The sequence below is a fragment of the Zingiber officinale genome, chromosome 5A (genome assembly GCF_018446385.1).
Source record: "Zingiber officinale cultivar Zhangliang chromosome 5A, Zo_v1.1, whole genome shotgun sequence".
Classification (NCBI taxonomy): domain Eukaryota; kingdom Viridiplantae; phylum Streptophyta; class Magnoliopsida; order Zingiberales; family Zingiberaceae; genus Zingiber; species Zingiber officinale.
In genome coordinates, this window is record NC_055994.1 from 151,124,955 (window position 1) to 151,185,902 (window position 60,948).

Here is a 60,948-nt window from a genome sequence, read left to right on the forward strand (position 1 = left end):
CCAATCCGGTTTCAATTCTGTGACCTGCACGAAAATGTTGACATTATATGTACCATATCCATCAAGTATCTAGTGGAAAAAGTGGTACCTGTCGCATATACTCTTTCGTTGTAAGTACAAGTTCATGGTAAATGACCCAGCGTGGTAGCACCTAAAAAATAAGTGAAAATAAAATATCAGATTATCCAACATAAAAGGTAGCCTTTTATTACCAAGGAACATCTTTAAATTTATTTGGCTGTGGTGAGTTTAATGAGTTAAAATATTAGGATGAACCCAAAATATCTCACAGATATAGCAAGGGAATTCAAAATTTCTTGCAAGTCATATATTTAAAAACTTCTTTAACAATCTAAACTCAGTTGTAGTTACATCATTTCAAGAGTTAACTTGCCTCTGCGAGACCAGAGCTTGGATGAATATGCACCGTTTGAGGATTTTTGACTGTTTTGTACGCACCAGTTTTTTGCAGTTTTGCTGAATGGTGGAAGAATCCTGCAAGAACAATAAATTAGGTCACATAATAGAATAAGAAGAATAATGGAAATACAACAATATGCCATACCTGAAGTTATGGCCTTCTTCACTGCATCTAGGTCGCTCAGGTTTGAAGTTGGTTCAATCTCAACCCTTTCTAAGAGACCTTCCAATTGATCTCTGATATCCCTTGCCCGCTTCATACTACGGACCTGATGGGGGGGAAAATGACAATAAGAAAGAAAACTGACACGAATATTAAAAATTTCAAGGATTGAAGATCCTGGATAACTTTGGTCAAGTAAGAACTAGTGGAAGGTTGTTTAGTACAGAAATTGTGCAAGAACAGTGGATAATTTATATTTCACTGAGACAATAGATCCAATTAAGCAATCAAAACAGAAAAGCAAATAATAAATTTTGCTCCAAGAAAACACCACCAATTGCCAGTTTTAATCTCAGTTAATAACTTCTCAAGAGAAAATTTTCAGAAACTGCAAACCATTGTGTATTTTGTTCATTGTGATTTGTCATATTCCAAAGATGAGTTTTCAATAATCTACACATTAAGACAATTTCCAGAAACTGCAGATCATCATGGACTTTGTTCACCGTGGTGTCATATTCCAAAGATAATTTTACATGAAGTGCTGCCGGTGGTATTATGGTTGTGAAAAAAGCCGGCAACTAAGTGTTTGCTTGAGTGATGGGAACAAGGTAGGAAGAGTTGGTCAGGATGAGTACTAGAGAAATCAGGCTAGTGGCTCAAGATCTCAAATAAATGATTGATTTGATTTACCATCTAAATAAATGATAAATGACATGTGACAATAATATTGGCATCATAGTGCAAACTAATAGAATCCTGACATGGAGGTCAACATTTATTATAGAAACAAATTCAATATTTGAGCTTAACACATCCAAGTGCAATCCAAAAGACAAATAGGAAATGTTCAAGACAAGGAAAAAAAAATTAAAAACAACTTTTATACCTGAATATAGTTCTCATAGCACCACTGGGTTGAGTAGTTAGTTTCCTTCCAAGAATTGTAAACCTAAAACAAGAAAATTGAATTTTTTTTAAACATAGAAATAAATTAACCAAAATATTTAAGACAGAACATGTGGTTGTATAGTACATTAAGCAAGGCAATATGATCCCCAACATTCCCAGTATGAAAATTCATCCTAGCATTATCTGCATGCACTTGTTTGTCCTTCGGACGATAAAATATTGAATTACCAATAGAAAGCATTGAGGCAATAGTTATAGCCTCTTCAGAGCACTTGTACTTCTCTGAAGCAACAATCGTTTTCGACAGCATGGGATCTAGTGGAAACTCTGCCATCCTCCTTCCAGTCTTAGTCAATTCACCAAGGCTGTTTAATGCATTGAGAGCATAAAGTTGTTCCAGGGCCTTTAGCAATGCCTCTGAGGGTGGAGGATCCATGAAGTCAAAATTTACCAAATCATTGATCCCCAGACTTTTCAGTGTCAGTACGACATTAGCAAGGTTTGTTCTTTGAATTTCTGGTACAGTATTATCATCCAGATCATGCTGAAAATTATATGCAGTGTAAAGACGGAAACACATTCCAGGGCCAGTACGTCCAGATCTTCCAGCCCTTTGCATCGCTGATGCTTTTGAGATTGGATTTATTAACAATGATTCCATACCAGTTCGTGGATTGTATGATTTTATTTTACAAAATCCAGGATCCACGACATACTTTATGCCATCAATTGTAAGGGACGTTTCTGCAATGTTAGTAGCCAACACAACTTTACGAGCACCATCTGGAGTAGGTTCAAATATTTTTGCCTGGAGCTCAGTAGGAAGGTTTGCATAAATGGGGCATATTATTAGTTCTGCTATCTTTGTACCTAAGCCCCTTGTCCTGTGCTTAAGTATTTCATCAATCGTTTCAATTTCCTCCTGACCTGTAAGAAATACAAGAATATCCCCAGGGGGTTGAGTTACATGTATCTGAAGTACTGTGACAATGGCAGCATCTATATAATCAGCTTCCGGTGCTTTTGTGAAATTTATTGTTACAGGAAATCGTCTCCCTGGTATCTTGAAAATTGGGGCAGAATCAAAGTAATCACTGAATTTTTCAGCATCCAGTGTTGCACTTGATATAAGGAGCTTAAGATCTTTGCGGAAACGAGTTATATCCTGTAAGATAACATATTACTTATGCTTAAGACAGCTTATAAAGAAAAACAAAGAACACATAACGTCCCACAGACTACTTACCTTTACCAATCCAAACAAGATGTCTGTTGACAGAGTTCGCTCATGCGCCTCATCAACCATTATAACACTGTGTTTGACACACAAAAAATAAAGGACAATCACAACCCTGAATGAACAACAAAAAGAAAGAACTTATCTGAATTAAATTTTCTATAACATACCTGTAGCTAGCCAAGTCAGGTTCACTAAGGAATTCCCTGAGCAACATTCCATCAGTCATATATTTGAGAATAGTCTTTTCTGATGTACAATCTTCAAATCGAATTGAATATCCAACCTATACATTCAGATCAAAGGAAAAAAAGAATCAACTATGGGGACCCTAAAAAGCACTGCAGCATTTAGGTCAACCTAAAAATACACATGCAAGTTGTAAAGAATATGGGGAAATGGAAAAGTAAACAGACCTCATGCCCAAGTTTGACCCCCATCTCCTGAGAAACCCTTGCAGCCACACTCATGGCTGCAACACGCCGTGGCTGAGTACAACCAACCTAAATCAAGTGAAAGGGAAGTAGAATATCATTAGGATGGAAGAAGTATTAACTACAATAACCAAGACTACAAAAACTATACTAGTGACATCCAACCTAGAATAGAAAGATCCAAGTATTATGACATGCCAACAATTATCACATGCAAGTATGCCAACAACATTATTAGGGAAAAATGGGCTAAACTTCATCATCAGCAACCGAGATTCCAACTTCCAGCATTCACCTCCAGGAATAGCAAAGATAATAATATGACATACAAAGTCAGTGGTCACATGCAAGTGTGCTAACAACGTAATTAGGTTAAACAGGGAAAAGAGTCAAAGTCCATCAATAACCAACATTGAATTTCCAATTTCCAGCATCCTCTCCTTGCATGCCTCTCCATGGAATAGTACAAGTTCACATGCTCATGCAGAAAAGGAAGAAATACTAAACCGCACAGCTCAAAAGGCCCGTTTGCTAAAAGATTTTAAAAACCAATTACAAAGATAATGCTATCAGTTTCATATCTAATTCTGAAACAGAATTAAGGAAGTTCATTTTTCCGGCAAGGAAATCTAGTTGTCATTATAGAACCACTGCTTTCATAATAGAGTTTCTGACCTAGAGGCAGTTCAACACACTTCAGCACAAGTCAATATTAATGTAACTTAACTGGTAATGATTTTGGATTACATTAATTATTATTATTATTATTATTATTAATCCAACTATGTAGGTCTTACGATCCAACTAGTCCTAGAGGTGACCGGTCCAGCCCGGCTCCATGGAAGTTTCCCACGGACCACTAGGATAAATCCGGAAGCGCAAGTGGAAGTCGTGACCGGTCCAGCCCGGCTCCACGGAAGTTTCCCACGGGCCACTAGGATAAATCCAGAAGCGCAAGTGGAAGTCCACACAATGGTCCAACGGTCCCAATGGTTCAAATGCGGGAGGCGAATTTCTTACGCTTCCTGAGTTTTAAACCCTGGGCACATGGGGAACCCCAAGATGTGCTTATCACTATACCATAGCATCATTATTAATATAACTATATGTTACATTAATATTAAAATTAATTAATTAATTAATTAATATAATTTTTAAATTTTTAACTCAACACTTCTATTGTTCCCAATGAAGCCTTGTCCAAGCCAATAACCCATTGAGACGGGGTTAGTATCAATTGGTACCGCTAGGGTTTGGCTGATACCGACAATCCCTTTGTGCCAAGGCAGTGACAGTTTCAATTGTAGATGAAGCGGTAACTTTCACTCATGTCGACTGAAACAAACAAATTTTAATATGTGAAATAACCTAAGTCAAAATAGACAATGAGATGCAAAATAGGAAACTAAATAAGAAATATTAAAAAACATCGGCAAATGAAACGAAAAAGACACAAATTGCATGTGTATTTTAAATGTATATAGAGCTAATACAATATAACAAGAGTAACTTGGCAATAAAGAAGGTTTATCCATTTACCAATCCGTGTTTTGTATATCCCGCCTCATGTAAATACTGTGGTATTTGAGTTGTTTTACCGGAACCTGTTTCTCCAACAATGACCATGACCTATTAAATAGAAATCAAAATGATGTCACAACAGGAGGCAATGATGGTGAATCCGCTACTTTACAAAAATACAATGTAATAGGCATAGAAGAAACTAGTTGCAAACAAATAACAAATGCATCTCGCCAAAAAAAGTTGTTTTCATTAGACAAAAAGAGAGAGATGAAACATGTAGCAAGAGTAAAATAAAAGAAGATGGATGAATATTTAAAATAAATTTCTTGTGACTGAAGAACTAACACATGAAATTATATAATTAACAAGTCTGCAGCCTCAAATATAACAAATCATTTAACATCATTGCAAGACATGAAAATCAGACAGATTTGAGAGCATACATTTGTGACTCTCCAGATAAATAGCTTCCCATGTTCTAGTTTTTCTATGACCAGAAGAAAAATAAAGCAGATAAATGAATTAATAAATTCCTTGCACCATAACTTCCAAATTGGATAAGAAAAGGACACATGGTCAAGAAGTCTCCAAACTATAACACAAAAGATAACCAGAATTGTTTAACAAAAACCATCATATACTTGTCTTTACAGTTTTTTTTAAATTAAAAAAGCATAATGGTACTTCAAGTTTGAAACCTCAATGGACATCTTCTGTCTAAAAAACAAAAAAGCCAGCCGAAAACAGAATTAATATATTTAAATAGACTTAAAAACCTGATGGTCATGAATAGCTTGGAGCAATTCATCCCTATAAGGGTAAATTGGCAGAGTCTGTCTCTCTTCCTGGCAAAAAAAGCATGAAGAAACAAGCAGTTTAAACAATGAAATAAAGATAATTAGTTAAGGATTTAGGAAAAAATAAAAGATCTTCATTCAACAAATAGGAAAAATGAAGTATATAAATGCCAAATACATCCTCAAAAGATAACATACTTGAAGTTTTTGCAATGCATTCTTTGCAGTTGAATCATCAGGTTTCTCAGAAGACATTTCATCTTCAAACTGTCAATATATTTATATTAAATTATCAAATAAAGGAATATCTAGAACCAGACAGATATCTCACAATAATTGTATAAGAAGAATGTTTGTTCTGTCACATACATTGACTCCATCCATAATGGACTCCTTGATGAAGTCAATACCATCTTCTAAGACAAACCTGAACAAGAAGTAGAAGTAACTTGACTGTGTCTAACAATCATCAAATGAAAGATGATAATAGTATCTGGCTACAAGTACATGGCAATCAGCATTGACGTACCAAGCATTGGCGGGAAAGCAAATTAGAATTTCACAGTTGTAGAAACAAATACAAAAAATAAAGAAATGACTTACTCATAGTCAGCAGGAGCTTGCTTGTTCCTCGAACCATATTTTAAAGTTCCCTTCCCTGCATAACCAACATTGGAACTTGACATTAGTACTACAACTAAAGGATAAACATAACAAGTTGGTTCAAACAAAAAAATATCTCCGTACCACTTTGATAGTTTTCCCATGCTTCCTGTTCAGCAAAAGGGTCCATCTTATCTCCAGCACCAGGATCTCTAGCCAACAAAAAAATAAAAAATGCACATATGAATAGAGTATTACAGCAATGAAATAAAAATGGTGAGAAGGTTAAAGATGAGTTCAACTAAGAAAGTCCAAATGAAAAATGATATCTGTGCACAAACTATCATACCTGTATCTATGGATAGCTGCAGCAAATCTTTTCTCTTGATTTACACCTCCTTCTTGGTCATATGCCTCAGGCATCCTATACTGCATTATGATTGGCAAGAAACAATGAAACATGCTGCAAAGACAATCAACTAGTCTTCAAATTTTATCAATGTGATAGCCTCTAGGGCCTTTAAAACAGGTCAGCATATTTGTAAAGTATAGAGGCAAGACAGCATATCGTGTTCGGTCATATTTGTAAAGTACAGAGGCAAGATGTAGTTTACTATGGTGTTTAATTTTGTGGCTAAGACAACTGAATTTAGAAACAAAAAAAGAAATTAAAACTTATCACTATATATAAAAATACCTCTTGAACTCTGCAATAGGAACTAACTTTGGCCTTTAAATACGCAACCATAAATGACTTTTCGGATAACAATGAAGTCTCATAATGAATGTACCAAAATTTAATTTATGCAGTAAAATCCATGCCCTAAAGAATCAGAATGAATTATTGCTCAAAATGGCTAGAAACACATCTAAGAAGTAGCATGTTGCTCCAATGCTATGCTTCTCGTGCTGCTGAATTGTACGAGCTCAAATCTTAGTAAGGTAATGCAATCCTAGTTATGTTAAAATTAAATGATTGCACTAGCACAAAACATTACTACAGAATGAATGTAAACCATAGTGGAAAAACATAACATTCTAGATTTGAATATCAAGAAAGGGTCGTGGACATGGAACTAGTGAAAAACAATTAAAGTGAATAAAAAAAGTAAATTTTAAGGGACAAGGACAGGCATAAAAAACAGTCAGTAGTTGTTGCTTCATTACCTCATTGATGTCATCCACATCCTCTATGTGCTCTGATGCGAGTTCATAAATTTTTTTTTTGAACCTTAAAAGGCAAATAGGATGTAACAGAAAATTAAATTTCGAAATAAATTTAAGCACGTAATTAAATGAATAAGAAATGATTGATAAAATAATATATTTGAGAAGCCTAGATAAGTCTCTAGGTAGAAGGTAGATTGCAAAAACTAACTGGAAGGATTAATTAAGTAAAATTTCATAGAGTCAAAAGCAGGTATATTGATATATTACCATTAGCATAGATTGTTGGGTCGTATTCAGATAGAATCCCAAAAAATCTTCAATCATTAGAAGATAAACCTGCCTTTTTTTATATATACTGAAAGTTTATTTTAGCTATTCCAACAGTGAAATAGAGTGTCCTTTCCTCTGTGCTTAAGAGTTCAAGGCCTTTACAATAATCATCACATGTGCTTGAAACACAAGTTTTCTTAACAGGACAGACAGCATAAAGTGTAAACTTATACTGCTAATCAGTTACTTCTCTTGAGATGTTAAATAAAAATTGAGAAAGGAATTCCCAAAGCAGAGAGATATTAACTGGAGCATACAAATCAAACTTTACTAGGTAAGAATTTCTCATGAGGTTTATATCATGGTGCCTTGGGTATAGTGGATTGTCTTCTGTGGCAATTCATCATATTCCTTATGAGGCGCATCATAACTGATCTCTCTCTTTCATCAAATGCATAAATTCAGTCTGGAGTTAAAAAAATATCATATCCATCTATATCGATTGATGTATATGTTTCCATCTATCACAAGAACATTTCATATTGAGAGATTGCTATGCAGAATATCATGTACACTGATCAAATAAGTAGCACACTTCGTGGCATTATATAATGTTCATTTATACTTATCCCAAAAAATGACGAATTACATGATGAGAACAAACTGTAGTCTACACTAAAATGAAAATTTGCAATGCATAATTATGGAAATCTAAAATTCATAATTCTGATGGTATATTATGATGAACATCACATTTGATTTCTCCCCCAACTAAAAGATGCAATGGTGTTCCTCATTTGTTATACATGTGCCAATACAATGGAATCCAGGAAGGGTTTGAAAGGCCATATTTTATTTGTCCTTGAAACTGAAAGGTTCAATGTTGTTCCTCATTTGTTATACAAGCGCATAAAAACAAATTGGAATCCAGGAAGTGTTTGAAATGTCCAGTCAAGCTAAGAACTATGTTAGTCAAAGTCAGACACAAATATCAGGCACTCATATAGTTCAAGTTGTCTGACATGCATAGAAGATGAAGAAACCAAGTATCAAGGGCCAAGAAGCAACAGATGATGCAGTAAAGTTATTGGAAATTGGCAATTAAGAAGCTACAACAACAACCAAGTCTTATCCTACTAAGGCAATAAAGAAGCTAACAATAGAAAAATAATAATCAGCAATTCCAAGAATTGGTAATTCTTGTGAACACTGCAAAGTGACAGACACACATGGTACTCTTCATAGCTACATTTTGCACAAGGACAAAAAAGTTAACTATAGTAAATGAAATTAATGGAGAATGTACAGTTTTCAACTCTGGAAAAAGAGAAAAAGTTAATCATAATTACCTGTGTTGGCTTTCTTCTGCTTCAGTCAGTTTAACACCCTCAAATATATATTCATGATCAACAATCTCATCCCTAGGATTGCAATCAAATCAAATAGATTCAGAATCCTCTTATCACATCAAATGTCATATAGACATAAATAAGCAAAGTGCACCCGTGGTCAGAATGAAGAGAAAATGAAGTTTAAGAAAGACAAAGGCAAGTAAGATGCATCTTCTCTAGCATACTTGAGTTCCAAGAGCTTCTGGTCCCTCCTTTTCTGTAAATATACTTGCCTCGAAACTTTCCTGTTATGAGAAGCAAAATTACAGTATAATGTGAAGATCAATCAGCACCAGCAAGTGCTAAAGCTTATATAATCTGACACTGGAAATTACTGCAACTAATTATTTCCCTCTTGCCTTTTCCAAAGTTTTGCAGGTACATAACCACTTTGATAAACTCACATGGTTGTCGTTATTAGGAATCCTACCTTCTCTTTTCATGTTACCTTCACATTCACAAGTCAACTAAGATAAATTTTTGTAAGCTATGTATAGTTCGTTTAGTGGAAAGGAAGGACAAATATTTTCAACTAATTCTAAAGATTGAAAAATTAAAAATTCTTGCATCAACCAGACCCACCATATTATTAATAGTAAAATGATAAAATGTAATGATGTAAAAACTTTGCTGGATGCATTTTAAGTGCAAGTATAAGAACCTTAATTCCAAAGTATCATTATCCTCAAGAGCCTTTGACCTCCGAATTTGTTCCTCTGTAATGAAATGGTAATAGTTAAGTAAGAATCATTTAAAGAAAAACTGAACTAATGAAGGGCAAATGATCATACCTTTCTCCTCCTTTGTCAATTTTGGCTCCATTAACTATTTTAAAAGGAAATACAAAGAGACCGTTAAAGAGAAATTAAAATGAAAAATGTAATTTGCAGATTTTGGAGGAAGATAAAAGGTGCTAGCTCTGAGAAATAAATTAATGAACTAGAATTTATCTGAATGATTAAGTAAATTAATTCTACTAATACAAACGGATAACCACAAGACACATAAGGATAGATAATTGAAGGAGAAATTATGTGTTTATGGAATAATAAAATAAGTTTACTAAACTATAGATGTAGATTCGAAGAAGATACAAAATAGAATTTACAAATCAGATTAGTCAGTTCTTTTCTCCAGGAACTCAAACAAATTAAGTTACTGAACACAAGCACACTTTCCAGTATCTGGCCAATTTAAGTATATGCCACATATAATATATTGAGACTATAAAATTATATAATTTGATAAAAGAATGAGGGGAAGTCAACCATTCAACTATTTCCAGTTCCATTGTAAAAAAAAGGCACGGGGAATGCATATATGTTGATATTCATATTGGCTTGCTGCAAATAAAAGCTGCATTTCTTATTGAAACAAGATTCATCCAATACATTCAAACTGATGAGAACACAATATATTTTTCCAATACAAAAATTTATCAAACCAATTAAACAGGTCCAGACAAACAAAATAAGTAAAAGAAAATTCTAAGTGGACCTTCGTGCCAAGGGGGACTTGTTAGAACTAAAAAAGGTATAGACTTCATCAATTCATTCGATTGAGCCTTATTATGGAAACCTACTATAGGGTTACTTCGAAATTCAGATAAATTCTAGGACAAAAATTGGGCAATTTTGAGCCAAATCCTTAGTTTGACAAACAAAACCCATGAGAAGCAACAGGAGAAAATGTATGTGCCAATTGTCAGTTATCTAATAAACTCGTAGATATTGAAGTTCAACAAGACTTACTTTTTTATAAGCAACTGAAAAAGTTCTTACTAATGGTAAAAAAGGGTTTAGATGTAAGGGGTGTTCTCATTTTACCCTCCAGATTCAAGTCAGCCTCTTTGATCGTAATTTTCCCCAAGTTGAAAGCAAAGATAGGAAATTTGTCTTTCAAAGCATTAGAAGCTTGTAGTACAAAAATGTTTGATTAGCAACAAAGAAAATCAGGAGATGCCATTGATTTTATTGGCAAAGTAAAGACCCAGAATAATGAATTATAACTTCATAAGAGTGCACAGAAAGGAGTAGCTTAAAAAATCATTCAATTCCAATCTGCAAACTTAGGGGAATACAAAGATGGCATAAGTTTCCTTACCTTTCGTGTCCCAGCTGCATCTCGCTCTCTGATATTCCTCTCTAATTGTGCTCTTTCTTCTTGATCTCGCCTCCTCTCTTCTTCTGACTGCACAGTTAGAGTGTTGAATTTAAGAAAGAAAAACAATTGAATCTTGCTATCACACTGATTACATAATCAACAAAGGACACATTGTAGGAAAAATTATAAAGGTGAGAGAAAACCACACATCATTGTTAGCACTTTGGACATAAATACCCATCTTGTATAAAAATTAGAAAGAACCAATAGAAGATTGCATGCAAGTGAAGCTAAACAGATAAATAATTTCAGAATAAAATTTATAATATTAGACTAAGCATTCTCAGCCAAATTGATCTGAAAAATATACATTGATGACAAGGGAAAAAACTAATCCAACAACAATCAATGTTCAAAAATACCAAAGTGACTGCAACAGAAATAGCACAAGAAAAAAAGGAACCAACCAATTCAAAATAAAATTATCAAGGAGAAAATGAGGATAGATGTACAAAACCAAAGTCATGCGACAAACTCTCGAAATTATTATCAAGATAACAGGCAGACCAAAAGTATTAAATAATGGTTTCATATCTCGTTCCAGTTTGGTCAGCACAGATGAAACAGACTTCAAAAATACTAATAATTCTTTTCTAGACCAAAATGAAAACAAGATAAGAATAACAAGAAAGAAAGACCAAGAAAATATACAGAAGCAACTAGATTCAAGCCAACTCAAAATAATGCTATCAAGAACATAAGACTGGGTTATATAAAAAATGAATCCGAATTGATTAAAGGAAATGCATCCCAAAAGACCTAAATAGGAAATGGATCCCAGTCTAATTTCATGATATCTAATGTATGGATAGGCCTTTTAAATTTGATCACAATCCTAACTCCCTGTAGTAAATACCAGTCTACAGAGTCAAAAGGGCAAAAATCAAAAGGACGTCCCTAATTATCTTTTTTCATAAAAAAGGCATCCCTTTTTCAAAAAAATCAAAACAACGCCCCAACATATTTCTCATTCCGAAAATACTCTTATTCCATCGATATCTACAGTCAAGCAGTTAAACGTGTTAAAGTAAATCATTTTTCTTTTCAGTCCAATTTGGTCAAAAATACTATACATAGAGCACTTCTATACATGATTTGAAATCTCGGACTATGCCAAATGAAATGGTCAAAATCGATTCGGTAAATCATCAAAACTCAATACCACTTGGCATCAAGGGTCAAAATTTCGAGTTGTGCTGTAGTTTTGGTTTTTGACCGGAAAGATGTTATTCCAATATCATGACAACGCTTCAATACATGATAATGATATCAATGGCAGATTGGAGGTTAAAGAAGATGAAACAAAGGAATGAGACATTATGTGTGCTGAGTGGTATAGAGTTTAAGTAATTTCCCGAAATGATATGTTTCGATTGTTTTACTGATATGGTATAAGATTTAAAACCATGCTCAAGAAGGACAAGGTTCTCTTCTTATGTTTCATCTCCTTCCTTTTTCAATTTCAATCCATTATTGACACCATGCGTCGAAACATCGACACGATTCTAAAACAGTATTGTTCCAATCAAAGACCAAAATTTTGTCACCGTTCGAGATTTTAAACCTTACTTCTATGTAAAAAGCATTTTACCAATTTGGTTAAAATTGCTTAAATTTGATCAAAATCACTTCAACATGGACAAAATCACATAAAACTGTTGTTAGATCAGTTTATTTTAACATGTAGTAGCAAGTACTCCGTAGTTGCTACAACAACGCTGGAATAAGTGTATTTTCGGAAGAGAAATATCGCAGAGCATTATTTTGACTTTTATTATAAAAGGGGCACCCTTTTGAACATTGTGATAATCTAGGGCGCCCTTTTGATTTTTGCCCGAGACAACCAACCGATATCTACTTTGCACTAAAACTGAATCCGTCTAACAATTTCAGTTTGTAGTGTAAATAATCAACCACTATCGTGTTAGTTTTTGCCAGAATTCATTTCAGACCTTTGAGTATTAAATAATAATACAAGTACCATACCAAAATGAAAGCATGACTTGAAAAGGATGCACTAGCACTTTTGGTGATTCTTAATTAAGTTCCAAAGTGTCCCAAAACTTTACATCAAAATAAGATTTTCAGAGAAAGGGAAGAAAATAGAAAGAAATTAGAAAGATAAGATAGGTTAAAATAATAGGAAGACTATAAATACATGTCTTTACAAAAATTGTAGGACTCAAATTGGCATCATAACACAATCCTGATAATAATTTGTTGAATGTAGGAGGCTCTATGTGTTAATCCCTATGGTTGTTTTGATGTGATCAACCAAGTTAGGTTAGGTCCTGTTTGTTATTGATCCCTATGTCTAAGTGTGCAGGAGTTTAGGAGCACAGGAAGTCGAGCGGAAGACACAACTAGCGAGAAGGACGGCAAGGGATGGGAGCTGACGGGCTCGGTGCATTCGAAGGACGAAAGAGCTGCGGAAGAGTACACTGGTGGACGAGAAGAACGTGCGCGACGTTCGAGGGACAAGAAGCGAGGCGGAATCTTGCTCGAGGAGAAGGCCGGAAATTGGGTTCAGGTGAGCCCTATTTCGGTTGGCCGCAATCACCCAAGCAATCGGGACTTCGAAAGCTAAAGTGAAGATGAAGAAATACTGGAAAAGCAATTGGAGGCGCCCCTCAATAGTCGTTAGAGGCGCCTCTGCCCTCATCAGATTGAGAGTGCCCTCAACAGCATTGAGAGCGCCCTCAAAAACATTGAAGGCGCCCTTAATGCCCTTGAGGGCGCCCTCGACCTAGCCAAATTGGTCGTTGGCAAGGGGATAAAACTTTATCCGCTTATCCCCTTAGAGGCGCCCTCAATCCCTTTGAAGGCGCCCTCAACACTCGAGATAAAATTTCCAAGAGCTATATAATGGCCCCTGGAGCTAAGAAATAATCAATCAACTCTAGTATTCAATTCCTAACAACGTTTGAGCTTTCTTATTGTGTAAAAGGCTTCTCCGCCTTCAGAGAAGGAGATTGTTTCTGAGTTTTTCAACCGCCTTGGATTAACAACCACCTAGGTTATAACCAAGTCAATCTCTTGAGTCTTTTCTCTATTTTTTGTCATTTTATTATTTTACTGTTGCATTTTTAGAGTTGAAAGAACGAGGAGGGTATTTCTTATTTTTCAGGCAATTCACCCCTCCCCTCTTGCAAGCCGGTGTGCCAACTAATATCAGAGCCCAACAGCCTCAGAAGGACTAACCGCCGTCTGAAGCAGCAAAGATCAAGACGATGGCCGGTGCAAGTATTCACCCCCCGAAATTCAACTGAGACTTCGCTACAAACGTCGAATGGAGATTTTTTAAAACGAATTTCGACATTTTATTAACAATGAAATACGATTTTGTAGTTCCAAAAGATAAAGAAGAGTACTAATGGATGAAGAAGGAGCGAACCGACTTCGTGGCGAACGGCAAAGCAGAATTCCATCTGCTCAGCATTCTTCCACCCCAAGAGGTCAATCGAATCGGCAGCTACGACTCCGCCAAAGATCTCTGGGAGAAGTTCCTGGAGCTCCACGAAGGTACTTCAGAAGCGAAGTTAGCAAGGCGGGACATCCTCCGGACTCAGCTTACAAATCTTCGGATGAACAATGGAGAGAAAGTAGCGCAACTCCAAGCGAAAATCAAAGAACTAAGAACTCAACTGAACAACCTCGGAGAATCGGTAACAAACCGAGATTTGATCTGGTATGCGCTCAACGCCTTCCCGAGAACGTCAGAATGGGCATCCTTAGTAGATGCATACTACATCTCTAAGAACTTTGAGGTAAATACGCTAGAAAACTTATTTTCTATTTTCGAACTTCACGAATCTCGAATTGCAGAACCTAAACAAATAGAGAAGTCAAATCTCAATGTTGCCCTACAAGTTGCAATGGCCAATCCTGACTTCGAAGCGTCGATCGATAAAACTAAAGCGGCGCTATTAGTAAGAAAGTTCAATAAGTTTATTAAGACTAATAAATTTAAATCGCAGTCGAGAAAGCATCAACGCAACAAAAGGACGGTCTGTTGCTATAATTGCAATGAAGAAGGGCACATCAAAGATGAAAATAAAGAAAAAGAACAACGAAAAGGAGAAAGGAAAGTACAAGCCAACATCCTCCAAGTACAATACCCTGAAGGTCATGTGGTCAGATTCGTCGTCCTCCGAATCTGAAGTCGAAGCCTTCTCGGGATTAGTACTGATGGTCAACCATCAAATTGAAGAAGAAACCAGCTCAGAGATGAGCATAGATGAAGGGGGAGAATCATCATAAGAAAGCTACGATGAAGGGGGAGTATCAAAAATAGAGGTAAGTGAAGAACGTACTCTAAACCCGAAACAGTCTTTTCATTTTATCAAAGTTCTTACAAAAGACTTAGTAAAATCAAAAAAAAAAAAATTGCTGATTTAAAAATACTGTTAGATAATTTACAAACAGAAAATGATAATTTGAAAATGCAAAATCAAAATCTGAAAACTGATGCATGCTTAAAACCTAACAACTTTCAAAAATCAAAACTTAGAGTTTATGGAAAGTTAAGTTGGTATATTAGACAACATCAGGGACAACTTAGAAAGATTTTCAAAAATTATGTACCCCTAAATGTTTATATTCCTTAAAAGGTTTTGTCTAAAAGTGGTTAATAATCCAATAACCAAGAAGGCCTAGTGCCTCACCACGGCCTGGAAGCCGATTATCGAATTGAATATTTAATTGACAAACTGATAAAACATTAAAATAAATTTAATATTTTAAATTCTTGTCAATTATTAGAAAGTTTCATTTTTTTAAATTGTTTTAAAAATGTTCAATTAAACTGAAAAATGTTTTTAAAACTTGGGGGAGTTAATTTTTTTTACTGAGAGATTTTTTTCAATTTTAATGTTGTAATTACTTATATTGCAAATTTATGCTTAAATGTTTTATTTGCATTTATTACTTGTCTGTTTTTACCATAACTTGAACTTAGGTTGATGCACATCAAAAAGGGGGAGATTGTTAATCTCTGTGGTTGTTTTGATGTGATCAACCAAGTTAGGTTAGGTCATGTTTGTTATTGACCCTGTGTCTAAGTGTGCAGGAGCTTAGGAGCGCAGGAAGTCGAACGGAAGACGCGGCTAGTGAGAAGGACGGCACGGTATGGGCATCGATAGGCTCGGTGCGTCCGAAGGACGAAAGAGCTGCGGAAGAGTACACCGGTGGACAAGAAGAGCATGCGCAACGTTCGAGGGACGAGAAGCTGGGGCAGAAGCCTACTCGAGGAGAAGACCGAAATTGGGTTCGGGTGAGCCCTATTTCAGTTGGCCGCAATTACGCAAGCAATCGGGACTTCGGAAGCTAAAGTGAAAATGAAGAAATGCTAGAAAAGCAGCTGGAGGCGCCCTCAACAGTCGTTAAAGGCGCCTCCGCCCTCATCAGATTGAGGGCGCCCTCAACAGCATTGAGGGCGCCCTCAACAACATTGAAGGCGCCCTCAATGCCCTTAAGGGCGCCCTCGACCTGGCCAAATTGGTCGTTGGCAAGCGGAAAAAACTTTATCCGCTTATCCCTTAGAGGCGCCCTCAACCCCTTTGAAGGCACCCTCAACACTCGAGATAGAATTTCCAGAAGCTATATAATGGCCCCTGGAGCTGGCAAATAATCAATCAACTCTAGTATTCAATTCTTAGCAATGTTTAAACTTTCTTAGTATGTAAAAGGCTTCTCCGCCTTCAGAGAAGGAGATTGTTTCTGAGCTTTTCAACCGCCTTGGATTAACAACCACCTAGGTTGTAACCAAGTCAATCTCTTGAGTCTTTTCTCTATTTTTTGCATTTTATTATTTTATTATTGCATTTTTAGATTTGAAAGAACGAGGAGAGTATTTCTTATTTTTCAGACAATTCACCCCTCCCCTCTTGCCGGCCCGCTGCGCCAACACCATGCTCATTGGTTCAGATGGACAAGTGTGGCAGTCCATTACATAAATATATTGATCTCTTTTCTACCAACTTGACCAGATGAGATGTAAAACAATCAATTTCAACATGTTATCAAAATATGATATCAAAACTGGAGGTCTAAATGTACAGTAGGAGGTCTAAGGTTCAAATCCTATCGATCTCAAATTTAAAAAACAGACCCATAGCCAACTCACAACGAGCGTGAAGGGACATGTTGAACGTAGGAGGCTCCATGCTCATTCATCCCACATGGACAAGTGTGATGGTGCATTATATAAACATAATGATCACTTTCCTAAGGGTTCAAGCCATAAAACAAGTGATTAGCCAATCAATTTCAATATAATAAAGCTATAATGAAACTATTGAACCTAAACAATCTGGCAAAACAACACAAGAAAAACCTAAAAATTTCTATCTAATACATGTGTCAGATTGATAGCCACTTACTAAATAAAAGAATACCCCTGTCAGATATGAAGTCATAAAAAGTTTCTAGAACAAATTACTATTAACTACTTTCTCAAAAGAAAACTTACATCATCATCATCTTCGTCGATTTTTGATGTCTGGTTTTGAACATGTTGGACGTGTCCCTCATGTCTATCCTGCACTCCAACATTAAGTCCAATGTAAAGTAAGAAGCCATTGGACGAGGCAAGAACCTTGAAGTTTACAACATGAACAGAAATCGATAAAAGAAAACAAGAAGGTTATACCTCATTATCTTCATCATCATCAATCTTCCTCTTCTTTCTAAAATGCTTTTGACGAGAATCCAACTTTCCCTCAGAAGATACAGTAGCTGGTGTTATCATCCCTGTGTCACCATCATCATCATCATCCAGAAGTTTGTAAGCCCTTTGCTTCTTTGCATATTGAGATGCTTCTTTCTCAGCCCTCTGATAGTTCTGGAACAAACATATATAAGCAATCAAATTAATGAGCAGTTGTATATTTTTAAGAATATATTCATATGGATCTACAAAAACTTTACTAGTCAGTTAAAAACAAATAATGAGATAGTTCTAACGATTCCATTTTTTTAATTTAGAAATATTATTATTTCAACTTGGAGATTTAGTTACTTGGACCACCGGATCTTAATTTAAAAAGTCATGATTGATTGGTTGATAGTATCATTAACCATTTTTTCTTTTTTGTTTTGTGTGAGGAACTGACCATGAATCCACTAATTTCACACAAGAACAACCACGTTTTTATCCCACTAAGTGGAGTCGGCTAAGTAATATTATTCATGGTACCCAATGATAATGAATCCCACCCATAATGATCAAAACCAGTTCATAGAATAAGAGTAAGCACAATCATCTTTTGATTAGTATTTTCTTTCCAGAATTTTTAAAAGAAACAAATAGAATATATATATATATATATATATATATATATATATATATATATATATATAGTTCAAAAAAACAAAAGCAAAGTCAGTCTTGTGTTCAACCTTACATTGTTTCTTTAGAAGCACAAGTTCAGTTCATCAAAAGGCTGGCATTTCTCATGTTATCTCAACTCATTGCAAATGTAATCTCAACTCCCAAGAATTATGTTGTTGATCACCCGAGGTTCACAAAACATAATCATCTAAATTAATCTAGCAACTTCAACATACGAGAAAATTCACAATGAAACTACATGATAATATCATGAAGCGGTGTCGCTGCAAAACTCAAGGTTTCTCCATTTGCCACTCACTTTGAAGCATAGACTCCCTATGAGTTCATTTAGTTTCAATCAAATTAAATAGGATCAAGTATTGGTGGCATTTCAGCCACACCAATGTTGGTCCCAAGCCCAAATGAAAAAGGGCGGGGGTTGCGCGTTAGGTTGCCAGCCAGTGTGGCATTGTATACACCAATGAGTCTGGAATTGATTGAATATCACTGTTAAATGCTGGCTAACATTTATAACCTATCGATCCAAGTAAAATCAATTTCTGATGTGCACTAAAGATTGGATGCCATAAATAAATTGAGAGGAGATTGTGGAGAATGGAAAAAGAAAAAAAAATCAAACAAACAAACAAACAAATGAAAATATAGCATCAAAGAAATATACATCAACTTGCTTGGAAAATTTTCTGAGAACTTACACTAGGACCAGCTTGCTTATGTGGAACCTTGGCATACATATCCTCGGCAAAAGAACGGGTTTCTGTTGATGAAGAAAAACCAAACTCCACAAGCTTACGCACAAGATCAGCAGGAGAAGATGACTCCTTGGCTACCAACGCATGAAAGAAGAAACATAATGCCTTTCTGACGAAATAGGAACGGAGGTTTGAACGGACGTTTCATACTTACATAATCTAATAACATATTGTACAGCAACACTTTTGGAGTAACCTATCAGAGAAATTAGCTTGTCTGAGACCCAGGTCTTCAAATAGCTTTCATCTGCCATCTTCCTCTGCTTCTCCAGACGCAAATTCTAAGTCAATCAATGTTAACTCTATGGTTCTGTTAGCAATTTAAAGCACTTGTATGCTTGTATAAATTTAAAAAAAAAAAAATGCATATCCGTAATGACCCTACATAAGTAAAAGAACAGAAAAATTAAAGCGCCATAACGATGAAAAATGCAATACCTAACTGAGCAATCAACAATGGGTTCCTGTTAAGGATCGGGAGAACGTGGATCTACGTTTGCAACTGGGAGTGGAGTTAGGGCGACGGGCAGCAGGTAGTGATCGCGAAGGTGCGTCGACGACGGAAGCCCTACGGCTTTACAGGACCGGAGAGGAAAGGTGAACGAAGTGATGCAGGCAGATGGAAGAGGAGTTAGCCTGGTGGCGAGTGTGGTAAGAAAGGGACGAAGTCCCGCTCTTTCACCGGAGCAACGAAAATGAAAGGGTAGTGGATCAGTAGGGTTGTCCAAATTAAGGGTTGGGAGAGAGGATGCCAGGAGAGAGTTCGGGGAACGCCGGTGCGAGCCGAGGATGAGCAGGTGCCGGAAGGAACTCGGTTGGGATCGGAGACGAAGATCCCGGCGGCGGGGAGAGGCCGTTCGGAAGAAGCGCAGCAGAGAGCAAACCTCTGCATCCAGCTTGACGGACGCCCTTTTTATTGCGATGTTTTCCTTTTTCGTCCTTTTTTTTATCAAATTTGCCCAAAGCTCTACTTAAGAAATCTTTAAAAAAAAAAAGGATATTGAAAAAAATAAACTCTATTATAGTTTATAAACAAAAAATTTTAATTTTAGAAAATAAAAAATCACAAAACCTAAAATTAAAACATAATATATATATATATATATATATATAATTTTTTTACTTAAATATTTTTATTTCGTGTTTGAGAATTAGGAATTTGGCTTAAATTTATTAAATTTAGTGAAAATAATCATTGAAGTATTGCTATATTAAAATATTTTAAAATTCTTAATTAAAATTATTCTAATTTATTTAAAATCACTCCCATTAAACTATATTTTATCAAAATTATTAAACATAACATGGGATGGTTTGATTAAAATTACTAATGCGAATTTTGATCAAAATTTTTAACACCTTGCAATAAAAAAATTATTATTATATTTTCATCAAAAGATTATTTCCTTTTAAAAAAAATAAAACAACATTCTAATATACTTTTCATCTAAAAAACAACTTTTTTTCAATATTATTTTATTAGCTACTAGTTACTATAACATAAAACCGACTTAAATTAATTAAAATTATTACACATACATTATGATATTAAAATATGTTTTATCAATTTAATTAAAATTACATGGGGATGGCATATCTTTTATTATGTTATGGCATATTCATTTGATAATAATTAAAACAGAATAAAATATTTGTTAATGTAACGTACCCTTACTCCTTTTGACAATAATTAAATTGATTTTATTGTTTTCAAATTTTTTGTGACAGTTAAATAAACATATTTTTTCAATGAATTATTTGATTAAATGGATTTTAAAACTAGAGAATGAAAACTATAAAAAAAATCTAAATTTAACACGGAAAAAAATAATCTGTCGAAGTGACGGAACTAGTGACACTAAACACTTTATCGATCGTTAAATGTATTTAGTGATTTATTAACAATGAAATAGTCGAACATTAATCATGGTATTTATCATCCAGATATTCACGATTTGAATAGCTACGGTGAATTTATATGAATTTTTCCTCTAAATGGGGGGCATAATCAAATGATGCTGGGCTTTTGGATAGGCCGCCGCATGCACTTCCCAATTTACTCTGATGACCAATAAAAATTTCCGTGAGACTGAACCGATCTTTCAAAAAATGGACAATAAATCTAACTAGGATTATCATTAATCATATTTATTGCACTGAGAGAAACCATTAAAGTTTGGCTATTAGTGGCGGAGGCAAGGGGCACTCCGCCAGGGGCAGGGGGTACGCAGAAGCACTCCTTGCTCCTACTCCGCCGACGGTACTTCCGCAAGATCTCCGTCCTCACCGTCCTACAAACTTCTTCAATTAACAAACGAGCATATAGCAATCAACGTCAATGAGTTAATTAAGAATTACTTGTTGTAGCAGCGGTCGTTGACGTTCTTGGGGTGAACTTTCATCTTGAACTCAGGTATCCCGTCATTAATCGCTACATCTTATTGTAAATTTTGCACCGTCATTGATTGATAAGTTGCTTGACATATATCGACCACACTACAAGATTTCTGACTTTTAGTGATGCATAGCACGATCAATGTCGCACAATACGATCTTTTGGTGACGTGGAGTGTTTCACGTCGCTAACAGATAAAATATTAGGAGGAATTTTTTCCACGTTTATTTTGTATCATTTATATTCAGGTTGTCACTTAGACACCCGTGGTTCAATCCCAATCTTTGACATATTTGTAAGAATTTTAATGTTGGATTTCTGGATTGATCGTCGCGTGCACTTCTCGATTTATCCTAGTGACATGTGGAAAATTTCTGTGGGATCAAGCTGGTTACCCAAGACATAGTCAATAAAGCTAACTGGAATTATCATTTTAAAAAAATATAAATCAAAATAAATACCATTTGAAAATAAATTAGAAAGAAATTTATTTCTTATTATATTTTAGTTTAATAAATTAAAATTCTATTCTCTTGAAATCTGCTGGTTTTAATTTGTTCGTTCGTGTATTCTCATCGTCGCCAATTTCTTCTCTCTTATGCATCTTTGCTCGCCGAGCTCTCGTGCTCTCTCTCTTAACATGTAATCCTTAATTTATTCTTCTCCCTTACACTGTCATGTTGTGCGTCCTTATTGTAATCCTTAATTTAATTTGTCAGCGGCTTCTTTGGCGGTGAGCGACTAGCGACCTCTTTGGTAGCGTGCGACCAAATCACAATGACCTACTGTCGCCTCCTTGGTAGGATGTCTATGTCGAAAAACAACTCATCTTTGACCATAAGGTTAAAAAATTACATTATGTTCTTTAATATATTTTGTTCTTATTATAATAAGTTATGAATTTTTAAATTTTTTTTTTACCAAACAAATTTAAATACGAACAGACGAACTTGGTGATGGCAGAGGTAGAGCAGTTTCCCATGAGAGCTATTCGAGAAGGAAGGTGTAAGATGAGGAAGTACTGGAAGCAACTCGGAGATTAAAAAATAAAGATGCACCAAAGAGAAAATCATACAAGGGAGTAAGCTAAGATGATTGAGATTTTCTTTGTAATTATTTTGGCAAAAAAAATGGTTAGTAATAATTAAATTTATTGATAAATATTTTTTTATTGTTACTTTACTAATATTATCTCTTTTTATAGGAAATATATGAAAAGAATACTAATAATCAGTTTAATAGGTCATTTAGCGCCGCCCATGGATCCATGACTTTGTTTCAATATTATCATAAAGCTATAAGTTTTATTTAAAAATAAAATTTCTTATCACAATTTATATGATAATAAATTATTTCATTTTATAAGGATGATCCTATGACGGGAGAGGTTCTGAGTGTGATCGACATCTTCGATAAATTTTTTCATGAAGGAGGATAATCGAAAAATGATTGAGCTAAAAAAAAACATGTAAGTATCTTTTACTGTGTTATCAAGGTGAGCATTGAAAACATATAAATATCTTTTCTACCCTTTTATTTTTTATAATGCATTTTAAAATATTACTGTTCACTAAAAAAAACAATAATTTAGGGACGAAAGTTTGGGATGAAAAATTTTTGTCCCAAAATCGCAACAATTTTGGCGACAAACACAAAATTTGATCCAAATTAGAAACGAAATCTGCAACAAAATATTTTCGTCGCAAATTCCCAACGAACATTATTTTCGTTGCAAAATTCGTCCCAGATTCTGGGACAAATCCAGGATTCGTCCCAAATTCTGGAACGAATCTAGAATTCGTCCCAGATTCTGGGACGAATCCAAGGTTCGTTCCAGAATCGAAATATATTCAGAAAAAAATGAAAAAAATGGGTCAAAATCTGGGACGAATCCTGGATTCGTCCCGGATTTTGGGACGAATCCTGGATTCGTCCCAGATTTTGGGACAAATCCAGGATTCGTCCCAGATTTAAAAAAATTAAAAAATAATAGAAAAATCATTCGGAAGGCATAAATATGGACCTAATGATCTCGGAATTTCATGAAACAAGTTTCTATGGATTCCTAATTTTCTCATGATCATAAAATATCCTAAATTTGAAATTTAATCTAATAAATTAAGTGTGGTGATTTTTTAACATGAATATGACCTAATTTGTAATAAAAAATTCACCGCACTCAATATAATATGTTAAAATTATAGATGAAGATATTTTTAAGATTATAAGAAAATTAGGAACCTATAGAAACTTATTTCATGAAATTCCGAGATCGTTAGGTCCATATTTAGTGAAACATAGATAGTTTAGTATTAATTAAGTATGTTAGCGTTTAACACATGCTTGAATATGTGTTTAAAACTAAAAATATAGATCTACAAATGTCAAAATTTCATGAAACAAGAGTCTATAAGTTTCTTATTTTCCCTTATTCATAAATATATCCTCTTCCATAATTTTAAAATAATATATTGTGTTTCGTGTTTTTTTACCTGAATTAGGTCAAATTCGAGTTAAAAAATCACCACGCTAAATATATGAGATTAAAAGTACGGATGAGGGTATTTTTAAGATCATGAGAAAATTAGGAACCCAAAGAAACTTGTTTCATGAAATTCCGAGATCGTTAGGTCCATATATAGGCCTTCCGAATGAATTTTCTTTTAATTTTTATTTTTCTTAAATTTGGGGCGAATCCTGGATTCGTCCCAAAATTTGGGATGAATCCAGGAATTCGTCCCAAAATTTGGGACGAATTTCTGGATTCGTCCCAGATTTTGGGACGAATCTGGAATTCGTCCCAAATTTAAAAAAATAAAAAAATAAAAGAAAATTTATTTGGAAGGCCTATATATGGACCTAACGATCTCGGAATTTCATGAAACAAGTTTCTTTGGGTTCCTAATTTTCTCATGATCTTAAAAATATCCTCATCCAAAATTTTAACCTCATATATTTAGTATGGTGATTTTTTAACCCGAATTTGACCAAATTCATAATAAAAAATTCACCGCATTTAATATAATATGTTAAAATTATGGATAAAGATATTTTTAAGATCACGAGAAAATTAGAAATCCATAGAAACTTATTTCATGAAATTTCGAGATCGTTAGGTCCATATTTAGGCCTTCCAAATAAATTTTCTTTTATATTTTATTTTTCTTAAATTTGGGACGAATCCTGGATTCGTCCCAAAATCTGGGATGAATCCAGAAATTCGTCCCAAAATCTGGGACAAATTTCTGGATTCGTCCCAGATTTTTGGGACGAATCCAGGATTCGTCCCAAATTTAAAAAAAATAAAAAATAATAGAAAAATCATTCTGAAGCCTAAATATGTACCTAATGATCTCGGAATTTCATGAAACAAGTTTCTATGGATTCCTAATTTTCTCATGATTATAAAAATATCCTAAATCTGAATTTTAACCTAATAAATTAAGTGTGGTGATTTTTTAACATGAATATGACCTAATTTGTAATAAAAAATTCACCGCACTCAATATAATATGTTAAAATTATGGATGAATATATTTTTAAGATTATAAGAAAATTAGGAACCTATAGAAACTTATTTCATGAAATTCCGAGATCGTTAGGTCCATATTTAGTGAAACATAGATAGTTTAGTATTAATTAAGTATGTTAGCGTATAACGCATGTTTGAATATGTGTTTAAAACTAAAAATATAGATCTACAAATGTCAGAATTTCATGAAACAAGAGTCTATAAGTTTTTTATTTTCCCTTATTCATAAATATATCCTCTTCCTTAATTTTAAAATTATATATTGTGTTTCGTGTTTTTTTACCTAAATTAGGTCAAATTCGGGTTAAAAAATCATCACACTAAATATATGAGATTAAAATTACGGATGAGGGTATTTTTAAGATCATAAGAAAATTAGGAACCCAAAGAAACTTGTTTCATGAAATTCCGAGATCGTTAGGTCCATATTTAGGCCTTCCGAATGATTTTTCTTTTAATTTTTATTTTTCTTAAATTTGGGACGAATCCTGGATTCGTCCCAAAATTTGGGACAAATCCAGGAATTCGTCCCAAATTTAAAAAAAATAAAAAAAAAAAAAAAATATTTGGAAGGCCTAAATATGGACCTAACGATATCAGAATTTCATGAAACAAGTTTCTATGGGTTCCTAATTTTCTCATTATCTTAAAAATATCCTCATCCATAATTTTAACCTCATATATTTAGTATGGTGATTTTTTAACCTGAATTTGACCTAATTCATAATAAAAAAAATTTGCCGCATTTAATATAGTATGTTAAAATTATGGATGAAGATATTTTTAAGATCACGAGAAAATTAGAAATCCATAGAAACTTATTTCACGGAAATCCGATATCTCTAAGTTCATATTTAGTGTTTCCAAATCATTTTTTTATTTTTTTTTAAATTTTTTATATTTTGGGACGAATTTTGGAATTCGTCCCAGATTTAGGGTCGAATTCTGGAATTCGTCCCAGATTTGGGGACGAATTCCTAGATTCGTCCCAAAATCTATTTTTTAATTTATAAGTTAACCCTAAATCTCCTCCCACCCATCTGCCCCTTCCTCATCTGATTCCTTCCCGATCGGCTGCGGCACAGGTAACCCTCTCCCTTCTCCCTTCTCCCCTCTTCCCTCTCCTTTCTCCCACATCTGCCCACTTCTTCTCGCGAGGCCGCGGCTGGCCTCGCCGCGGCTGTTAGCGCCTGGTCGCGCCTGGCCGTGGCTGGCGGCAGTTGGCCGCGAGTCGCCGCTGCTAGCACTGATGTCGCAAGATTTGGAATGGTAGAGTACTGATCTGTGAAATTTAGGGCTTCATTCTTGTTTGTTAACAAAGAAAAGCACTGCAACTCTTGATCACTTAGATGTCAATGACCAATGATCTGTGAAATAGGGTTTAGGGCTGTTTTTGGATAAAGATTTGTAGTTCTTCTTGTATATAGATGTACAGTTTAGGGGTGTGGAAGTAATAAAATCTCAACTACACTAGGGCAAAATTTTGATACTAGGGTTTCGAATCCTAAATGTATGGGGAGCTCCAGTATACCATAGGTATAAATTTACCTTTGATTTTCTGTGTACTGATCCTCTTTATCATTACAAATACTTGTAGGATAGTTTTTAGATTGGAATTAATTAATGGAGGGACAAATTACAATAGAGTTGACATGTTTTTTTTCTTTGATACAAAATTCAAAGGGTGCTCATTATTATTATTATTGTTAAAAAGATTTTCTTTTAAAGAAAAAAACAGAAGCGACCCTATTCTATTTTTTATCTCAAAAATATCCTTATCAAAATATTTTATTTTTCATCTAAAAAATGTCAATTCTGATCCACAATTGCTCTAATATAGAGAGTAATTTTGTTTTTTTCCAAATTTTGTTCCATTAAAATATTATTATTTCAATTTAATTACAATTGCTTCAACTCTATTAAAATTGTTAGAATAATACTATAATAATTGATAATGTTGCTTGTGCAGGTTTCAATTTGGCATGATCTCAGTGTAGTTGAAGACAACTGTATTTGTTCACGTCTTTTCGGTATTTCTAAGTTCATTAATATGCATTTAATGATCTGTATATAAAGTTAGCTTTAAATAATTATTTTATAGTTGATTAATTGTATTTCTTCTTTTTGATAAGCTTTTCTTTGTTGTTTTGTCTTCAATGATAAGATTTATTTCTGTTAATAATGTTTAACTAAATAGCTGAATTCAGGTAAAATGCAGAATGAGCGAAGTTGGATGTATAACAAGAATTCAAGTATAATGCAGAATGAGGAAGAGGAGGAGGAGGAGGAGGAGGAGGAGGATAATCATAATGATGACTTTAATTTTTGACGATGGGTAAGTTTTGTTAGCTTATTTAAAGAAATTTCCCATAATTATGTATGATGATTATTTGTCTCATGTTTACTGTTTTACACATTAATCAATGGCTTGTTAACTTTTCTAATTTTTATTTTAATTAATATTGTCAATTTGTTTTTAACAGGGTTGGTGAGGCGAACTAAAGGTCCGAGAAAAAAAGTAAGTATTAAGTAACATGTTAAACTTTTAATTTTATTTATTTATTTATTTATTTTCTAATTGCTTTTAATTTATTGAAATTTATTACTACTGCTTTATTAGTTCAAATTACAAATTATGATTAGAGTTTACCTAACAACCAAGTAAACATGATTACTAAAACACTTGTATCACAAAAAAATTAAGTTTAATTAGTTTGTGTTTTCTTCATTTGAGCTATATTCATATGTTAGGAAATTTTAAGAATATCTTTCATGCTCTCCATGTGATCACATGGACATAGAATATTTGTAGCTATTGATTGATATGGTGAAATAGGTATTATTATAACAATTTGATGTGCCATTTATATTAGGTTGTATCATATTTACGATGTTTTTACTTAGCTTCAAGATACTTCTTATAATTTTATGACATGGATGGTTCATATCGTTGGTAAATAGGACATTTATTTGAATGTTTAAGGAATTTCACAGTTATGTCTTGTTTCCAATCTTTCTTGTTACATGGGCATTTCGTATTATATTTATAATCTTTCTTGTTACACATGATCTGGTTTATTTGTTTGTTGTTATGTAGGCAAAGGAGATTTGAAGGGGTGCAAAGCTTTTGGGCAGACGAAGATGACTTGATGTATTTTTAGTTTATTTACCTCCTTGGATGGATGATGGACTTATATAACATTTGATTGTTGAACTTTATAATATTTTCTAGAAGCTTGAACAAGATAGATCTTGTAAAATTTGTTGAGATCTTTATATTTGTTGAATTATGAGTTGATCGAGTTCAATTATTACTCTTGTATGTGAAATTAAGATGTGTTGAATGTATATAAATGTTATTTGAATTTGGTGTTTATGTATCTATGGATTGAATTGCAAAAAGAAATTTAATCTGGAAAAAAAATTTAGTATTAGGGACGAATTTGGCGACGAAAACGATTTGTTCCCACTCTATCGTAATTGTATCGAATCTAGAATTTGGGACGAATCAGATTCGTCCCAGAATTTGGGACGAATTCTGGGACGAATCCACAAATTCGTCCCAAAATTCGTCCCAGATTCTGGGACGAATTTTGGGACGAAAATTTATTTATTAATTAAATTAGTATTTTTGTCCCCAAATTTGTTGCAAATGCTTAAAATTTTGCAACAAATTTATTATTCATTGCAAAATTAGGGACAAATTTGGCAACAAAAAAAAATTGTCACCGAATTCGTCCCCAAATTCGTTGCAATATTAGGGACAAACTTAGCAACAAAAAATAATTTGCCACTGAATTCATCCCCAATTTTGTTGCAAAAATAGGGACAAATTTGGCAACAAAAAATTATTTCCTCCGAACTGAATTCATCCCCAAATTCGTTGCTAAGTTTGCAACAACAAAATTATTCGTTCCTTTATTGCGACAAATTTGGGGACGAAAATTTTATTCGTTGCCAATTTTGTCCCCAAATTCGTTGCTGAATTTGCAACAAATCATAATTCGTTCCAAAAGTTGGCATCAAACATTTTGGGACGAAAAAATTTTCGTCCCTGATTTCGTCCCAAAAAATTTTGCAACGAATTTTTTTGTAAAATTCGTCCCAAAATTCGTCCCAAAATGCCTTATTTTTTGTAGTGGTTGTGTTAGCTATTAGCATATGCCAATATACGTTATTTATTTGTATATTTGGTAATTAATTTGTTTTTTTTTTTGCATATTGTTGATGTATTTATTTATAAAAAATAAATTCATTAATCTATTGTTTTGTATACTAATATATATATATATATATATTTTTGCTCAAATGGTAGATTTTCGATTTACTCAGCCAGAAAATGAAGTATTCAATTCTACTATTGATAATGTGCGCCAACCAGAGGATACCGATATCATGACGCAAGTCTTAGGCTCACGGTCTCGTTATGTGAAGGATTATTTAAGTCCATTACCTAAACTATTTGTAGTGGGTGATTCTAGAGCCACAAACATCAGTTCAAAGTATCACGATGATAATTGAAAAATTGCAACTATACAAAAACCGATAGATGAACAAAATCAGACTATATGTGAGCAACATCAAAAATTTAAAGCATTATTGCACTAGCTTCAACATATCATTCATGACTTTTCATTCCAGCCTCCACCAACATGCTCTTCAATTTGATATCCTCCACCACCTCCCTCGCCTTCATTATCGACTATGTAGTTTTTTTTGTTTATAACATTATATAATGCATATTTCACTACTTATACTCTTTTGGACAATATTTGACTAGTTGTATTCATGTTTTAAAAATATTTAACTAATTAATAGTAAATTGCACTTTTGTGATGCATTTTAAATGATAAACCTAGTTAGTTTCATTAATTAATTAGCCCTGGGGTGACTGGCCTGATCCCACAGAATTTTTCCACCGGCTTCTAGGGTAAATCGAGAAGCACTCGCAGCGAGTGGCCAAGAATCCTAACATCCTTTGATTGCGCACCCAATTTAAAGGAAAAATTTATGTAAATTCATCATAGACTTTTGTGATTCATTTTAGACACATTATAAAGTCATTACTAAATGAACAATATATTTTGTAATGTATAGAATGCATCACAAATAATTAAAGAAAAAATATAGCAAAATACAATTCGTGACGCATTTCATGTGTCACGACATGTTAGAACCTTTTGGTGACACGTAAAAGAAGGCATTGCCAATATTAGTATTGCGAAATGATAGAACCTTTGGCGACGTCTTTTGGCGGCGCATAAAAGAAGGTGTCGCCAATACTTAAGTTGCAAAATATTGTAACTTATGGTGACATATACCTTAATGCGTCGTCAAAGATCATATAGACATTTGCATATGAAATAGTTGCGACACACGCCAGCGACGCATCTTTGCATCACAAAATGTTTCGTGATTCGTAGATATGGTGACGCTAAAATGCATCGCTAAAAGCCCAAATTCGTGTAGTGCCAAAAGGGACAAAACTAGGAAAGTCATACAAAAAACAGGAATTTTGGAAAACAAGCGCAGATCTACCTTCAAATTTTGCTAATTTCTTCAATGTTACAGGACACGTATACAAGGAGGAAGAAGAATTCCGCCTCCTCCGGGGAGTACTACAGTAGTGCCTCATGGATCGCCACCTCCACCACAAACAAGTGGGCACGACACCGCTCGTTAGTGAGCTCATCGGTGTTGAACCGAGAGGGAAGCTCATAGACGTAGATCGTTGGCAATGAAGAGTGGGAAGGAGAACAAAAAAGTGAACAAAGAGAGGGGAAAAGAGAAATATATACCTAGCCAGAAGCCGACGTGGAACCGATGATGGCCGAACCATATAGTATAGTTGACGTCATGAGGAGCCCAACGTTGTTCGTCGTCGACATTGAACTTCTCACCAACAGCAAGGAAGAAGAGGAGGAGTGTGAGCATATAATTTGGACATGATAAGTAGTGGTCACGTTTTTTTTCTCCTTGCATTAGTAGTCTTAATCTTTCCTAGTTTTAAGGGATTAACTAGTGGAATTAGTCTCTTCTATTTTCATAGTTTAGTGACGTTAATCTTTCCTATTAATGAGTTGAATTAGTCTTTTCTTTCATATATTTAAAGAGTCTCATTTAAGGTTTCTCAACAGAAGGAAAAAAATCTCTCTTTGCTCTAATCCTCTTGCATATTAGTGTGTGCCTTGGGTGTGCTATTCATCGATTCTAAGCCAACATCTGGTATCAGACCCTTGGTAGTATAGAACACCCAAGAATCCATGATTCCACAAAATGTCGGGCATCCCACCAGTTGCTATGAAGGAGAACGACAGAGTGTCATTTCTCTATCCGATGTTAAGTCCTCACAATTATACTATGTATGCAATAAAGACAGAGGCAATTCTTGATGCCCAGGGAGTCTGGGAGGCAGTTGAGCCAGTGGAAGGAGCCCAGGTGGATGCAAAGAAGGATAAAAAGACACGTGCATACATCTTGCAGTGTATCCCTGAAGACATACTTCTCCATATCGCAAAAAAGAAGACGACGAAGGAAGTCTGGGACAACCTCAAGACGAGATACCTTGGTAGTGATCGAATGAAGAAGGCACGCATACAAACGTTGAAGAGCGAGTTTGACGCCCTCCTGATGAAGGAGACTGATACGATTGATGACTTTACTGGCAAACTCAGCGCTATGAGGAGCAAGTTCTCCGCTCTTGGTGCCGCGCTTGAAGATTCATCTTTGGTAAAGAAGTTGCTTGATTCTGTCCCTGATAAGTTCTTCCCTATTGTTGCCGGTATTGAGTAGGTTCACGATTTTGAGACGATACCATTTGAGGACACTATTGGGCGACTGAAGGCGTACGAGGAACGAACACTACGATTACGCGGCAACACCAACGACACTGAAGGTGAGCTCCTACTTACTCATGTCGCATGGCAAATGCGACAAAAGGGGAGCAATGTGGACACTTCGTCAGGAGGCAAGGGGAGTGGGTCCAGCAGCCCTAGTCATGGCAAATGGCGTGGGCGAGGGCGCGGTCGTGGCCTTAGTACACAACGCCAAGACAGTGCAGGAGGGACTAGCGGCAACAACAGTGGCACTCAAGACAAGAGCCATATAAAGTGTTTCAATTGCGAGAAAATGGGGCATTATGCGTCTGAATGCTACAACAAGCGTCGTGATGAAGCTCACCTCACTTGCGCCACCGATGAAGAGTCAGCACTGATGATGACCGTGTCCCACGAGGAGTCTCACACTAGGCGTGAGCGGTAGGATATCATTCTACTCAGTGAAGACAGGTTTCTACCGGAGATGTATCGCAACGAGGTATACTACATGACTGGTCATCATGAGAAGTTTCAAGAATTAGATGAAACGAGGTTTGGCGATGGATCAACCATTGAGATCATGGGCAAGAGGGCGGTTGTGTTCGAATGCAAGAACGACGATCGGAAGGCTCTCCACGAGGTATACTACATTCTGAAACTTTGTAGTAATATCATAAGTCTCGGTCAATTGACAGAAACTGGGAATGAGGTGCACATGGAAGGAGATACCATGAAGGTGATTGATAGGAGCAGGAAGTTCTTTATGCTGGTAAAGCGAACACAGAATTGCTTGTATAAGATAATCTTGAAGATATTCAAGCAAGTCTGTCTCCTAACAAGACTAGAAGACCCAACCTAGTTATGACATGCAAGGCTCGGACATGTCAATTTTCATAACTTGAAGCTGTTGGGTGAGAAGAAATTGGCGGTTGATGTGACACTATTGCTCCAGCCGAACAAGCTTTGCGAGGTGTGTGTGATCGCTAAGCTTGCAAGGTCACCATTCCCGTGCCAAGCAAACTTAAGAGTGGAGAAGCCATTGGGACTTCTCCATGCTGATATTTGCGGGTCAATCTCACCATGTACACTAGCCGGTAACAAGTATTTTTTCTGATTGTTGATGATTTCACAAGGTGGATGTGGGTGTTTATATTGACAACAAAGAATGATGCATTTCGAGCATTCAAGAAGTTCAAATTCTTGATGGAGAACAAGACTGAATACAAAATCAGAACACTCCGGACAGACCGAGGCGGCGAGTTGCTATCCACGGAGTTCACCCAGTTCTGTGAAAATGAAGGAATCGAGTGGCATCTCACGGCTCCCTCACACACCCCAACAAAATGGTGTTGTGGAGCACCGGAACCACACCGTGATGGCTATGGCAAGATCTCTCCTCGAGGGTACACACATGTCGGCAAGGTTCTAGGGAGAGGCGGTTAGGCATGCTGTCTATCTGTTAAACCGTCTCCCAACTAAGGCGCTAAGAGAGTGTACGCCATTTGAAGCTTGGATGGGGAGAAAGTCACATCTCGCCCACTTAAGAGTGTTCAGTTGTGTTACATATGTGAAAAATACAGGCTCTCACCTCAAAAAACTTGACGATAGAAGCTCACCCATGGTATACTTGGGTGTCGAGGAAGGCTGCAAAGCTCATCGTCTATTTGATCCAAGGCATGACAAGCTACAAGCGAGTAGAGATGTGATATTTATGTGAATGAACATGGAATGCAGGTGCCAACAATAAAGAAAAGGTACCAGAGTTTATGGTGGTGGATGCATTCGACACCGACGAGGTGATTGTTGCAGCAGACATTGCGGCAGGGGCGGAAGATGTCACAACACCGACAATAGGTGTGGAACCCATGACAGGAGCGTCAAGTCCATCTACACCATCATCGAACACCCATGCAACTTCCTTGCCTTTGATAACAAACTCACCCGAGTCTTATGAAGGGTCAGTCTGTTTTAGATCCATTGCTGATATTTATGCCAACACTAAGGAAGTGGTTGGTATTGATGAAGAAGAGGGTGAGGTGATGATGGTGATATCTGAAGAGCCGACATGTTATCAAGAAGCTGCAACCGAGGCTTGCTGGTATGAAGCAATGGAGAAAGAGCTGAAATCTATTGTGATGAACAATACCTGAAACCTAACTGAACTCCCATTAGGCCACAAACCTATCGGCTTAAAGTGAGTGTTCAAATTTAAGAAAGATTTAGATGGGAAAGTCGTTAAACACAAAGCAAGATTAGTGGCTAAAGGCTATGTACAAAGACAAGGCATCGACTTTGAAGAAGTATTTGCGTCTGTCGCTAGACTTGACACTATCCGAGTCATTCTTGCACTTGTTGCAAACCAAAGCTAGGAGGTACACCATCTAGATGTGAAGTCAACATTTCTTAACGGAGAGTTAGAAGAAGAAATATATGTCACTCAACCGAAAGGGTTTGAGGTACAAAATCAAAAACATAAGGTGTATAGGTTGTCCAAGGCCCTCTATGGACTGCGACAAGCTCCACGAGCTTGGAACATGCGACTGAATAGGAGTCTGGAAGAGCTTGGCTTCAAAAAATGTGCTCAAGAACATGCAGTATATACAAGATGTGAAGGAGAAGCAAGGATACTTGTTGGAGTGTATGTCAACGATCTTATCGTGACAGAAAGTAACACAGAAAAAATTAACAAGTTCAAACAACATAATGATAGAATTTGAGATGAGTGATTTGAGTCTTCTCTCCTACTACTTAGGGATTGAAGTGGAGCAATAGAAGAGCCGAATTTTACATAGGCAATCAGCTTATGCCAAGAAAATTCTATCTCAGTTCAAGATGATAGACTGCAATGCCACAAAGCATCCAATGGAGCCCAAGCATAGCTGCATAAAGACTTGGAAGGGACTCCAGTTGACGCTACAGAGTATAGGCACATCATTGGTTGTTTGAGATATTTGTTACACACACGGCTGGACCTGTCATATTCTGTCGGAATGACGAGTAGATACATGGAGAGGCTTATAATCATGCATCACAAGGTGATCAAACAGACTCTCAGGTATTTGAAAGGTACACTCCATTTTGGACTTGCTTATATAAAGGGACCCTAGGAAATTGGTGTATTCGGCTACTGATTTGGCCGGCGATCTGGATGGAAGGAAAAACACAAGTGGAATGACTTTCTATTTTAATGAAAGTTTGGTATCCTAGAACTCACAGAAGCAGAAGACAGTGACACTTTCATCTTGTGAGGCAAAGTTCATGGCAGCCACAACTGTGGCTTGCCATGCTTTGTGGTTGAGGAGCCTTGCCAACGAATTAACAGGTGTAAAGCCAAAGCCGGTAACTTTCTTTGTTGACAACAAATCTGCCATAGCTCTCATGAAGAATCCGGTATTCCATGGTCGAAGCAAGCATATAGATATAAGGTTTCATTTTATCAGAGAATGCGTTGAAAAGGGGCAGATTGTGGTTGAGTTCGTTAATACCGGAGAACAACTAGTCGATGTATTAACTAAAGCATTGCCAGGAGTGAAGTTAGCTATCATGCGACAACTACTCAGCGTCCATGACTTAGAACCATGTCAGGATTAGGAGGGGTAATGTGAGCATATAATCCGGGCATGATAAATAGTGGTCACTTTTTTTTTCTACTTGCATTAGTAGTATTAATCTTTCCTAGTTTTAAGGGTTTAACTAGTGGAATTAATCATCTTTCCTATTTTTAAGGGATTAAGTAGTGGAATTAGTCTCTCCTATTTTCATGATTTAATGATGTTAATCTTTCCTATTAATTAATTGAATTATTCTTTTCTTTCATGTATTTAAAGTGTCTCATTTTAAGATTTCTCAAGAGAAAAAAAAAAATCTCTTTTTTTCTATTCCTCTTGCATATTAGTGTGTATCTTGGATGTGTTATTCATCGATTCTAAGCCAATATGGAGGGGGAGGATGGGGAGGAGGAGGGTCGATGGGTTTAGTTTATCCATTGACGAAGATGACGTAGATTTAAGGGAGTAGCGAATTTATATATTACATTTTTATAAATATTAAATGGTGTGTATTGTTTTTGCTTTTCATAATTGATTAATTAAGTTAAAAAATTTAAATTTATTTACGTAATAATTAGTAAATTATTTTAGGAACAAAATTAAAATCCATTTTCGTTATTGTGAAAAGGACAGTATTTGTCTAAAATTATCTTTTCTATTCGTCAAATTAATATCATTATAATAATTTTGAGCAAAATTAATATAAGATAAAGTAATTTTAATTAAAATTGTTATAAGATTTGTTTTTCTTATAGTCCAAAGTTTTTGGAATAGTTTAAATTAATATTGGAAATATTTTTTTAATTACTATAATAGTTTTTTTATCAATATAATAAAATAAATATTTTTAGAAGGATTTTTTTTTAAAAAATAATATAATCTTTCTTATTTTTTTACGTAATTATTTTTATTATCATTTTAAATTATAAATGAATGCATATTTTACTTATTTAATAGAAATTTCTGATGAAAAAGGGGCTTTTGGAGCTCTCTCCTCAAACTCCGGGGAGTGCTCCAAAAGCGCGACCTTGATCGATCGAGAGCAGCTGAATGGCCGTTTTCCGCTCTTGTTCAATCAATTTTCAAACTGCTAAATCGATCTGTCATCGTTCGTCCTTTCCTGCACCGGCAACAATGCAATCGGTAGGGAAATTGTCTCTCTGCTTCTCTTCGAGTTTCTCCGGCGAACAAGTCTATTTCTTAGCCGACCACAATCAGAGTAGATCGCTGTCTCAATATTTACTTTATTTTTCCTCTCCAGCCATTTCTTTCGTAATTTTTTTTTCTATTTCTCTATCAAAATTGCAGGCGAGGAAGAGATTGAGTGTCGACCTTAATCTGTTCGTGGAAATTCAATATTTGTCGATCGTCGAGTGTTCATATTCCGTTTCTAAGGTAATTCCTAGTTCTTCGACCTTCCATTTTAATTCATTTTTTGAATGGCAAAATGCAGATTATTTGCAACATAAATTACAATGCAAGAATGAGATAGAAATAGTAGGTGAAATTTAGTTAATGTAATAGTAGTTGATTGAGTTGATATGAATATTAATTACTAGTGTTATTGCATTGAGGAGAGCTGAATGGACGAATGAGATCCGAGTAGTTGACTCCAAGTATTTTACAAACATGGTTTGATGATGATGATTGTGATGATTTGCCACCATCATAGGTTTTTTACGTCCCTTGGAGTAGAAAAATATATCCTAACTTTTATTTCCTCATAATTTTGAATTTGAAACTGTTGGAATTCTTATTGGGAAAATCTGGTGGAGAGGAAACAATGTGTATTACATTTTTTAGTTTTCTTATTATTTTTGTTTGTTGCATTTCATGTTTGGCTATCAATTTTCTACCTCTTTGCTACTTTTAGGGAATAATAGTAGAACAAGATGTTTGATTGCAGTTACAATCAGGACAAATTTATAAGGTTTAGTTATTTCACTTCACTCCATTTGAGTTTCCTTTTGGATTGGAAAGTGGTATGAATTTTGTGAGTCGCGGCATACACATTTATGCTTTAGGTTGGAGGATTCTAGTCCAAGAGTTTCCTTTGCTTCTGAACCAGAAAGAATGGACAAATCTGGGTTTCACATTCAGGGGCTTGGTCACCCGTCACGTATCCCTTCGAAATCTTTCAGAAAAGGAGTGATAAGAGGATCAGAAGGGCTTATATCAATTGGTCGATCTCTACGTTCTGGTGTTTCCAGAGCAGTCTTCTCCGAAGATCTCAAGGCATCTGAGAAGAAAATATTTGATCCCCAGGATCCATTTCTTCTCAAAATGAACGGGCTGCTTGTGGCGTCCTGCATCTTATCTGTAGCAGTGGATGCATTGTTCTTCTATCTCCCTGTAGTTGATGAAGAATCCAATTGCCTCGGTATTGACCGTGAATTAGCAGCAACATCAACCACATTGCGAACCCTTGTCGATGTATTCTACCTTGTTCGTATTGCTCTTCAGTTCCGCACTTCTTACATTGCTCCATCATCCCGGGTTTTCGGTCGGGGTGAGCTTGTGATTGACCCTGCGCAGATAGCAATGCGGTACTTAAGCCGCTACTTCATCGTTGATTTTGTTGCGGTGCTACCACTTCCTCAGGTTCGAAACTTCCCAGAGAAAATAGTTTGACATATGACAGTCATTCCTAATCTGTTGATAGTTTACAGATTGTAGTTTGGAGTCACCTTCACGGTTCGAAGAATTATGATGTGTTGGATACAAAGAATTCATTACTTTCCACTGTCATGTTTCAATATATACCAAGATTGGTTAGATCTATTCCTCTGACAACAGAATTGGGAAGGAATGGTGGCATCTTTGCCGAAACTGCCTGGGCTGGAGCAGTTTATTACTTGCTTTGGTATATGCTTGCTAGTCATGTAAGTCATTACTTCTGCTTTTATGAAATTCTTCATACCTTTCTTAGTCTCGATTCACTAGTCATTTTTCAGGTAGTTGGTGCATTCTGGTACTTGTTGGCGGTCAACCGTGAAGATGACTGCTGGCAGTTAGCTTGCAACATGACCACAGGGTGTGAAGTCCACTATTTGTATTGTGGCAATGAGAATCTAGATGGTTATAGTAACTGGCAGAACTCCAGCAAAGATGTCCTCGAGCGGCACTGCTCTGCTTCGGACGACAACACAGAATTCAACTATGGAATTTACACACAATGCTTAACCTCTGGAGTTGTTTCATCCGACTACTTTTTCTCCAAGTTTTGCTATTGCTTGTGGTGGGGCTTGCAAAATCTTAGGTGGGACTTCCTTTTCTCTAAAATCTTTGATTTCTGCTTGATTCAACCAATGGATCTATCGACTAAGCTCTTCTGCCTGCAACAGTACGCTTGGTCAGGGTCTTGTAACGAGTACTTATCCTGGGGAGATCGTGTTCTCTATCGCGCTTTCAATATTTGGGCTCATTCTATGTGCACTACTAATTGGAAACATGCAGGTAATCTCAAACGTGATTTTCCTTTGATATTAATTTCTATGCTTTCTTGAAAGCCATCTGTTTTAGAGTCTCTTAACTTTGCCGGTTGCCTGTCAATTGCTTCAGACTTATCTTCAGTCACTGACGCTGAGGCTTGAGGAGATGAGAGTGAAAAGGCGCGACTCGGAGCAGTGGATGCACCATCGTTTGCTGCCACAGGAACTCCAAGAGCGAGTTCGGCGATACGATCAGTACAAATGGCTAGAAACCAGAGGAGTAGATGAAGAATGCTTGGTTCAGATCCTGCCCAAGGACCTCAGGAGAGACATCAAGCGTCACCTTTGTTTTGGCTTGGTCAGGAGGGTATGTAATCAGACAAAACCAGTGTCATACATGGAGGAAGACCATCGAAAATCTGGGGTGAATGGTCGGACTTCGCTTAAACTTTCCCTATATGTTCTTATCGTCTCTTGCTCTACTTCCTCAGGTGCCTCTCTTTGCCAACATGGATGAGAGGTTGCTCGATGCCATATGTGAGAGGCTCAAAACAAGCCTATACACAGAGCACAGTTACATCATAAGAGAAGGTGATCCTGTTGACGAAATGCTCTTCATAATTCGCGGTCGGATGGAGAGCGTGACCACCGATGGTGGCCGGAGCGGGTTCTTCAACAGGAGCATCCTCAAGGAGAGTGACTTCTGCGGTGAAGAGCTCTTAACATGGGCTCTGGATCCCAAGTCTGGAGCCAGCCTTCCATCCTCCACCAGGACTGTCCAGGCCTTGACTGAAGTAGAAGCCTTTGCATTGATCGCAGATGAGTTGAAGTATGTGGCAAGCCAGTTCAGGAGGCTCCATAGCAGGCAGGTGCAGCACACATTTCGGTTCTACTCGCAGCAGTGGAGGACTTGGGCCTCTTGCTTCATCCAGGTCGCATGGAGGCGGTACTCGAAGAGGAAGGCAATGGAGCTCCAACGAAGGGAGGAGCTGATGGGTCTGGAGGATGACATTGCTGCACCTAGTATTGGTGCAACCATTTATGTATCCCGGTTTGCGAAAAATGCACTGAAGGGAGTTTATAGGCAGCGGAGTAAGAGTGTGAGGGATCTGGTGGTGCTGCCGAAGCCTTCAGAGCCCGATTTTGGTGCAGAGGATGGCGAATGATTCATGGCTGGGCATTGCATTGGTTTGGATTGTGAAATCTATGATATCCATCTGTGCATTGATCGATAAGCAAAAGAGACGCTTGAAGCAATGAATGGGCTACACAATTCCTTCTGCAACCTTTTGTTTTCCTCTTAGTCAAATAAGTTGGATACTGGTGAAGCAAAGCTAGCATGGATGCTCTACATCCTTATTCGATAAACAAATGATTAGTTCTTTCTTGTACTTTAGGAGTCAACCATCATTGCCTAGCCCAATCCATAGGACAGGCTGGGTCGAACTTGATATGGAACAGTTGTTATCGTATCGGACTAGATGCGGCTCTCAGTATTCAGTGCATAAATGCAGTATCCATTATGGAATGTACATTGAAAGACAAACCATAGTGAAGAATACAAGTAACTTGTGTATCTGCACTATGTAAGTAATTCCTCTATACCTTGTTCTTGGAAAGCATAGTGCTCCTTTTCAAATCAAAGTAGGAAGAGTGCCGGGAGGACATCTCGGTCGATGGCAACGCCTTGTGGTCTTTCCCCATCCGATCAGACTCCTTTCGCTATCTCTTATTTCAGTATAACTCGTTTGAGATGTTGCTCCATTTAGACATTTGTTTCTTCTAGTTATGCCTGTCTTCCAAGGCTTACCGGAGGCCTTCACCATCCCGCCAATATTTTGAAGATCCTCAGTCACTTCATGCCTTGACAGTGATGCAAGGCCTTGAAGGATATCTTTCTGGAAGACCCTTTTTTGCTTCCTCTTTCTGGCCTGGCCACGCCGAGGCTTTGTGAAAAGCATCGACGCAGCTCCTGTGCTGTCTCTCTCTTTTGTCTCATCTTTTTTCTCGCTTTCTTTAGGCCAGCATCGATCCGTCTTAACCTCTTTCAGATTTAGAGTCGTGGTCTCAAAGAGATCGAAGCCATTGTCCTCACATATCAGCTTTGGATCTTCTGCACTGCAGAATACAACCTCTGCAAACCATGACAGATTGTCAGATGAAGGCTCCAACATGCTTGGAGTAATCCCATCCGAGCTACCATGGCAATCCATAGAGAGAGCAATTAAATTTTGGGCAGCTAGTCGAAGTGAATCCCCCGAGCGGTCCTGTTCTTCTGAACCATCTTTCTTGCTCAAGGTTGTCTGTTTGTGCTTACTTAAGCTACACATTTTTGCATCAAAGATTGGTGCAGAGTGCGATGAAGTCACTACCTCACAATCATGGAGTTCCTCTAAAGGCATAGGACCATCTACACATGCAAACTCCACATTCAGATTAATTTGATTCCTAATCTTTTCCCTGTTCTTTCTACCAAATATTTCAGCATCGGCACTTGATTCGAGCTGCATGTGTCCATTAGATAAGCTAACATCCACCCTTGAGGCATGCTTCTTTGTGACATTGGATTCGTCTAAGGATGCATTGCTAAACCAAGAAGGCCCCTCTGACAATTTGCTATATTTGTTATCAGCAAGATAACTATGCTTACCTTTAATGCCACCTCGATATGATTCATTTAAGTTCATATTCTTTGAGGTTTTCAGGTCCCTTCTCAGGTAACCATTCTGATGGTCCTTTAGTAGATTACTATGACGAGTTTCATTATCATCATTGTGAAGGCCATGGTGAAGTATATTTGTATGAGACACAAAAGTAACAGGTTCAAGACTGGCAGTCAAGTGCCAAATGCTCTCCCTCTTCTCACTAGTGATGGGAATTTGATCATCTGTCTTGAGACTCAAACTCTTCTTACTATGATTCAATGACCGGCATAAAGAAGGAAGTGATTGAACTGTAACTGGTTTTCTCCAAGATGAAACAAACGAAGGTGCACAACGGACTACGTCGGCCTTAGCTTTGATTGAAGCAGGCACTTGAGGAAACATCAGAATTGAATTTGAGAATCTATCAGATAACTTTGGCCCAGGCCATATCTCTGGGCAATTGTGATCAAATGGAAGTATAACATTAGTTCTAGTACTAGTGTTCAAAGGCAATGCCCCTTGCGATGTTTCCATGTTCTCATTATCAGAAGTTCGAGCAAGAAAATCCGTAGTACTCCTATGTTTGCCTGCATATATGAGAAACTGAAGTTTGAATCAGGTAGAAAACATAACTAACCCAAATATTGGAGGAAAGATTATAATATTCATTCAATATCTCAATATTCTCTAAGAAAGCAGTTTAAAAACAGACATGAGCATGCTTCATGTTTCATTTTCAACTTTTGCATTAATTGAACATGATCCTTGCTGATATCCTGATTCATCTCTTTTATCCAAAAAAATAAAATAAAATCAAGAAATAATGCTCAATAAACATTCCACAACTATTACAAGACACAATGCACTAGTGTTTAATGATTATGTTTCAAAGTTCATATTTGTTGCAACAAAATTTTAGTATGCCCACAAGGATGGACTAGGAGAAGATACTAAATCTACTCATACACAGTTTATTTTAGAAAGCCATTTATCAAAAACATAATTAGGAACAGCACTGAAGATAATACAACATAGTGATTCTTTAAAATTGATAGAAACCGAAATTATTCATATTAGGGCTTAGAGTTTAGATTAAGTAAATAATATCACGAGTAAATAATTTTAGGAGATGAATGCCATTACCAGGCCATCCTCTTTTTCGGTCAACATCTGTATACAAATAATCTGATGTAGTCAGCTGATCACCACGGCCATCACTGATACTAGTATACGATCTCACAGATGAATGGTGCAGCTTATTCCATTGGCTTTGCATCCTCGAACCAAGAAATTGTACAGATGCTGAATCTGAAGGACCTTCAAAATCAACATCGTTTGTAGGTGCATTTAAATCGACTATGTCGGTTGACATGTTGGTATGTATTGGTGAGTTCACCACATTATGGTCTTCTTTATGAGTACTCCCTAGACTTAGCTTAACATCATTCTCAAAATAGAGAGAACAAGCTCCATTCTTGGGATCTTTAGCACTATAAGAAAGTTCAGAAAAAAATTTCTTATTAGAGCCTTCAGTATCATCAATGTCTATATACACATCAGCTGGAAGTTGAAGATCAAACTTCCTCCTTTTCTGAGGCCGGTAATATAATTCCTTATCATCCTTTTCAGAAACTCCATTAAATAATGAGATGGGAGAAGAATGAACACTACCTTCCTTCCTTGAGCTAAAATGGAACTTCTCAATACCAGCAAGTGGTGTCTTTCCATGATTGGTGTTTCCTATAAAGTGAGCCATCTGTGGTTTCTTTTCAGGGCACTCTTGTCCTATTTGAGTTGTGAAAGGATTTGAATGTGATACTTCTGGAACAATAGGATATCTGCGAAAGCCTTTAGTTTGAAACTCAGTCATTAGGTCCTTTTGTATTTTATAGAGACGATGAAGTTCATACACCTGAACCACAAGTGAATGAACATAAGTCATAGCACAACAAGGAGACGAGTGACAAGGCAGACAAACTCATGATTTTTTCTTTAATTAAAAGGGTATTGTAGTTTCATAACCATCCAACCTTTCAACAACCTCCAAATAATATATTTCCTATCACATTAGGAATTTTCAAAAGTAGTCTACTTAATGGACAAGGAGAAAATTACCCCGTTACCTGTTTATGGAATATTACTTCATGTTCAAGCATTGTCTGTTTTAGCATCTCTTTATCATGTTCAGAGAACCCAAATGCAGATCTTGCTATATAACCATTGCAGAGATTCACGCTTGAGTGTTTATCTCGATAGTAACCAGACCAGCTACTGGTATCTACCTTAACATCATGTAGGAAAAAGTATCCTGGAAGGTAGTTTTTTCCTTGTATTTTTGTTGCCATTCCTGCAATTTCTAAACCTAATAAGAAATAGCATTAATAGCCCATTAAAAAGGAATTGCACCAAAAAAATTTCAATAACAGGAGGAAAAGGAGCAATCAGATAACGAAACTGCAATTCATGTATCATTCTGCAATTAGATTTTCAAGACCATCAAACAATAGGTCCACCAGAATTCCTAGTAATATTCATATTTGGCTTAGAAAATGCAAGGGAACGAAGGCTCAACTCAACGAATGAGATAATTTGAACAAAGACAATATCTACTTTGAGCAATACTGTACTATAGTGACAAAAATAAATTGGTAAAATATAGTAAAAAAACAAGCCCGGATATGATAACTCCGCCCATGATGACTGGTCATGGCCGGTCCCAAGCCCGGATAAAGGAGGAGGGTTGCGTTAGGTTGCCAGCCAACGTCAAACTATGACAAATATTTCATGAATAAATCCATTAAACTATTGTGCTAATGCTAGGTTGTTCCCCGGAAGGAACGCGTTGCAGGGTCCGACTGTAACGTGTCGGCAAGGACCGCTACATCTCCAGAACTCAGGTGTAGTGATAAATATGCAAGAGTTCGCGTTACAGGGTCAGCAAGGACCGCTACATCTCCATGAGAACTTGGGTGTAGTGTTAAATAGGCAAGAGTTCTCACACCATAGGTTAGATAAGAACAAATATGATAGGAAAACTAATAATCTAATATTTGGAACATGGAACATAAGAACCCTCACTAGTAAATCAATGGAGGTAGTAGATATGATGATTAGGAGAAAAATTAATATTTTATGTGTACAAGAGACAAAATGGACAGGTGAGAAGGCAAAGATAATAGAGAACTCGGGTTTTAAGTTATGGTATACTGGAAAGAGTAAAGCAAGAAATGGAGTGGGTATTATTGTAGATAGTTTGTTAAAGGATGAAGTTGTAGGAGTAGTTAGAAAAGGGGATAGAATTATAACCCTTAAGATAATAGTGGCGAAAGAAACTATGAACATAATTAACGTATATGCACCACAAGTAGGATTAGATGAAGCTACCAAATTAAGGTTTTGGGAGGACTTAGATGAAATATTACAAAATATTCCACCAAATGAAAGGATTTTAATAGGAGGTGATCTAAATGGGCATGTCGGAGTAAAAAATGAGGAATATGAGAAAGTACATGGGAGTTATGGGTTTGGAACGAGGAATGAGGAAGGGAAAACTATATTAGATTTTGCGATAGCATATGACCTTATATTAGCTAATACGTTTTTTAAGAAAAGAGAAGAACACTTAGTCACATTCAAAAGTGGGAATAATAAATTGCAAATTGACTTTCTTATGGTTAGGAAGAAGGATAGAAAGATTTGTAAAGATTGCAAAGTCATCCCTGGAGAAAGCTTAACTACCCAACATAGGGTAGTAGTGTTGGATATACGCCTCAAACATAGTATCAATAGAAAGAAAATATATACAATTCCTAGAATTAAGTGGTGGAAGTTAAAGGATGGGAAGCAACATATATTTAAAGAGAAGGTAGAAGTACAAGCATTAGGTGAAATATACGATGACTCTAATACAACATGGGATAAGATGACATCAAAGTTGAAAATAGTAGCTAAGAGTGTCCTCGGTGAGTCAAAGGGGCATGCACCGCTAAGTAAAGAATCTTGGTGGTGGAATGAAAAAGTACAAGAGAAAGTAAAGGAAAAACGAATAACTTATAAGGAATTATATATTTGTAAGAACGAGGAAAATTTAAAAAAATATACAATAGCCAAGAAAGAAGCTAAGAAAGTAGTGAGTGAAGCAAAAAATAAAACTTTTGAACGGTTATATCAAAAATTGGATACAAAAGAAGGGGAAAAAGACATCTATAGAATAGTTAAAGTGAGAGAAAGAAAAACAAGAGATCTTAGCCAAATAAAATGTATTAAAGATGAATGTAATAGGGTATTAGTAAGCGATGGAGAAATAAAAAAGCGGTGGAAGAGGTATTTTCATCAACTTTTTAATGAAGGTTTAGGAGACCAACTTAACTTAGGTAATTTAATTAGGTCAAATGAGTATCGAAATTTTAATTTTTATCGTGGAATTCAAACTTCAGAAGTAAAACAAGCTTTAAATGAGATGCACAATGGAAAAGCCGTTGGACCAGATGATATTCTGATAGAGGTATGGAAGTGCTTAGGGAAACAAGGTATTGAATGACTTATAAAATTATTTAACATGATATTGAAAACGAAAAAAATGTCTGATCAATGGAGGATAAGTACTCTAGTTCCCTTATATAAGAATAAGGGAGACGTACAAAATTGTGCAAACTATAGGGGTATTAAACTAATGAGTCATACTATGAAACTTTGGGAAAAAGTAATAGAAAAAAGATTAAGGAAGGAGACCATAGTGACAGAAAATCAATTTGCGTTCATGCCTGGAAGGTCGACAATAGAAGCTATACATCTTCTTAGACAATTAATTGAAAAATATCGGGAGCAAAAACAAGATCTACACATGGTATTCATTGACTTAAAAAAGGCATATGATAGAGTCCCAAGAGAAATTATATGGAGAATTTTAGAAAAGAGAGGTGTTAGCATAACATATATTGAACTAATTAAGGATATGTATGAGGATGTAACGACCAGAGTAAAGACTTCAGGCGGAGTAACTGAAGCATTTCCAATAAAGATAGGGTTATATCAAGGATCAGCTCTAAGTCCCTATCTTTTTACATTAATTATGGACGAACTCACTGCACACATTCAAGACACAGTACCGTGGTGCATGTTCTTTGCAGATGATATTATTTTGGAAGATGAGACACGTGAAGGAGTAAATGCTAAGCTAGAATCTTGGAGAGAAACACTAGAAGGGAAAGGTTTTAAGCTTAGTAGATTAAAGACGGAATATATGGAATTTAAGTTTAGCAATATTAGAAGTAATGAAACAATTGTTAAGATAGGAGAGGACGAGTTGCCTGGAACCGAGAGATTTAAATATTTAGGATCATTTTTACAAAATGATGGAGGGATTGAGAGAGATGTCTTACATAGAATACAAGCAGGATGGGTGAAATGGAGGGGAGCGTCGAGTGTTTTATGTGACCGTAAAGTACCTCTTAAACTTAAAGGTAAGTTCTATAAAACCGCAGTTAGACCTGCTATGTTATATGGAGCTGAATGTTGGACTATGACTCGAGCACATGAGCAGAAGATGAGAGTTGCAGAGATGAGGATGTTAAGGTGGATGTGTGGACATACGAGGATGGACAAAATAAGAAATGAGAGCATTAGAGAGAAAGTAGGAGTTGCATCTATTGAGGAAAAACTCAGAGAGACACGTTTAAGATGGTACGGACATGTACTTAGACGACCAATAAATGCTCCAGTTAGGCGATGTGAAACTATGATAAACATGCATATAAAACGAGGAAGACCAAAAAAGACTTGGTTAGCAACAATAAAACAAGATAAAATTTATTTAAATATAGATGATGATATAATAGGAGATAGAGCTCAATGACATAAAAGGATTCATACAGCCGACTCCACCTAGTGGGAAAAGGCTTGGTTGTTGTTGTTGTTGTTGTATAGTAAAAAAACACTTAGTTATAAAGTTTCAGTTGTAAAAGTTTAATAGAAAGGGTGAAAGTAGAAGCTTATTAATCCTCTCTGCATCTGTAGTTTCATGCCAACTTGAGCAAGCAGACAAGTTATGCAAATTTACTGGTACTAAATCCAACTTTTATTTGATTTCTTTCATCAGATTCACACATTTCATAACAAATTAGGTGACTCACTAAAAAGCCAAGAGTGCTAATGCTATGCCTATAGGAAGACGTAGTTCAAAAGGTTTTTCTATTATCAGATTGTAGCTTCACAAGGTGAGACATGTAGAATTACCAATCATGAAAGGAACAAGCTTCTGCAAATTGGTTATGATTCTGATTAAATCATAAAGTACATGGAGACTGGCTCCACATCACTGCAGCAATTGTCATGTGGCGATTGTTTCAGGCAAGCCATCCAAAATGAAGTGTGTTTTTCGAAGTCGAATTCAACTTTAGGCTTCAAAATGGATAATATCGGATCTGATACTGAAGAAAAAGACACTCAATCTAGTCAGTAACATACTCTTGACCATTCTAAGCAGAAGAAATCTCAGATTTCCAGTTGCACAGAATCATATCAGCTCATAAAAGATGCATGTAGACTTAACGAAGAAGTTCGATTCCACAACGGAGACCGTCAACCTAATTGCAAATACTGTGTAAAGAATGTAAAGGAATAAGAAGATGAAAGAGTCCTTTTTCTTTGAATTGGCAATTAGGTAAATGGATTTTGTTTTCATCTAAAGTCAAGAAACTTGAAAACCCGACGCCAATAGATTGAATCCCAACAAACCAACAGCACATTTCGCTTTCTCCAGCCAAAATTGCTTTATTTAGAAAAGAAATTAAACTGGAGTAGAGTCCTCAAGCCCTCATCGGAAAGCAAAATCGAAAACAACAAAACAGAACCTCAAGAATCTCAAAAAAAAAAAAAAACAAACAAAAACTACTAAACAAAACCAATTACCACCTCCAAGTCCAACATCACCGCTCCCTCTCATCCATCTCAGCAGCGCCGCCGCAGCGGATTCAGCATCGTCGAAACCGCCAACCCATCCAGTGCGGCGCGCCGGCGCCAAATCCAGAAGGGCTACAAGGCGAGCCCAAGCACAGCAGTGCCGCAGAAGCGTCCGAGTTATTCGTCCCAGAAAAAGGTGGGATTTTTGGGAAGGTGGAAGACCCAGATGTGTGGCATTGGGCGCTGGGGACGAAATTGTAGCTGCAGATCGAAGGATTATGATCCGCCTGGGCCACGGAAAGGGAGGGGAGAGAGATCCGAGATAAAGGATAATCTCTCCCAGGAATGAACGACCCCACCCACGTAAATGTCTCCCGTGTCTTAGTGATCTAGTCACTATTTCAAAGATTAATAGTCGTTCATAATTTATCTTTTTGTATTAATCCTGGGACAAATTGATGAGATATTGAGCGAGCATATTCATCTTTTTACCATCACTAATACAAGTTTATCAAAACAACTAATCCTTTTATTCTCTCTCACTCTTTGTGACGAGGTAGGATCCTCTTGACGGTAAAATATGATCTAAAAGATGAATCATTTTATTCATAAGTGACATTTTATGGACCCATAGATTATATAAGTAGAGTTTATAGAATCTTATTTATTAATAACCCCTATCTAGGAGATGAAATCCTCTGTCCTGAAAATGACATGCCCCCGACTCCCCGTGTCCCCTTATCCCTCGTTGATCGGACGAATTAAATCACATCTCAAGAATATAATGTATATTACGAGAATGTCATAACCGTCCGAACGATAAGGGGACACGGGACATGTTATTTTCGAGACATAAAATCTCATCTCTTGATCTAGAAGCAAATCAAAGATTACGATCAGTGACAGATCCAGAAATTCAATCATAAAGGGATATTTTCACATGGAACAAGGGATGATATCCTCTATCTCTATCGATGAAATTCTATAATACTAAAAATTTTACCACTGGAAGGAGGGGTGACGGTCGACACCGTCCCCTCTGGATCCGCCTTTGATTACGATATAGAGTCCTGCTTTGAGACTGGCTGCTGTCCCTATCGGTAAAGTTTTGTGGCCAGCGTATAAACGTCAACTTAACTTAGGCTAAAGTTTGAATTTTAAGAAAGTTGAGATAAATATTTTTCTTTTATAAGTACTGAAATGCACGCAATCCTCTTTTTGCCGACTTGTGATTGGCTACTTCAACTATGCAATGGGAGGGTAAATCGTGTACTCCGTTTTTTACGGACTAGGAGGACTATAAGAGCATCATATTATATATTTTTTAATCAAAGATATTCTTATTTTAATAATATTTTTATTCTAATTGTTTTTTAAAAAATAGTAGTCTTTTTTTTTCCAATAATCATTAAAGTAATAAAAAAAAGGAAGCGTTTTGGGAACTTTTAAAATTAGGGGTGTTTTGCAAAATAAAATAGAAATTAAGCGCGTAATGAAAATTTTGCAATTTTTTTAAGAAAACAAAACAGAAGAATCTAACTAGATCGGATTCTACCCTCTCGCCGCCCTTTCTACCCTACACGCCTCTCGCCTCTCGCCTCGCCTCTCGCCTCTCGCCGCCGCCTCCGCCGCCGCACTTGGAACCATCGAAATGTCGTGGCGTGGTTCGATGACGAGAATATTGCTCGCTGCCGCACGTTCCTCGTCCTCTCGGCCTCTTCCTGCCACCTCCCCCCTCCAACGACGCCGGTTCTCCGCTGCCTCTCCCCGGTAACCCCTATAAACCATAAACCCTCGCCCTTTTTCAATCTTATCTCCCGTCCTTCTGATCCCCTGTGTCGCAACGCGTCGTAGATCCATGGAGGAAATCGGGTGCGCGCAATCGTTCCTTCCGCTTTACAGCGCGATGGCCACCCCTCGACTCTCCTCCCACCGGTCGGCCAGCGCCGCGAGAGCATGCTGTGAGCTCTCACAGGGTACCTTCCGTCGCACTGGTCAAGATCGGTAGCTAGTCATCTCGATGCTCAAGTATGCGAAGTTCTTGCGAAAAATGGAATCTTTTTGCTGCATAGTGATCATTGGATTATGATATCTCAGATTTCTGTTCTAAATGTATTTCATGATTCTCTACCGTGCATACATTTTCCCTCCGGGAAGGCGGGAACTGGGAAGAACATGCAATTGAGATTTGATTGGGGAAAAATGGAAAAGATGGTTGATACAAGAGATGGAGCGGCATTCTGTCTGTAATCCTAACTGATTCTCTCACTATGACAATTAGAAGACTTGTCCTGGAGAGAAAAATACTTGAAATTGAATTCGATCTTTCAAGAAACAGTTTCCTGTCACTTTCTTACAAATTTTTGTTTAATTTGATTAGGTCTGTTTTTATCTGACATTTGTTCTCAATAATGTCACAATTAACTGCCATCTTCGTTTCAATTCGGTATTTCAAACACTAGACATTGCTTCCTGATATCGAACAGTGTAAGATTGGTTTTGTTAGTAATATGCTGTTATCTTTACCCCACTTAAGCTCAACTTTTGTTGATTTATGATAGTTTGTGATGTATTGAGTGAACAACGAAAGAGCGATAACATGATTGTGCATCGACTTAGTGGAGGTAGAAATCATATTCTTGTTCAAAGGCATTATCTAGGTCTCTTCTTGTGATAGGCTCTTTATATTAAGCTTTCGGGCAACAACAGTACTTCTTGGAGCAACTAACTAAAACATAATCAGAGTTGATTTGGTAAACCTCCTGTTTGCTTCTCTATGACTTCTATGGACTCATTTCATAAATATGATACTTCATAATTTGAGTTTCCTAAGAGTTGTGAAATATACACACTCATATCTACCGTCAGTTCATATTATTAAGTTTATTCCAAAAACTTGTCAGCATGATTGAGATATTTAATTTTGCCACACATCATAAAATAGTCAATTTCTTCCATATGGACTAAGGAGACTGTTGGTCTCAAAACCTTACCACCTCAACTAGGAGTTCCATTGTTTTCAGTAGAGTAGTAACACGATTGTGGGATCAGATTCATCATTATGTTCACATATTGTATTGGGCAACAAGCAATCTCTTTTAGTTCCATGTTCTGTGTATAAAATTCATGATATTTCCGAGCTAGAGTATCTATATGCCAATTGGAGCTAAGTTAGCTTAACTATACTTTAGCACATCAACTGGTTGAACACAAACTAAGATGCAAGAACTCAAGGCATAATGATCCAATGGACTTGTATTATAATTGATAATTACTTGTGCCTTAATTCCATGCTATGTTGGTTCTTTAGGGATTCTGTTGTCACAGATCTTCTCAGCTGTTTCTGTTCAAATCTTCATTAGCAGATGATATGTAGACTTTGGTTCAATCTAAAGTTACTATGATGAAGACATACACCAGTTATTCAATCTTTGTTATCAGTTATTCCAAGCATGTTCTTGTACATTTGGTCAGTCGTTGTGATTGTCACTGAAATTTTGTTGAAATGTTTGCAGGTACTTAAGGATCTAGGATCAGCTTCCTTTCATAGATAAGGATTTTGCCGATACGAATCGCAATCGCATAGAACGTGCCATTTACTGGAAGACCAGGAGGAACTACAACTGCTTCCTGCTTATTGTTGAATAAGTGAACTTTTTCCCATTCCAAAAGTCTAAAGGCCATCGAAAGTCTTGTTGGATTGTTTTGTGAATTGCGAATATATTTTCATTCAACTGCCATAGTGTGTTTCCAACATCAATCACAAGCACCTTTAAGATTTCTCCTTTTATATACTTCCCTGTACACTGTTTGCTTGCAACAAGTTGAATAGAATTGTTATATAAATATAATCGAATGGTATATCAAACTGAACGCTTATATCAATTTTCTAAAGATCAAATTGAATGGAATTGGTATATAAATATCAAGGCAAAAATTGATGGAGCGCCCTTTTTTTTAGAATCAATAAGGTGGAGCTCCTTTATTATTTTTAATCAAAAGGACATTGAATCCCATTGCCCCTTAAAATAATAGGGCCGCCTTTAAATAAATGATTGACATATTATTTCCTATCAGATGTATTAAATGCAATATTAAGTAAATTTAACCTATTTAACAATATTTAGATGGTAATAGTTATAAAATCATAACTACTATAAAGCTTATTTATTCAACAATATTAACATTGTAGCACTTATGTCACAACATAAACATATCTTGTTCTCATAACAACATAAACTTATCTTGTTCAACAATATTTATATTATAGTAATTATGAAACCGTAACTGTTACAACACAAACGCGTCTTGTTCAACAACATTTATGTTATAATAGTTACTATAACGGCTATAGCTATCATAGTAATTACAAAATCATAGCTACAAAATATAAAATTGTCTTATTCATACAACTAGCTAATGGAATCCAATGGTAGAAGATAATAATGTTAAACAGGTACTAGAGGACAACAATGTCATTTTACAAGGGAGGTGGATGGGGTGAGATAAGACGGCCTTTTATGATTTCAATAAAATGGAGGCTAAATAACTTTAAACCCCCTTATGTTTTCCTTTCAAAAGCAGTTTGTCCCCCCCCCTATATTTAAAAAATGACACTTAGTTCCCCTATGTTTTAAAGAAAAAAGATAAGAAAATAATAAATGACCAAAATAACTCTTACTTTGCTATTTAAATGTTAAATTATGGCTAAATAACTTTAAACCCCTTTTATTTTTCATCCAAAAGTAGTTTCCCCCTTATTTAAAAAATGACACTTAGCCCTCTATGTTTTAAAGAAAAAAAATAGTAAATGATCAAAATAACTTCTTTACTATTCTAAATGTTAAAATTATTCTAACTGAAACATCCTTATTTAAGATAACCTTAGATTTTTAGACAAAAAGAAAAGTAAAAAATAAAAAATCTCACATAATGATTGAAAGTTTAATCTTAACCAAACATGATTGATATATAGGTCAAAAATTTCACTTGTTCCTAAAAAAATTCTCACAAAATTTATACATACACCGGTATAAACAATAGATAAGCAGCAACTCTAAAAGAAATAACTATTAAAAAAATTCATTCCACCACCCTTATCAAATTAAAAAAAATCAAAATTTTAAATTAATGAACCAAAATCAAATAAAGATGGAATAAAGTTCATAATTAAAAATCTCTTTCTCATTATCAAATGTGACATACAATAAAACAGCAATGAAGTGTTGGTGTGACAAAATTACATCAATACAAAAATAAGGGTAACCTCATATTTATAGAAACAAAAGAAATATAAAAAAAAAAAAATCTTGGATGGGAAATAAAAGGGACTTAAAATTATTTAGTCATAATTTTAACATTTAAATAAAAGTAAGAGTTATTTTGATCATTTATTATTATTTTTTCTTTTTTCTTTAAAATATAGGGGAGCTAAGTGTCATTTTTAAATATAGGAGGACAAACTACTTTTGGATGAAAAACACAAGAGGGTTGAAAGTTATTTAGCCTAAAATGGAGCGCCCTTTTTATTTTTTTGTCCTAAATATAACTTTGATTCGCATGTTAAGCTATAAAATACACAATTTATAGAATTAAAGTTGTTTTTAACTTAATACAGGTCCATTAACATCCAAGGAAAGACTAATAAGGATTCACCTCTCCATATCAGCAAACAGGCCAGCCACATCTTGTTGGCTAATTTAGCTGAAAATGGAATTCCTCAGTGTCATGACAACAAAGATATTTACATAGCGTAGATCATTTCCCCGCTGCTTTCAATGTCAAGGTCTGGATCGGAGTCGAAACTCTCCATATCATCATCGTCAAGATCAAGACTACCAAAAAGGTGCTGGTTGAGTCCACTAGTACCAACTGCAGGGATCGTTGCCTCTGCCAAGATCTGCATTATCTCGTCGCTGCTTTGCATCGGTTGGTCAGGCTCCTCATACTGGTTGCTCATTGTGGTGTCATCCATCAGATCAGCCGGAAGATTCTTCAAGAACCACCCGTGGTTACATATATCAGGAATCGTAATTCTCTGCAATTATGGATCCGTAGTGAATGATCGTCAACATTTAGTGATCATTGATGAGAAAATAACGAAACAGGTAACTTCAACAGATAAAATACTCTAAGAAAGAATGTAGATGTCAGTATCGAAGTGAAAATCTGTGTGTTTACTCTTGTGAAACAACTAAAAATTTGTGGTTAACAACAAATTGTTACTATTACTTGTCGACGAGCTTACCATAGCAGGATTTGCAACGAAGATACTCGAGATCAAGTGTTGACATTCTGGAGATATGGAAATGCTGTCAGGAATCGAATATTGAACACTCAGTATGCGCTGCACAGTATACCACAATTTATAAGATGATGCATATGCAGTATTCATCCGGTAACTTGCAAATGATTTTCACCTCTATCGTCTTTCGGAAATTTTTAGGTTCCTCTGGGTCTTCAAAGGGATATGCTCCGACCAACATTACATATAAAGTGACACCACAAGACCACACATCAGCTATCTACATAAATTCTTAGCAATGTTAGAAGGCACAAAAGCTATGTGAATGAGGATAGTAGCTAACAAAAAGAAGCTACATAAATGAAGGCAATTATGACGCAACAGAATATGACCGACAAAAAAAAATTGATATAACGAGATTTTCTACGAGTGAAGAAATCAAAAAGAATACTGTGCCTAGAGATCAGTCAAAAATAGTCAAACTCTAGATGCACCACTCGAGCATATATAGGGCACTCGTAAACGAATTCTATCTTTGGGGGTGAGTTATTGTGAGAAAGCAAAGGATTATGACTTCAGCAACAAATATTCTACTGTTATGCTCATTGTTTGCAACAAATATTTTGCTTACAGTTCCAGACCTCACAATCAGAATGTTAAGTTGATGTTTCATTTCGTTACAAGGCTGCCATTTTTACAATTTTGCAGAGCCTTCAATTCGATAGGGAATCCCTTCCTCTCTTCAAATTCCTCCCTCCAAATACACCCAAAAGCTACCAATCATATGGCTGTCAGTGAACTAGGAAATCACCCACATATGGTTCTTGCTTTAAAAAAGTTGAGCAGCGAGGAATGAGTGAAGCACAGTTTAATGTTATGCAATGAGCAAAGATTAAGTGGTCTAGCATGACATTCTTGAAATCTCAGACAAAAGCAAATCATCTAAAAGAGCCAACATATCTATGTGCATGTCAAATATAACTTCTGGATGCAAAGCGACATGATGGAATCAATATAAATGGGATGACACAATATACAACTTTTTCACAGTGGATCTCGTTCAGTTGATCCAGCTAATTAATTTGGCTGCTTTGTGCACTGGATTTAGGTATCTAATTAACTACAGGATTCACAAGTACAGCATGCACATAGGAAAACTTACCTTGCCATCATATTCTTTCTTGAGTAGCACTTCAGGAGCAATATATGCAGGAGTTCCCACAGTGGATTTTGGTTGTGAGTGCAGAACAGACGACTGAAAATACGGAACATCAGCAACAGAGGCAAAACAAGATCATGCGATGAATCTGAATATTTTTTTTCTCCTTAAACTAGTATAAAATAACCAAATACTAATTTATACCTTGGAATATCCAAAATCACATATCTTCAAACGAGGAGCAACACTTCCATCTAACAAAGTGTTTTCAAGCTTCAAATCACGGTGGCATACTTGCTTTACAATAAAGAGAACACAAATCAGCTAAGCTGAATACATGACCACTGAACTTGAAAATAGTTTCGTTTTACCATTGAGTGACAGTAGCTAACTCCAGATATAAGTTGCTGGAAGAAAAATCGCGCCTTCAAGAAGAGGCAAAAGTCATCACCAATTTATGATGAAGTGATATATGTGAATTATATAAGTTTTAGTAATATAAAACCTCATCCTCACTGAAGCGTCCTGCATTACAAATTCTTTCAAAAAGTTCACCACCAGAAGCATATTCCATGACAATCGCCAAATGGGTAGGAGTTAAAATAACCTAAGAAGGATTTGTAGCAGAGAAGGCAAAAAGAACAATTACATTTTCTAACAAAACAAGTGAATGATATCTTCAGACATGAACTTACCTCTTTAAATCTGATTATATTAGGATGCCTCAACAACCGATGGTTAATTATCTCTCTTTTAACATTTTCATCTATCTGAATACATAGAAAGAAAACCAATCATGCCATTGCCAGCATCAGAAAAGGAAGGTTATTGTGCCCATAGTTATCTTCAAATGTTGTGGTCATAACCTGAAGCTAATCAAGCTAAATACAAAGCAACTAACAAAAAGGAGTTCAGTCCCGTTAAAAACTCCCAACCAATCAAATACTGTCCAGCCGGCGTTTCGAGCCATATCAGTTAGGTGATAAATCAAGTAAGGGACCCAAAATGATAAATATCATGAAGGTAGAAGATAGCCTACAAACAGAAAGCACCATGGCGGTGTTGCATAAAGTTCTTGGAATCGAAGCTTGCTATCATCACTACTCAGGTGAAGTTTGTCCCTTTTCTCTTCAAAGAAAGCTATTTTTGAAAATTCTCCAAGATGCAAACCACATCAAATAACAGATATCAAAATGTCAAGCATGCTGGGAAAGAATATAACAGACTCGCTTTATATCTGCTACTTGACCTGGTGAATTCTTAGACCAAACAATCATAACCACGATAAAGACTGATCTACGATTCCATGTCCCTCCAGATACACATAAAAAACAAACGTAATTCATAAAACTTGAGAATGAAAATTGTACAAAAAGGAAGACTATCCAACAAATTTAAAAGGGAAACCCTGAACATGCCAAGCCTAGGGTGATTATGTATCTCTGTCATGAAGTTACGCTTATGCCAAGAAAGAGCATAGATCACTATCATGGACGAAAACATAATAATCAGGCTTACAGCATCATAAAAGCAATACCATCATAATCGACTGAAATACAAGACGCAGAATCTAAACATGTTAAGCCAGATAAGAAATTTCCAAGCCATGCAACTGCTAAGCAGGCAGGACATTACGAAATGAGGATATAATTCACCAGAACTAGAATCATGTACCATCAATTTAGCAAAACTATGATTTTTATGAGAAAGGAGGTCAAAGGATTTGACGATATTGACACGATTTTTAATCCAACAAAATCCTATCAAATAAAAACTTTCTAAAATCACATAACCAGCTAAAAATTCCAGTGAAGATGAGATTTTTCAACGGATAAAGACGAATAAAACGAAACCTTATCAATAATAGACCGACCTTCTCGCCTCTCTCGATGTACTTGACAGCGACGAGCTCCTTGGTCTGCTTGTCCCGCATCAGCCTGGCGATCCCGAAGTTCCCCGACCCGATGTCCTTCACCAGCTCGTACCGATCACTGTCGTGCATTATCGGCAGATCCATCGCTGGACCCACCGTGAGCGCAGCCCGATGCGTGGCCATCGCTGCACCGCCTTCACATCAACTTCCCCAATTCCCTGATCAGATCGATCGCCGCCTCGGCCCCCGGTCTGGCCACTCTTCACTATAATCTACGCTACGCGGAAAGAGACGTCTGAGGCGGCGAGGCAGGCTCCGGCCGCGTGAATTCTCGGGACCTGGGATTGAGCCGCTACCTAGCTACGCTTTTTCGTCCCCCCTCTCTCTCTCTCGCTCTCGGGATTGGGGGAGGCGGAGCACTGACTTCATTTTTTACTCCTGCGAGGGTCGGGGGAATCGAAGCCAACTCGAAGGCGGCGTCGCAGCAAACTTTTTGCGATCGCAGGCGAATCAAATATCCATAAAAGCGAATGGACGAGATCGCCACACCGGATGGCTTATTCTGTTTGTTCAACGCCGTACGATTCAGATCGTGCGGATGAGAAGAGTTGACTATCTTCATCAATGGATATGACTATCCATAGGGCGGTAACTGAACCAAACTTTCATGAATAAATTTAGTATTCGGTTTGGTAAGATCATCCACATCAACTCCCCTATCCAAAATACATAATTTAGAGTAAAAAAATTACTTTATTAAATTTAGATATTTATTTTTTAATACATCATATATCAACTTCCCTGTTTATTCTCTCTCCGCTATAATGTTTAGGGAATGGTCCATTCCCTAAATTTAAATAAGTACTGTTCATAAATGCATAATTTAGGGAATCGATAGGATAACTGATGTAAAGATTTTTTAGTTACCCTATCCAAAACTAAAGGTAAAATTTTTGAATAGGGTATCTGATGTGGATGCTCTAAGAGCTTGTTTATGTTCGTTCAATATATATATAATTAGTTAAACAAACAAACTTGAACAACTCGTTAAGCTAAATAAAAAAACTTGAACACATATGTGTTCAGCTCGTTAACGTTCGTGAACAACGTTCATGAACAATGTTCATGAACCATATGCATTAATACAACTTTTTTCAATATACTAAATAAACAATAAAATAAAATAATAAATAAATTTAAAATATCAAACTTAATAATCAATCAAACAACTAAAAGTTTCAAACAATCAAACAAACTTGAATTGAGAGCTTGATAACATCTAAATGACAAACCAATCTCAAGTCAAGCTCAAACCAAGCTCATGCCAAGCTTGAATTGAGAGCTTGATCAGTGGCAGATCCAGGAATTCAAGGATGGATGAGCGATTTTTACATGCAACAAGGGGTGGTATCCTCTATCTCCATCAGTGGAACCCCATAATACTAGAGGTTCCACTGCTGGCAAAGGGGGACGATCGCTAATGCCGTTCTCTCGCTGGATCCACCCCTGAGCTTGATAACATCTAAATGAACGATGCTCAAGTAAAACTTCAAACAAGTTTAAGGTCATAAAAAATAAGTCAAGTCAAACTTGAACACTCATTTCAAAACCTTAGTTCATTTTAAGCTCAGCTCAGCTCGGCTTGATTACCTTATCAAACAAGCTTTGAACATCCCAAAATTTAGCTCGGCTCGACTTTTTTACCGTCCTAACTACCCACAACCGAACTTAGGGCATTCCAATGTTAAATTTTCGAAAAGCTTTGAAGTTTTTATTTTAAAAATAGTTGTGAAATTTCAAATTTATTCTTCTCTCTTAAAATTAATAATGTGGGTGGATTGTTCAAAATAAAAATATAATATAATAATATAAAATTCATAAAAAATTATAAAGAGATTTTTTAATAATTAAAAAAATATATAAATTTTTATACTTTTATATGTGACCGTAAATGAAAACTCATTTAAAATTTTAAGGAGATGTCCTTAATTTATTAAGAACATAATTTCTAAGTGGATGAGCATAATTTTATTAAAAAAATAAAATATAATTTTTAATATCAAATTTCGTTTAAAAAATAAATTTTTTCAATCAAAAAATAATGTGAAAACAATTAAAAGGGTTTTTTTTATCACGAGCATCCCTCTTTTGTTTATTTATTTTTATCTAAAAAATGTCTCATCCTACTATTTGGCATTATTATTAAATCCCGAATCGATGTCAATAGTAGTATTTCTAATTTTCGTGCAAAACGTAGTTAACTGATCTCATGAATTATGTATGTTTGTATTTGATCCTGTCTGAATCGCTGAATCAACGGACGTCGGACACATGACGCTCTCCTAGTCGATGATGTGGACCTCCGTCTAGTCGTATGAATCTCCGGCGAACCTGCACAGAAGTCGGGCCGGGAAGGAGTTCCCGGCGGCGACCCTCCGACGCTCAAGTCAGGCAAGCTAGCAATGAAAGAAGTGGCTCCAAAGGTGTTGAATGCGCGTACCTCCGGCGAAGTATAAGGCTCTTTATATAGAGCGGTGAAAGAGTTCCTGCACGTCCGACGCTCAAGTCAGGCAAGCTAGCAATGAAAGAAGTGGCTCCAAAGGTGTTGAATGCGCGTACCTCCGGCGAAGTATAAGGCTCTTTATATAGAGCGGTGAAAGAGTTCCTGCACGTCCACCGAGGCGCATACGTGTCCGCAGCCCATACCTCGGTATGTGTCTGTCAGAAAGCTTACCTGACGTCATACTGCTACAGTCCAAGCACGTCTTCGATGGGACAACAGAACACCTCGTTGTCAGACTTGGAGTATGGCCTAGCCATAGGACTTGACAGCTGTCATAAGATGTTCTGGTCTACCGACCACAGGCCGGGGCGTTCGTCCGACCGACGGGACGGGGCATCCGTCCGGCCGGTGGGACGGGGCGTCCGTCCGGCTGGCATTCTTCTTACGCCTGGCCGGACGGCACTTACTTCACGTCCGACCTTCTCTCTCCATCGGCATGCTAGGGAGATCTTCGGTAAGATGTTATGTAGGGACTACTAGCAGTGTGTTACATTATGTCTCCGGACGATCATGACGTCCGCTCGGCCCGGCCCTTCTTTACTGTTCAATCGAGCGCCGGAACCCCGATCCCTGTCAGGGCACCTTTTACTATCGGATGTTCATCGGTCGGTCGGTCGGGAGGCCGACTCATCCTTCTCCGGTCGACCACCTGGCCC

General features: G+C 36.4%; 6 protein-coding genes and 1 long non-coding RNA gene across 19 annotated transcripts in view; 4 read left to right on the top strand and 3 right to left on the bottom strand.

Annotated features, from left to right (window-relative positions):
* LOC121982496 (pre-mRNA-splicing factor ATP-dependent RNA helicase DEAH1-like) overlaps window positions 1-20,097 on the bottom strand; it is a 20,709-nt gene extending 612 nt beyond the window's left edge. Inside the window, exons 1-27 of one of the 6 annotated variants that reach the window (XM_042535597.1) lie at window positions 19,631-20,097; window positions 19,342-19,447; window positions 19,131-19,261; window positions 17,734-17,925; window positions 17,554-17,622; window positions 11,025-11,111; window positions 9,713-9,746; window positions 9,583-9,637; window positions 9,107-9,166; window positions 8,880-8,951; window positions 7,258-7,321; window positions 6,440-6,519; window positions 6,235-6,302; window positions 6,091-6,145; window positions 5,857-5,914; window positions 5,686-5,754; window positions 5,467-5,535; window positions 4,706-4,795; window positions 3,149-3,235; window positions 2,903-3,018; window positions 2,742-2,808; window positions 1,620-2,660; window positions 1,473-1,535; window positions 566-689; window positions 395-495; window positions 89-151; window positions 1-24 (exon numbers count right to left, since the gene is read on the bottom strand). The exon at window positions 1-24 is cut by the window's left edge and continues 49 nt beyond it. In XM_042535597.1, the coding sequence (XP_042391531.1) occupies window positions 1-24; window positions 89-151; window positions 395-495; window positions 566-689; window positions 1,473-1,535; window positions 1,620-2,660; window positions 2,742-2,808; window positions 2,903-3,018; window positions 3,149-3,235; window positions 4,706-4,795; window positions 5,467-5,535; window positions 5,686-5,754; window positions 5,857-5,914; window positions 6,091-6,145; window positions 6,235-6,302; window positions 6,440-6,519; window positions 7,258-7,321; window positions 8,880-8,951; window positions 9,107-9,166; window positions 9,583-9,637; window positions 9,713-9,746; window positions 11,025-11,111; window positions 17,554-17,622; window positions 17,734-17,925; window positions 19,131-19,261; window positions 19,342-19,441 (3,039 nt within the window). In that variant the 5' untranslated portion in view covers window positions 19,442-19,447; window positions 19,631-20,097. Of the gene's footprint in view, window positions 25-88; window positions 152-394; window positions 496-565; window positions 690-1,472; window positions 1,536-1,619; window positions 2,661-2,741; window positions 2,809-2,902; window positions 3,019-3,148; window positions 3,236-4,705; window positions 4,796-5,466; window positions 5,536-5,685; window positions 5,755-5,856; window positions 5,915-6,090; window positions 6,146-6,234; window positions 6,303-6,439; window positions 6,520-7,257; window positions 7,322-8,879; window positions 8,952-9,106; window positions 9,167-9,582; window positions 9,638-9,712; window positions 9,747-11,024; window positions 11,112-17,553; window positions 17,623-17,733; window positions 17,926-19,130; window positions 19,262-19,341; window positions 19,490-19,625 lie in introns of those variants that run through there. The other 5 variants (XM_042535594.1, XM_042535596.1, XM_042535593.1 and 2 more) reach the window with 5 other exon arrangements.
* Window positions 20,098-26,158: 6,061 nt separating this feature from the next.
* LOC121983400 lies at window positions 26,159-27,358 on the top strand. Its single transcript, XR_006112477.1, has 3 exons — window positions 26,159-26,199; window positions 27,084-27,144; window positions 27,322-27,358. It is a non-coding gene; the product is annotated as an uncharacterized LOC121983400 (long non-coding RNA).
* A 4,032-nt stretch (window positions 27,359-31,390) lies between these two features.
* On the top strand, window positions 31,391-32,374 carry LOC121980191. The gene is made up of 2 exons (XM_042532147.1): window positions 31,391-31,843; window positions 31,907-32,374. The coding sequence occupies exons 1-2, from the start codon at window positions 31,391-31,393 to the stop codon at window positions 32,372-32,374; spliced, it is 921 nt and encodes a 306-aa protein (XP_042388081.1).
* Window positions 32,375-36,438: 4,064 nt separating this feature from the next.
* Window positions 36,439-40,299, top strand: LOC121982498 (probable cyclic nucleotide-gated ion channel 5). 8 transcript variants are annotated; one of them, XM_042535601.1, is made up of 9 exons: window positions 36,439-36,696; window positions 36,786-36,872; window positions 37,351-37,407; window positions 37,502-38,078; window positions 38,147-38,359; window positions 38,432-38,736; window positions 38,822-38,933; window positions 39,039-39,275; window positions 39,400-40,299. In XM_042535601.1, the coding sequence occupies exons 3-9, from the start codon at window positions 37,370-37,372 to the stop codon at window positions 40,072-40,074; spliced, it is 2,157 nt and encodes a 718-aa protein (XP_042391535.1). In that variant the 5' UTR covers window positions 36,439-36,696; window positions 36,786-36,872; window positions 37,351-37,369; the 3' UTR covers window positions 40,075-40,299. The 8 variants fall into 8 exon arrangements, with proteins under 8 accessions (XP_042391535.1, XP_042391533.1, XP_042391539.1 ...); XM_042535599.1 differs by having other exon boundaries at window positions 38,147-38,736; XM_042535605.1 differs by having other exon boundaries at window positions 37,384-37,407; window positions 38,147-38,736.
* On the bottom strand, window positions 40,233-50,100 carry LOC121980192. Its single transcript, XM_042532148.1, has 5 exons — window positions 50,034-50,100; window positions 48,466-48,849; window positions 43,677-43,915; window positions 42,697-43,465; window positions 40,233-42,140 (listed from the first exon to the last, which is right to left on the bottom strand). Exons 1-5 carry the CDS (start codon window positions 50,098-50,100, stop codon window positions 40,543-40,545), a joined length of 3,057 nt encoding a protein of 1,018 aa, XP_042388082.1. The 3' UTR covers window positions 40,233-40,542.
* LOC121982499 lies at window positions 49,985-52,247 on the top strand. The gene is made up of 4 exons (XM_042535608.1): window positions 49,985-50,223; window positions 50,308-50,481; window positions 50,611-50,695; window positions 51,969-52,247. The coding sequence occupies exons 1-2, from the start codon at window positions 50,105-50,107 to the stop codon at window positions 50,459-50,461; spliced, it is 273 nt and encodes a 90-aa protein (XP_042391542.1). The 5' UTR covers window positions 49,985-50,104; the 3' UTR covers window positions 50,462-50,481; window positions 50,611-50,695; window positions 51,969-52,247.
* A 1,768-nt stretch (window positions 52,248-54,015) lies between these two features.
* On the bottom strand, window positions 54,016-58,177 carry LOC121982500 (serine/threonine-protein kinase SAPK10-like). Its single transcript, XM_042535609.1, has 9 exons — window positions 57,730-58,177; window positions 56,552-56,626; window positions 56,362-56,463; window positions 56,228-56,281; window positions 56,061-56,153; window positions 55,860-55,952; window positions 54,873-54,977; window positions 54,701-54,799; window positions 54,016-54,490 (listed from the first exon to the last, which is right to left on the bottom strand). The coding sequence occupies exons 1-9, from the start codon at window positions 57,910-57,912 to the stop codon at window positions 54,197-54,199; spliced, it is 1,098 nt and encodes a 365-aa protein (XP_042391543.1). The 5' UTR covers window positions 57,913-58,177; the 3' UTR covers window positions 54,016-54,196.
* Between the last annotated feature and the right edge of the window lie 2,771 nt (window positions 58,178-60,948).

What these genes read in the sequence shown, in the direction of transcription:
- LOC121980191 (XM_042532147.1), top strand. Translation starts at nt 31,391, where the DNA reads ATGTCGGGCATCCCACCAGTTGCTATGAAGGAGAACGACAGAGTGTCA. An exon ending in CGCTTGAAGATTCATCTTTG is followed by an intron (nt 31,844 to 31,906) that starts GTAAAGAAGTTG and finishes GGTATTGAGTAG; the next exon opens with GTTCACGATTTTGAGACGAT.
- LOC121982498 (XM_042535599.1), top strand. Translation starts at nt 37,370, where the DNA reads ATGTTTGATTGCAGTTACAATCAGGACAAATTTATAAG. An exon ending in AATCAGGACAAATTTATAAG is followed by an intron (nt 37,408 to 37,501) that starts GTTTAGTTATTT and finishes TTTATGCTTTAG; the next exon opens with GTTGGAGGATTCTAGTCCAA. An exon ending in GTTTTGGCTTGGTCAGGAGG is followed by an intron (nt 39,276 to 39,399) that starts GTATGTAATCAG and finishes CTACTTCCTCAG; the next exon opens with GTGCCTCTCTTTGCCAACAT.
- LOC121980192 (XM_042532148.1), bottom strand. Translation starts at nt 50,100, where the DNA reads ATGGTTCCAAGTGCGGCGGCGGAGGCGGCGGCGAGAGGCGAGAGGCGA. An exon ending in AGGCGAGAGGCGAGAGGCGT is followed by an intron (nt 48,850 to 50,033) that starts GTAGGGTAGAAA and finishes TCTTTGAAATAG; the next exon opens with TGACTAGATCACTAAGACAC. An exon ending in CGGTGATGTTGGACTTGGAG is followed by an intron (nt 43,916 to 48,465) that starts GTGGTAATTGGT and finishes ATTTCTTATTAG; the next exon opens with GTTTAGAAATTGCAGGAATG.
- LOC121982499 (XM_042535608.1), top strand. Translation starts at nt 50,105, where the DNA reads ATGTCGTGGCGTGGTTCGATGACGAGAATATTGCTCGCTGCCGCACGT. An exon ending in TTCTCCGCTGCCTCTCCCCG is followed by an intron (nt 50,224 to 50,307) that starts GTAACCCCTATA and finishes AACGCGTCGTAG; the next exon opens with ATCCATGGAGGAAATCGGGT.
- LOC121982500 (XM_042535609.1), bottom strand. Translation starts at nt 57,912, where the DNA reads ATGGCCACGCATCGGGCTGCGCTCACGGTGGGTCCAGCGATGGATCTG. An exon ending in GACGCTTCAGTGAGGATGAG is followed by an intron (nt 56,282 to 56,361) that starts GTTTTATATTAC and finishes CTCTTCTTGAAG; the next exon opens with GCGCGATTTTTCTTCCAGCA. An exon ending in ATTTCCGAAAGACGATAGAG is followed by an intron (nt 54,800 to 54,872) that starts GTGAAAATCATT and finishes TATACTGTGCAG; the next exon opens with CGCATACTGAGTGTTCAATA.